The sequence below is a fragment of the Triticum urartu genome, chromosome 7A, assembly GCF_056163025.1.
Source record: "Triticum urartu cultivar PI428250 chromosome 7A, HENAU_Tu73, whole genome shotgun sequence".
NCBI classification, from domain to species: domain Eukaryota; kingdom Viridiplantae; phylum Streptophyta; class Magnoliopsida; order Poales; family Poaceae; genus Triticum; species Triticum urartu.
In genome coordinates this window covers 589863313-589935401 of record NC_141879.1, presented here as the reverse complement: position 1 = coordinate 589935401, position 72089 = coordinate 589863313, and positions in this window count along the sequence as shown.

Genomic DNA, 72089 nt, shown 5'->3' with positions numbered 1-72089 from the left:
GCATTTTTTATGAAGTGGGGGAGAGGAAAACGAGAGGAAAATGGCAAAAAAATGTAAATTGTGAGGAGATGAGATTTTTGATTAGGAACCTGGTAGATGTTGATGATGTCTCCCCGGCAATGGCGCCGGAAATTCATTTTGATGTCTGCTAGACAATGTCAGTATTTCCCCAAAGAGGAAGGGATGATGCAGCACATCGACGGTAGGTACTTCCCTCAGTGATGAGACCAAGGTTATCGAACCAGTAGAAGAACCAAGCAACACTATGTAAACAACACCTGCACACAAATAACAAATACACACAACCCGACGTGTAAAAGGGGTTGTCAATCCCTTTCGGGTAACAACGCCAAAAATCGGCAAACGAACGTGAGAGAGTTCTAATAAGTTGATAGATCGAATGCCAAACAAAATAAATTGCATCAAGGTATTTTTTATTTTTGGTTTAATAGATCTGAAAATAAAAGCAAAGGAAAATAGATCGCAAAGGAAAATATATTAAGGAAGAGACCTTGGGGCCGTAGGTTTCACTAGTGGCTTCTCTCAAGAAAAAATAGCAAATGGTGGGTAAACGAATTACTGTTCAGCAATTGATAGAAATTCAAATAATCATGACGATATACAAGCAATGATTATTATCTAGGCATCACGTCCAAGATTAGTAGACCGACTCCTGCCTGCATCTACTACTATTACTCCACACATCTACCGCTCTCCAGCATGCATCTAGTGTATTAAGTTCATGGAGAAACAGAGTAATACAATAAGAATGATGACATGATGTAGACAAGATCTATTTATGTAGAAGTAGACCCCATCTTGGTATCCTTAATGGCAACGATACATACGTGTCGGTTCCCCTTCTGTCACTGGGATCAAGCACTGTAAGATTGAGCCCATAACAAAGCACCTCTTCCCATTGCAAGATAAATAGATCAAGTTGGCCAAACAAACCCAAATATCGGAGAAGAAATACAAGGATATAAGCAATCATGCATATAAGAGATCAAAAGACTCAAATAACTTTCATGGATACAAACATAGATCTGATCATAAACTCAAAATTCATCGGATCCCAACAAATACACCGCAAAAAGAATTACATCATATGGATCTCCAAGAGACCATTGTATTGAGAATCAAACGAGAGAGAGGAAGCCATCTAGCTACTAACTATGGACCCGAATGTCTACAAAAGACTACTCACGCATCACCGGAGAGGCACCAATGGACATGATGAACCCCTCCGTGATGGTGTCTAGATCGGATTTGGTGTTTCTGGAACTTGCGGCTGATGGAATTGATTTTTGTTGACTCCCCTAGGGTTTTTGGAATATTGGGGTATTTATAGAGTAAAGAGGCGGTCCGGAGGCACCTGAGGTGGGCACAACCCACTAGGGCTTCCAGGCGCGCCCTGGTGGGTTGTGCTCCCCTCGGAGCACCCCCAAGCGCTTCTCCGGCCCATTGGATGTCTTCTGGTCAGAAAAAATTCACAAAAAGTTTTGGTGCGTTTGGACTCTGTTTAGTATTGATTTCCTGCGATGTAAAAACATGCAAAAACTAGCAGATGGCACTTGGCACTATGTTAATAGGTTAGTACCAAAAAATGATATAAAATGATTATAAAACATCCAAGAGTGATAATATAACATCATGTAACAATCAAAAATTATAGATACGTTGGAGACGTATCATGGCGGGAGGTCCCATGGCTCGATAGCCATTGGAGATGGACTTATACACTGTCCTAGCACTCTCCCGGAGATCAAGGCGCGCCAAACGAGCTCCGCCCCTGAGATAAGGCCTCGTCCACGGCCAATGGAGCTCGCCTTCAAGGTTAGTTATACAGACTCAGATTTCTTTCCTCTCCATTACATTATGTGTGCGGCCATTGATGTTTACAATTCTAACGAGGAGTGGTGTTGCAAGCTTCTCTTCATAAAGAGAGAGGCAACCAAGGAGCTTCTGGCGTAGAAGGAGCGGGAGTTGAAGGAGAGGATGGCTAAGTTGTTTTAGGTGGAGAGGGCACAAAATGACATGCAGAATCGGGCCATGTACGAGCTCCTCGTGGTAAGTTTCTTCTGCATAGTAGCCAATCATGCACGTAATGTTCGTTTCATTACTAACTAGTATGACTAACTCGTCAAAACCAAATGTGCAGTCTGTGTCCGAGAAGGCCGGTCAAACCCCTCCGCCGATGCCAGAGATTGCTCTAGGGACCACGGTGAGTTTAATTTTAATGATCATTAGTTACTAGTCTTAACATTTCAGAGTCATCATGCTAACGAGACATTGCAAATGATCTTTGGTGCAACGTAACTCCAGACAAGCATCGCACGGTCCTTCTCCAGGTGGTACCTGTTGGGAAACGTAGCATGCAATTTCAAAAAAAATCCTATGCTCACGCAAGATCTATCTAGGAGATGCATAGCAATGAGAGGGGGAGAGTGTGTCCATGTACCCTCGTAGACCGAAAGCGGAAGCGTTTGACAACGTGGTTCATGTAGTCGAACTTCTTCTCCTTTCGACCGATCAAGCATAGAACGTACGTCACCTCCGAGTTCTGCACACGTTCATCTCGATGACGTCCCTCGAACTCTTGATCTAGTAAAGTGTCGAGGGAGAGTTTTGTCAGCACGACGGCGTGGTGATGGTGATGGTGAAGTGATCCACGCAGGGCTTCGCCTAAGCACTACGTGAATATGACCGGAGGCGTAAACTGTGGAGGGGGGCGCCGCACACGGCTAGGAAGCAAGGTTGTGTGTTCTAGCGGTGCCCCCCCCCCCCCGCACATATATATAGGTGGGAGTGGGAGAGGGGCAGCAAGGGGGGCCCCAAGTAGTAGTAATCCTACTTGGGTGCCTCCCACAAGTCGCCCCCCTTCCATAAGTGTCGGAGGGGGAAGGAAAGAGAGGGGGGAGAAGGGAAGGGGGGCTGAATCCTCCCCTTTCCTTCCTCCCTTCCCTTCTTTCCTTCTCCTCTCCTATTCGGACTATATGGGGCGCACCAGCCCACTAGGGGCTGGTCTGTCCCGCCCTTGACCCAATAAGGCCCATATCTTTGCCGGGGAGTGCCCGAAACCCCTTGCGGTGACCTGATACATGCCCGGTACCCTCCGAAGACTTTCCGGTGTCCGAATACTATCGACCTATATATAAATCTTTACCTCTCGGCAATTTCGAGACTCCTCGTCATGTCTGTGATCTCATCCGAGACTCCGAACAATATTCGGTCACCAAATCACATAACTCATATAATACAAATTCGTCATCAAATGTTAAGCGTGTTGACCCTACGGGTTCGAGAACTATGTAGACATGACCGAGACACCTCTCCGGTCAATAACCAACAACGGAACCTGGATGCTCATATTGGTTCCCACATATTCTATGAAGATCTTTATTGGTCGTACCGCAATGACAACATACATTATTCCATTTGTCATCGGTATGTTACTTGCCCGAGATTCGATCGCCGGTATCTTCATACCTACTTCAATCTCGTTACCAGGAAGTCTCTTTAATCGTTTCGTAATACATCATCCCACAACTAACTTATTAGTCACATTGCTTGCAAGGCTTATTATGATGTGCATTACCGAGAGGGCCCAGAGATACCTCTCTGATACTCGGAGTGACAAATCCTAATCTCGATCTATGCCAACCCAACAAACACCTTCGAAAATACCTGTAGAGCATCTTTATAATCACCCAGTTACGTTGTGACGTTTGATAGCACATAAGGCATTCCTCCGGTTTCCGGGAGTTGCATAATCTCATAGTTAAAGGAATATGTATATGACATGAAGAAAGCTATAGCAATAAAACTGAACGATCATTATGCTAAGCTAACGGATAGGTCTTGTCCATCACATCATTCTCCTAATGATGTGATCCTGTTCATCAAATGATAACACATGTCTATGGTTAGGAAACTTAACCATCTTTGATTAACGAGCTAGTCTAGTAGAGGCATGCTAGGGACAAGGTGTCTTGTCTATGTATCCACACATGTATCAAGTTTCCAGTTAATACAATTCTAGCATGAATAATAAACATTTATCATGATATAAGGAAATATAAAATAACAACTTTATTATTGCCTCTAGGGCATATTTCCTTCAGTCTCCCACTTGCACTAGAGTCAATAATCTAGTTCACATCGCCATGTGATTTAACACCAATAGTTCACATACTGGTGCGCGTCGGTCCTAAACAAATGGTTTTTAACCCCTTTCCGTGACGAAATTTGGAACCATCACCAAGTGAGTGTGTGCGATAGGGTGTCCTTCCCACACGACCCAGAAATCGTTGGGGATAGGCCCTCTTGGGACCCAGGCTGGGGTCGTGTGCGATCGGGCGAGGCACCGAAACCCAATCATTTTCGTAGGTATGTACATCCCACACGGTGATTCCCAGAAATCATTTCCGTAGGTATGTACATCCCACACGGTGAATCCTAGAAATCATTTCCGTAGGTATGTACATCCCACACGGTGAATTCTAGAAATCATTTCTGTAGGTATGTACATCCCACACGGTGAATCCCAGAAATCATTTCTGTAGGTATGTACATCCCACACGGTGAATCCCAGAAATCATTTCCGTAGGTATGTACACCCCACACGGTGAATCGCAGAAATCATTTCCATAGGTATGTACATCCCACATAATCAATACAAGGAATACGTTTCCGTTCTTATGTACATCCCACACAGTCAATACAGGGAAAATGTTTCCGTTCGGACGTACATCCCACATAGTTTTATTTGTAGGCTCGTGTCTGAAAGGTGTAACTATCACACACAGTCTTCCTTGGTTAACTGTTTGCTTTTATCAACTATATCACACACGATTTGATGAAGAAAACTGTGTGGCATTGGGCTATCCATCGCAAGCGCTTTTACTGCTAGAACCGTTTGCAAAGATCCATGACATATTTAGCAGGTTTATTAGTTTACAATTAATAATTCCAGTATTACGCAAATTCACATTTCATATCGAACAGCTGTTTGCTAATTTCATATCAGGCACATAAATATATTATAACATCACAGTACGGTAGCTACATGAAAACAACACAGTACAACATATAGCTAGTTCAACTTCATAAGAACAATATATTCATTTCCCTAATCGAGATCATCCAGGCTCGTCTTATCCACCTCTGCTTTCAGTTCAGTAAGAACCCTTTTTGCACGGGCCAACTGGGAAAGTGCCTCCTCCTTCGCCAACACTATCTTACCAAAGTCTGATTTAAAAAACTGAGCTCATTCTCCACCTTCAACTTTTTATCCCGCATCTTGAAATATGCTTCAGCATTGACAAGACTTTCTCTAAGCCTACGTGTGTTCTCTTCCTCATACATGCTCCAGAGCTTCGTGAGGCACATCTTCAAAGACCGTGGCCACTCTTTATCAACCCACTCCAACTAAGAACACTTCCGTTCATCCTGTAATACTTAAAAGTAGATCAGTAACAATTGTAGGGGAAATGGGTTTATAGCAACATTGTAACGCCCTGAGACCGATGTGCCAGGTGTCTTCCAGTTATTCGCTGTTGTTTCCTTGTCATTGCTTGCGTGTCATGCATGTCATATCATGTCATCATGTGCATTTCATTTGCATACATGTTTGTCTCATGCATCCGAGCATTTTCCCCGTTGTCCATTTTGCAATCCGGCGCTCCTATGTCATCCGGTGTTCCTTTCTACCTCTTTTCGTGTGCGGGTGTTAAAAGTTTTCGGATTGGACCAAGACTTGTCATGCGGCCTTGGTTTACTACCGGTAGACCACCTGGTAAGTTTCGTACCATTTGGACTTCGTTTGATACTCCAACGGTTAACCGAGGGACCAAAAAGGCCTCGTGTGTGTTGCAGCCCAACACCCCTCCAAAGTGGCCCAAAACCCACCTAAACCTCCTCCATTCTCTCGGCCGTTCGATCACGATCGCGTGGCCGCAAACCGCACCTCATTTGGAGCTTCCTAGCTCCCTCTACCCCTATATAAAGGCCCCCTTTCCAAATTTTGGATCTCTTCCCCGAAACCCTAGCCTCCTTCCTCCGCGCGCCGGACAACGTCCGCCGGCGCCGGACGTGTCCGTTTCCACCCCGCCGTCACGTGGCACGCCTCCATTGGCCCTGCGCCTCAGCCCCACTTCGTCGCCGCTGCCAGCCCGTGAGGCCCGGGACGGGCCCTCCCGGCCCACGTGCGCCCCGCGCCTCCCTCCAGCCGCGCGCCGCCCAGCGTCGCTTCCCTGTCGCCGGCCACCACCCTCGACACCGACCGCCGCCGCGGCCTACCTCGCCGGCGCCCGTGCCAGGGAGAGGAGCTCCCTGCTCCGGCGACCGCGCCCGGCCGCGCCACCTCCGGCCGCTTCTCCGGCGACGCCCTCCGCCGCCTTCGCCTCCCCACGCCCCCGATCCGGCCTCTCCTCACTCTGGCGGCCCTGCTCCGGCGAAACTCCGGCCATCCTCGAAACGCATGCGATCTGGATCTCAGATCTGAAATCTCGGGGTTGACTTTTTCGTCCCTAACCCTAATATTTTTTGCAATCTTTGTCATGCCATAACTTTGCACTCGTTGCTCCGATTCGTGCGTGTAGCATATCAAAATGTTCATCTCGACAAGTACATCATTTCATCTCATTACATCATTTTCATTTGAGCTCATCTTGATGCCCGAAATGTCGTTGGAAGAGGGCTATGTGATGAATTTGTCAGATCTGTTTCAGCAAATGGCATTTTGTCATTTTTGCCATGATTAATGTGTGCATGCTATGATCCTGAGCTCTACATGTGTTTTGTAGAATGCCATGACATCTTTAAAGGGGTGTATGCCATTTATTTTTGTGATATTTGTGGTGACTAGAACAAGCATGCAAAGTAGCTTACTCGATGATGCTGATTTCAGGGACTTAGAATTTCACTAAGTCCTTGTCCTGATTTTGTTGTTATGCCATATGTTCATGTTGTTTCCTAGTGACCCGTGCCTCTTTTGAGGATGATCAGTAAGGATGTGTTGTTAACATTGTGGTGCTCTATCCATCCATGTCTTTGTTTGCATTTATGGAGCACCCTAGCTTGAGTCAATGGAGATCTACTTTTGCTAAAAAATGTTCCTGGCAGATTGTTAACATGTTTAGCGATTTTGCCGAGGTTGTTGCTATTGATCCGTGCATGATATGTTGTTGTTCTTGCCATGTCTGTCTTCTATGCCATGTATTCTTGATGGGTGTATGCTTAGTTTGTCATTCCATACTCTCTAGTGAGTGCATCGAGCTCGTAAACATGCCTACTCGTTAACTGTTTTGTCATGCTCCAGTTTTTCACTAAGTCTGAATCTGTTTGTGTTTTTGCTATGTTCACATGCTTGCAAGTGTATTATCTGATCCCTTTTGGCTCATGGTCACTAAGGGAGTTTTGTTAAGTGCTTTGAGTAGCTTCATGCCATGCCTTGCTTTTCCATGTTAAGTTCCTGTAGCATGTAGTTTTCATGCTCTAAAGATTGCTTCCTGTTGATAAATTCCAGACTTGTGTTAATTTTGCCAAGTCTGAAACCTGTTATCATTTGCTCTTTTGCCATGCTTGTTTGAACCTGCTATTGAGTGAATTAGCCATAGCTCAGTGTTCATCTTTTGTCAAGCGTCATGAGTGGATCCCTGCCATGTATTTTGTTGCTATGTTTGAGTGCTGTAGCATATTTGTCTTGATGCATTTAGATGGCTACTTGCTGGTTATCGCAGACCGGTGCCATATTTGTTTTGCTTGCCATTTCCAAACCATGCATCCGATTCTGGCGATCTTTATATCGATTTCGACTGAAATCAACTCACATTTCCAGTGGCACTCTTGGATTTCCATGTTGAGTTCAGGTTCAATTATTCCTTTCCAAATCATGCATATGCATCACATACCACATCCCGCATATCATGCCATGTTCATGTGTTGGTTGTTTACTATGTTGTGTGCTTCTTTCCGGTGTTGCTTCTTCGGGTTGGTTCCAATAACATCACGTTTGTAAGGAACCGTTCGACTACGTCCGTTTATCTTCTTCATGGACTCGTTCTTCTTCCTTGCGGGATTTCAGGCAAGATGACCATACCCTCGAAATCACTTCTATCTTTGCTTGCTAGTTGCTCGCTCTTTTGCTATGCCTATGCTGCGGTACCTACCACTTGCTTATCATGCCTCCCATATTGTTAAGCCAAGCATCTAACCCACCTTGTCCTAGCAAACCGTTGATTGGCTACGTTACCGCTTTGCTCAGCCCCTCTTATAGCGTTGTTAGTTGCAGGTGAAGATTGGAGCTTGTTCCATGTTTGGAACATGGATATTTTGTTGGGATATCACAATATCGCTTATTTAATTAATGCATCTATATACTTGGTAAAGGGTGGAAGGCTCGGCCTTATGCCTGGTGTTTTGTTCCACTCTTGCCGCCCTAGTTTCCGTCATATCGGTGTTATGTTCCCGGATTTTGCGTTTACGCGGTTGGGTTATAATGGGAACCCCTTGACAGTTCGCCTTGAATAAAACTCCTCCAGCAATGCCCAACATTGGTTTTACCATTCGCCACCTAGCCTTTTCTTTCCCTTGGGTTCTGCAGACTCAAGGGTCATCTTTATTTTAACCCCCCCGGGCCAGGGCTCCTCTAAGTGTTGGTCCAAACTAGAGCCCAGTGCAGCGCCCCCTCAGGGAAACTCGAGGTTTGGTTTTAGTTGTATGGAGCGCTCATCTGAGTGTCCCCTGAGAACGAGATATGTGCAGCTCCTATCGGGATTTGTCGGCACATTCGGGCGGTGTTGCTGGACTTGTTTTACCATTGTCGAGGATGTCTTGTAACCGGGATGCCGAGTCTGATCGGATTGTCTTGGGAGAAGGAATATCCTTCTTTGACCATGAGAGCTTGTGATGGGCTAAGTTGGGACACCCCTGCAGGGATTGAACTTTCGAAAGTCGTGCCCGCGGTTATGGGCAGATGGGAATTTGTTAATATTCGGCTGTAGAAAACCTGAAGTTGACCTTAATTAAAATACATCAACCGCGTGTGTAACCGTGATGGTCTCTTCTCGGCGGAGTCCGGGAAGTGAACACGGTGTTGGAGTAATGCTTGACGTAGGTTGTTCTAGGATCACTTCTTGATCATAGTTGTTCGACCGTGCTTTGCCTTCTCTTCTCGCTCTCATTTGCGTATGTTAGCCACCAAATATGCTAGTCGCTTGCTGCAGCTCCACCTCATACCTTTTACCCTACCTATAAGCTTAAATAGTCTTGATCACGGGGGTGTGAGATTGCTGAGTCCCCGTGACTCACCGATACTTCCAAAACCAGTTTGCAGGTGCCGATGTTACAGAGCAGGAGATGCAACCAAGCTCAAGGAGGAGTTCATTGAAGATCTTGTCCTTCTTGTTGTTTCGTTTCCAGTTGATCATTAGTGGAGCCCAGTTGGGGTCGATCGGGGATCTTTGTCGCATTTAGGGGTTGATCTTTATTTTGGTACCGTAGTCGGACCATGAGTGTATTGGATGATTGTAATGGTATTCATGTATTTGTGTGACGTGGCGAGTGTGAGCCAACTATGTATCTTTTCCCCTTTATTTACATTACATGGGCTGTTTGCGAAGATTACCTCACTTGCGACATTACTTTCAATGCGGTTATGCCTCTAAGTCGTGCTTCGACACGTAGGAGATATAGCCGCATTGAGGGTGTTACAAGTTGGTAATCAGAGCCTTCCCCGACCTTAGGTGCCCCCTTCTTGATCGAATCATTAGCGTTGTTGAGTCTAGAAAAATGTTTTGAGTCATTTAGGATTATATATATCGGAGAGTTAGGAATTCTTTTACTCCTCAGTCCCTTCTTCGCTCTGGTGAGGCATCCTGACGTAGAGTTTTGACTCTTCTCTTCTCAAATTTCACTAAAAAAATTTAGGATCACGCGGGTATCTTGGAATCGTTCCGATCGATTTGTGATGAGAACATTGTTCTTGGTGCCTGCTGACATTTAGGGGTTGTGGTAGTGTCCCGGGGAGTTGAGCTCCAAGGTGTTGTCGTCACAATTTTATCGTTGCAGTTCTGGAATACCTGAGTTTAGTTTCGCCGACATCGAAAATCTCTTTTATGCAGTTGTTGGTGAGATAACCTCGGCGCCACCCAGTACTGGGCGGGAGTTCGGGAGTATTGCCATAACTTGTATAACGGATGCTTTTCGAAAGTTGAGGTAAATGATTTCCGAAGGTTTCTTGGTTATGTGTTGAAGGATGGATACAGCTGGATGTAGGATTTGATAGTTTTGGGTGAGATATTATGCTTCCCCTGTATCCCCAACACCTGATTTCATAACCAGAAAGTTTCGGGAGTTTATAAGTGGGAATTCAAGTAGCTCTTAGGATATCTTTCCGACAGATATATGATATGAAATTGGGGTTCGACGTCTAGTGGTCCGCCTATTCACGGTTGGTTTTTACAGTGGTCTCGTTGCATCTTAAAGAGTCCTTCGCTATGCCGACAGGGACGCTTCGTATGTCATGTGCACTGCCTTGTACATGATGGTGCTGTACGATCGAGCCCGTGTAGGCCCCACCACGAAAACTTCGGACGAAATCTCTATCATATGTTTGTTCCGGCTCATTCTGCAAGCCAATCCTTTGTTTTGTTTTGGATTGTGGTATTCGAGTTGCTTTGAAGTCAAATGTTGATTCCATACCTTTCCTAAGCGGTGTTCTCTTGTGAATACTAATCCTTCTCGATAATCTAGTTTGTCATTTCAATTTCTTGTCAACCGGTGTGCTTCTTTTCACGTGGATCCGATCATTTCAACATCCGCTAGATCAAGTATCAGTTCTTCTCAACGGTGTTTGCTTAATCCGTTCCAAGTTGCCTTTTTTTTCCCGCCCTCCCACCCTTTTTTCTTCAAGGACTCGGATTTCTTTATCAAGTATCTATCTTATGAATATGAAGTCTCTTCATTCTTCTTTTTCGATGTTCGTATCTGGTGATTCTCAGGAAGATACTAACGGAACCTCTAGTTCATCTTTATTCGTTCTCTTTCTTCTCCGGTGGATCCAATTCTAGCTTTGTTGATCCTTTTCCTCGTTTCAAATACCTGCTCATGCTGGTGCTCATCATATTCATTCAATTGTTCCAGAGTGCTCAAGATATCTCGAAGATTCGTGTTTCCACTCTGTTTTCGTTCAAGAACTTTTGAGGATATCACCTCATTCAAGCCATTTAATTCAACCGGTGGAATCTCTCTTTTCAAGCAATCATTTCAAAGGTGTTTCTTTTGAGTGGGCCCTAACCCACAGGTCTTTTCCCAGGATCTTACCTGACTCTTCTTATTTTCCCGGAGCTATCCCCAAATTTCTTTTCGAAGTTTGACGTAAGAATGATTTATCATTAGTCAAATGTCTTTCTCCAAGATCTTCCAAATTCTTTTCATCATTGGTTCAACTTTTCTATTCTTCTTTATTCCGGAGTGTGTCAACAATTCACGGTGTTGTTTCTCGTCGTCTTTCTCATCATTTGAAGGCCGAAGAAGAGTTTTACCTCCATATCTTATCCGTTCTCTCAGAGATTCATGGTTCTAGTTCAAGGCCATCCTCTCATAATTGTTTTGATCGCGAAAATTCTTTTCCTTCCTCCGGAGCCCATCATTTCAGAAGACTTATTCATTCTCAGCCTTCATCTATCATTCTCCAAATCTTACCGGCGCATCATTCAATATTCTCTAATCAGTTCGTGATCCCTTCGTTCACTTGTATCTAAATTCTCTCAAGCATCTTCATTCATTTGCTAATTCTTCCCGGTGTTTCTTTATCTTCTCTTTGTTCATTTTTAATTCTTACGGTGGTTCATTCAAGAGTTCTCGTCATTCATTATCATATCAATTTATTCGTTGTTTTCAATCCTTCCGGTGGTTCATTGAAGATCTTCCTAAAGTTTGAGCTATATTTATATTTAATCCTTTCGACGAGAATAAGTGGTATGCCAAATCCGCTTCTTGTCATCAATTTAAAATGGTGAAGGATATGCATAACGTAATTCTTATTTTTGTTTCATCGAGTGAATTCAATTTCCTATTCCGTAGGCTCATCAAATTCTCGTTTTCATTTGTTTCATCTTTCTTTTCCGGAGTTCCAAGTTTTTCCGCATTATATCATCGCGAAGACCCATCTAAAGCATTACAAGGTTTCACCTTGTGTTTTCAACTTCCCTTTCTTCTCGTTATCCTTTTGTTACCAGAGTTCTCACGAAGGCTCAACATGGTGGTTCATCAAGGATTTAAATCGTTCTCGAAGTGTTCATCAACATTCTTTTCTAAGGAGCTCAAGTTTTTCTTCATCTTCCAATCCGGAGTGCAATTCTTTCGCGCATATCTTTTGAGGTGGTGCTATGTCATTCTTGATATTTCCCTTCGTGCTTCGTGATTCACAAGTTATCAAGAATGAGATATTTTAAATCCATCAACCTCTTCGTTGGAGTTATCTTGGGTTATATTACACCTAAAGCCTTCCCTAAGGATTGTTGCTAATTATGGTGCTTATAAGTGACCCAAGTTGTTCATCTATCCTCCCGGTGAAATAAGTTTCTCGTCTCCTTGTTCTTTCCAATCAAATATATTCCGTGAGTGGCAAGTTGTCACCTCATAATTTTGAGATATCTTCTATAAGTCCATATCAAGCTTATCCTGTCATTGTTGGTTTTTCAACAACTCCATTCGACCTTTCTCCTTAAGATGCCTTTGCAAGCTCATTGGAGGTAGAAGATGTTGTTTTTTTTCCTCGTTCCTTTCATTTCTCCCAGAGGCATTGTGTTGCTTCTCTCTTCAAACCTTCTTCTTGTTCTTGTCAGGATCTTGTTCTTGTCATGCTTATCCATTTTACCGGAGTGTTGTGCCCTCTGCTCAAGTTCTTTTCATCTTATCAAGTCTTGTATCACTTTTCAACTGGAGTGGTGCCCGAAGTTGTTCTTCCTTGTTCCTCTTTTCAAACGGAGTGTTTTCAACTTCGTTCATCTCCGTCGTATTGTTTTCTCGAAATGGCTTAACCTTTTCAAGGTTCTTTGGTTTCACTCGTTTGTCAAAGAAGCAACTTAGTTTTACCTCTTCTCTTTCTTTTCCATTTTTCCCTCCGGTGCCATTTCAGATCTCGGGACGAGATCCTCTCATAGTGGCGGAGTGTTGTAACGCCCCGAGACCGATGTGCCAGGTGTCTTCCAGTTATTCGCTGTTGTTGCCTTGTCATTGCTTGCATGTCATGCATGTCATATCATGTCATCACGTGCATTTCATTTGCATACATGTTCGTCTCATGCATCCGAGCATTTTCCCCGTTGTCCATTTTGCAATCCGCGCTCCTATGTCATCCGGTGTTCCTTTCTACCTCTTTTCTTGTGCGGGTGTTAAACATTTTCGGATTGGACCGAACCTTGTCATGCGGCCTTGGTTTACTACCGGTAGACCGCCTGTCATGTTTCGTACCATTTGGACTTCATTTGATACTCCAACGGTTAACAGAGGGACCGAAAAGGCCTCATCTGTGTTGCAGCCCAACACCCCTCCAAAGTGGCCCAAAACTCACCAAAACCTCCTCCATTCTCTCAGTCATTCGATCACGATCGCGTGGCCGCAAACCGCACCTCATTTGGAGCTTCCTAGCTCCCTCTACCCCTATATAAAGGCCCCCTATCCAAATTTCGGATCTCTTCCCCGAAACCCTAGCCTCCTTCTTCCTCCGCGCACCGGACAACGTCCGCCGGCGCCGGACGTGTCCGTTTCCACCCTGCCGCCACGTGGCACGCCTCCATTGGCCCCGCGCCTTAGCCCCACTTCGTCGCCGCCGCCAGCCCGTGAGGCCCGGGACGGGCCCTCCCGGCCCACGCGCGCCCCGCGCCTCTCTCCAGCCGTGCGCCGCCCAGCGCCGCTTCTCCGTCGCCGGCCGCCGCCCTCGACGCCGACCGCCGCCGCGGCCTACCTCGCTGGCGCCCGCGCCAGGGAGAGGAGCTCCCTGCTCCGACGACCGCGCCCGGCCGCGCCACCTCCGGCCGCTTCTCCGGCGACGCCCTCCGCCGCCTTCGCCTCCCCACGCCCCGGATCCGGCCTCTCCTCACTCCAGCGACCCTGTTCCGGCGAAACTCAGGCCATCCTCGATACGCGTGCGATCTGGATCTCAGATCCAAAATCTCGGGGTTGACTTTTTCGTCCCTAACCCTAATATTTTTTGCAATCTTTGTCATGCCATAACTTTGCACTCGTTGCTCCGATTCGTGCGTGTAGCATATCAAAATGTTCGTCTCGACGAGTACATCATTTCATCGCATCTCACCATTTTCATTTGAGCTCATCTTGATGCCCGAAATGTCGTTGAAATAGGACTATGTGATGAATTTGTCAGATCTGTTTCGGCAAATGGCATTTTGTCATTTTTGCCATGATTAATGTGTGCATGCTATGATCCTGAGCTCTACATGTGTTTTGTAGAATGCCATGCCATCTTTATAGGGGTGTATGCCATGTATTTTTATGATCTTTGTGGTGACTAGGACAAGCATGCAAACTAGCTTACTCGATGATGCTGATTTCAGGGACTTAGAATTTCACTAAGTCCTTGTCCTGATTTTGTTGTTATGCCATATGTTCATGTTGTTTCCTAGTGATCTGTGCCTCTTTTGAGGATGATCAGTAAGGATGTTTTGTTAACATTGTGGTGCTCTATCCATCCATGTCTTTGTTTGCATTTATGGAGCACCCTAACCTGAGTCAATCGAGCTCTACTTTTGCTATGAAATGTTCCTGGCAGATTGTTACATGTTTAGCGATTTTGCCGAGGTTGTTGCTATTGATCCGTGCATGCTATGTTGTCATTCTTGCCATGTCTAGCTTCCATACCATGTCTTCTTGATGGGTGTATGCTTAGTTTGTCATGCCATGCTCTGTAGTGAGTGCATCGAGCTCGTAAACATGCCTACTCGTTAACTGTTTTGTCATGCTCCAGTTTTTCACTAAGTCTGAATCTGTTTGTGTTTTTGCTATGTTCACATGCTTGCAATTGTATTATCTGATCCCTTTTGGCTCATGGTCACTAAGGGAGTTTTGTTAAGTGCTTTGAGTAGCTTCATGCCATGCCTTGCTTTGCCATGTTAAGTTCATGTAGCATGTAGTTTTCATGCTCTAAAGATTGCTTCCTGTTGATAAATTCCAGACTTGTGTTAATTTCACAAAGTCTGAAACATGTTATCATTTGCTCTTTTGCCATGCTTGTTTGAACCTGCTATTGAGTGAATTAGCCGTAGCTCAGTGTTCATCTTTTGTCAAGCGTCATGAGTGGATCCCTGCCATGTATTTTGTTGCTATGTTTGAGTGTTGTAGCATATTTATCTTGATGCATTTAGATGGCTACTTGCTGGTTATCGCAGACCGGTGCCATATTTGTTTTGCCTGCCATTTCCAAACCGTGCATCCGATTCCGGCGATCTTTATATCGATTTCGACCAAAATAAACTCACCTTTCCAGTGGCACTCTTGGATTTCCAAGTTGAGGACAGGTTCAATCATTCCTTTCCAAATCATGCATATGCATCACATACCGCATCCCGCATATCATGCCATGTTCATGTGTTGGTTGTTTACTATGTTGTGTGCTTCTTTCCGGTGTTGCTTCTTCGGGTTGGTTCCAATAACGTAACGTTTGTAAGGAACCGTTCGACTACGTCCGTTTGTCTTCTTCATGGACTCGTTCTTCTTCCTTGCGGGATTTCAGGCAAGATGACCATACCCTCGAAATCACTTCTATCTTTGCTTGCTAGTTGCTCGCTCTTTTGCTATGCCTATGCTGCGGTACCTACCACTTGCTTATCATGCCTCCCATATTGTTAAGCCAAGCATCTAACCCACCTTGTCCTAGCAAACCGTTGATTGGCTACGTTACCACTTTGCTCAGCCCCTCTTATAGCGTTGTTAGTTGCAAGTGAAGATTGGAGCTTGTTCCATGTTTGGAACATGGATATTTTGTTGGGATATCACAATATCGCTTATTTAATTAATGCATCTATATACTTGGTAAAGGGTGGAAGGCTCGGCCTTATGCCTGGTGTTTTGTTCCACTCTTGCCGCCCTAGTTTCTGTCATATCGGTGTTATGTTCCCGGATTTTGCGTTTCTTACGCGGTTGGGTTATAATGGGAACCCCTTGACAGTTCGCCTTGAATAAAACTCCTCCAGCAATGCCCAACATTGGTTTTACCATTCCCCACCTAGCCTTTTCTTTCCCTTGGGTTCTGCAAACTCAAGGGTAATCTTTATTTTAACCCCCCCGGGCCAGTGCTCCTCTGAGTGTTGGTCCAAACTAGAGCCCAGTGCAGCGCCCCCTCGGGGAAACTCGAGGTTTGGTTTTAGTTGTATGGAGTGCTCATCTGAGTGTCCCCTGAGAACGAGATATGTGCAGCTCCTATCGGGATTTGTCGGCACATTCGGGCGGTGTTGCTAGACTTGTTTTACCATTGTCGAGGATGTCTTGTAACCGGGATGCCGAGTTTGATCGGATTGTCTTGGGAGAAGGAATATCCTTCTTTGACCGTGAGAGCTTGTGATGGGCTAAGTTGGGACACCCCTACAGGGATTGAACTTTCGAAAGCCGTGCCCGCGGTTATGGGCAGATGGGAATTTGTTAATATCCGGTTGTAGAAAACCTGAAGTTGACCTTAATTAAAATACATCAACCGTGTGTGTAACTGTGATGGTCTCTTCTCGGCGGAGTCTAGGAAGTGAACACGGTGTTGGAGTAGTGCTTGACGTAGGTTGTTCTAGGATCACTTCTTGAATATAGTTGTTCGACCGTGCTTTGCCTTCTCTTCTCGCTCTCATTTGCGTATGTTAGCCACCAAATATGCTAGTCGCTTGCTACAGATCCACCTCATACCTTTTACCCTACCTATAAGCTTAAATAGTATTGATCGCGAGGGTGTGAGATTGCTGAGTCCCCGTGACTCACAGGTACTTCCAAAACTAGTTTACAGGTGCCGATGTTACCGATCAGGAGACGTAACCAAGCTCTAGGAGGAGTTCGTTGAAGATCTTGTCCTTCTTGTTGTTCCATTTCTAGTTCATCAGTAGTGGAGCCCAGTTGGGGTCGATCGGGGATCTTTGTCGCATTTGGGGGTTGATCTTTATTTTGGTACCGTAGTCGGACCATGAGTGTATTGGATGATTGTAATGTTATTCATATATTTGTGTGACGTGGCGAGTGTAAGCCAACTATGTATCTTTTCCCCTTTATTTACATTACATGCGTTGTTTGCGAAGATTACCTCACTTGCGACATTGCTTTCAATGCGGTTATGCCTCTAAGTCGTGCTTCGACACGTAGGAGATATAGCCGCATCGAGGGCGTTACAAACATAGAAAATCACCAATGCTTATTTTGAAAAACTGAAGAAACATATTAATTATGACATATCTTCTCAAAAAGATCAATGTGCAAATGAAATAATTGGTACTGAGACAACAACCAAATTCTGGAACATCAGAAGCTGTAATTAACTACAACGACGCTACAAGTTCTTACTCATGTACAATCAATAACAAATTGAACATTTTATGAGGAAGGTAAATATAACTGCAACAGCATAGCGACAATGTTTGGATGATAGCAAATTGATACTAACAGGTGTGTACATGCACAAATTTAGTAACATAGAACTAATATCACTTAGGCCGTCCACTATGCATGCCAAAATTGGGGTAATGACAATTGTTCCTACATCTCGCACCGTTGCCCTGCACTGGCGAGCCGATGCAGCGGAAAAAAAATCAGGGACCCGGACTCTGGAGCACGTAGTTGCTCCGATGCCCAGTTCCTTCGTGCCATAAATATTTGGTATTTTACTGCTTGGCTGCTCAGATGTGTGGACCAAAGTTGGCTGCACAAACTGCTGAAGCGGTGGCAAATAATTTTCTAATGGCACCGCTGATGAGATGGCAACAATTTAAGATACTAGGTACAAACTGTGACACTGTCTTAGGATGCGTTTGGATGAAGGTGTGGTATGAATGGGTTGGGACCATGATAGTGTCTAAATCACATCTAACAAATGATTTGTAACAATGAAAGAGGGTCTAACCTTCTCTGCACATGCTAGATCTTCAGCCACCTCGCTCCATTCATTGCCACTGATGGTCTTAGGGAGCTACAAGAGGAAAAAACGACTCAAATCGACCTCCAGCTAAAAATCCTTCACTCCAAGTCATAGCCCGAGAGAGAGGAGAGAGGCATACCCAGGTGGTGAAGGAGTAGTCTCCGGAGGAGGAACCGCTGGAGATGTCTTTGAAGAAGACCATGGCGACCCCGGCGGTAGGATGCATGATGATGAGAGCGAGGAAGCGGCTATAGCTTAGCAAGGAAGGAAGGAAGGAAGGAAGGAAGGAGGAAACAGGGGAAATGTGACTTGTGGTCGGGGAGAAAAGGGGTGGGGAAGGGGGGAAGGGGTGCTGGGGTAGATATTTTGGTGGTAGGCCAAAATTTTGGAAATGTGGAGGGAAACTTTGCACGCGGTGCCGCCGAACCATTCACTTCGAACGATTGTGTGCATCGCAAACGATTCTTCTGCTTTACGCGCATGGGATGAGTTTGATAATTCAAATTTTGGTCTCAAGGCATGGGCACATTCACTTTGAACGTATGTGGTGCCGCCGGACCATTCAATTTGAACGATTGTGTGCATCGCAAACGATTCTTCTACTTTACACGCATGGGATGAGTTTGATATTTCAAATTTTGGTGGAAATTTCTCCGGGTACGTCATTGCATAATTTAACATCGCTTGCTAATTTGGGCACACAAAAGAGCGTCCAGCAGACAGACCACACTTACTGAATCGAGCAATTTTAGTAATTACACAGAGCCAGTTGACCTAAACATTGCTCTAACAAAACACCAGCATTAAAAACAAAGCCTAAGTACGCATAAATAAAAATCCACCGCCGTGCCGGCCTATGCATCGCCGATGTGAGATGAGACGTTGATACGTCCATTTTGCATCATGCTTTTATATTGATATTTATTGCATTATGGGCTGTTATTACACATTATGTCACAATACATATGCCTATTCTCTCTTATTTTACAAGGTTTACATAAAGAGGGGGAATGTCAGCAGCTAGAATTCCGGGCTGGAAAAGGTGCAAATATTAGAGACCTATTCTGCACATCTCCAAAAGCCCTCAAACTCCACGGGAATTATTTTCATAATATATAAAAAATATTGGGCGAAAGAAGTACCAGAGGGGGGCCACCCACCGTCCATGAGGGTGGGGGGCGCGCCCTACCCCCTAGGCACGCCCCCCTGCCTCGTGGGCCCCCCTGGTGGCCCTCTGATGCCCATCTTTGTCTATATGGAGTCTTTCGCCAAGGAAAAAAAATCATAAGCAAGCTTTCGGGAAGAAACTCCACCGCCACGAGGCGGAACCTTAGCGGAACCAATCTAGGGCTCCGGCGGAGCTGTTCTGTCGGGGAAACTTCCCTCCGGGAGGGGGAAATCATCACCATCGTCATCACCAACGATCCTCTCATCGGGAGGGGGTCAGTCTCCATCAACATCTTCACTAGCACCATCTCATCTCAAACCCTAGTTCATCTCTTGTATCCAATCTTTGTATCCAAACCTCAGATTGGTACCTATGGGTTGCTAGTAGTGTTGATTACTCCTTATAGTTGATGCTAGTTGGTTTACTTGGTGGAAGATCATATGTTCAGATCCATTATGCATATTAATACCCCTCTGATTATGAACATGAATATGATTTGTGAGTAGTTACGTTTGTTCCTGAGGACATGGGAGAAGTCTTGCTACAAGTAGTCATGTGAATTTGGTATTCGTTCGATATTTTGATGAGATGTATGTTGTCATCCCTCTAGTGGTGTCATGTGAACGTCGACTACATGACACTTCACCATTGTTTGGGCCTAGAGGGAGACATTGGGAAGTAATAAGTAGATGATGGGTTGCTAGAGTGACAGTAGCTTAAACCCTAGTTTATGTGTTGCTTCGTAAGGGGCTGATTTGGATCCATATGTTTCATGCTATGGTTAGGTTTACCTTAATACTTATGTTGTAGTTGCGGATGCTTGCATTAGGGGTTAATCATAAGTGGGATGCTTATCCAACTAAGGATAGTACCCAAGCACCAGTCCACCCACATATCAAATTATCAAAGTACCGAACGCGAATCATATGAACGTGATGAAAACTAGCTTGACGATAATTCCCATGTGTCATCAGGAGCGCTTTACTTCATATCAGAGTTTGTCCAGGCTTGTCCTTTGCTACAAAAAGGATTGGGCCATATTGCTTCACCTTGTTTACTTTTATTACTTGCTACCCGTTACAAATTACCTTATCACAAAACAATCTGTTACCGATAATTTCAGTGCTTGCAGAGAATACCTTGCTGAAAGCCGCTTATCATTTCCTTCTGCTCCTCGTTGGGTTCGACACTCTTACTTATTGAGAAGGCTACGATAGATCCTCTACACTTGTGGGTCATCAAGACTCTTTTCTGGTGCCATTGCCGGGGAGTGAAGCGCCTTTGGTAGGTGGAATTTGGTAAGGAAAAATTTATATAGTGTGCTGAAATTTACTGTCACTTGTTACTATGGAACATAATCCTTTGAGGGGCTTGTTCGGGGTATCTTCACCCTGATCAGTAGAGCAAAGAGTTGCTCCTCAACCTACTGAACCTACTGAAAGTGTTTACTTTGAAATTCCTTCGGTTATGATAGAGAAACTGCTAGCTAATCCTTTTACAGGTGATGGAACATTACATCCCGATTTGCACCTAATCTATGTGGACGAAGTTTGTGGATTATTTAAGCTTGCAGGTATTCCCGAGGATGTTATCAAGAAGAAGGTCTTCCCTTTATATTTAAAGGGAGATGCATTGACATGGTTTAGGTTATGTGATGATATTGGATCATGGAACTTCCAACGATTGAAATTGGAATTTCATCAGAAGTTTTATCCTATGCACCTGGTTCATCGTGATCGTAACTATATATATAATTTTTGGCCTCGCGAAGGATAAAGTATCACTCAAGCTTGGAGGAGGCTTAAGTAAATTTTATATTCATGCCCCAATCATGAGCTCTCAAAAGAGATGATGATTCAAAAAAAATTTGCTCGGCTTTCTCTCAGTAATCGCTCCATGCTCGATACTTCTTGTACTGGATATTTTATGATGAAGACTATTGAATTCAAATGGGATTTATTGGAACGAATTAAACGCAACTCTGAATATTGGGACATCGACGAAGGTAAAGAGTTAGGTATAAATATGGACATTGATGCAACTCTTTTATGGATATTGATGCTTTCCGTGAATTTAGCACTAAATATGGACTTGACTATGATATAGTAGCTTCTTTCTGTGAATCCTTTGCTACTCATGTTGACCTCCCTAAGGAGAAGTGGTTTAAATATAATCCTCCCATTGAATTAAAAGTAGTTGAACCTATTAAAGTTGAAGAAAAGACTATCACTTATAATGATCCTATTGTTCCTACTACTTATATTGAGCAACCACCTTTCCCTGTTAGAATAAAGGATCATGCTAAAGCTTCAACTGTGGTTAACAAAAGTAATAAAAGAAACCTAAACTCCCTGAGAAAATTAAAGTTTAACCTAGTGTTGCTATGGTTAAAGATCTCTTGGCCGATAATATTGATGGGCATGTTATTTACTTCTGCAATGAATCTGCTAGAATTGCTAGACCTGATACTAAAAATAAACATAGACCTGTTGTAGGCATGCCTGTTATTTCTATTAAAATAGGAGATCATTGCTATCATGGCTTATGTGATATGGGTGCTAGTGCAAGTGCAATACCACATTCTTTATACAAAGAAATTATGCATCATATTTCACATGCTGAGATAGAGGAGATTGATGTTACTATTAAACTTGCCAATAGAGATACTATTTCACCAGTTGGGATTGTTAGAGATGTTGAAGTCTTGTGTGGGAAAGTTAAATAACCTGCTGATTTTCTTGTTCTTGGTTCCCCACAAGATGACTTTTGTCCCATTATATTTGGTAGACCCTTCTTGAATAATGTTAATGCTAATATAGACTGCAATAAGGATATTGTTTCTGTTGGTTTAGGGGATATGTCTCATGAGTTTAATTTTGCTAAATTTCATAGACAACCCCATGATAAAGAATTGCCTAGTAAATATAAAATTATTGGTCTTGCTTCTATTGTCGTGCCTCCTACTGATCCTTTAGAACAATATTTGCTAGACCATGAAAATGATATGTTTATGAATGAAAGAAGGGAAATAGATGAAGAATTCTTTAAACAGGGACCTATTTTGAAACATAACTTGCCTTTTGAAATTCTAGGGGATCCTCCTCCACCCAAGGGTGATCCCGTGTTTGAGATTAAGCCTTTACCTGATACTCTTAAATATGCTTATCTAGATGAGAAAGAGATATATCCTGTTATTATTAGTGCTAACCTTTCAGGTCATGATGAAAAGAAATTATTGAAAACTCTGAAGAAGCACTGTGTTGCTACTGGATATACTCTTGATGACCTTATGGGCATTAGTCCCACTCTATGCCAACACAAAATAAAATTGGAGAAAGACGCTAAACCAGTTGTTGATCACCAACGATGGTTAAATCCTAAGATGAAAGAAGTGGTGAGGGAGTCCTGGATTAGGGGGTCTCCGGACAGCCGGACTATCTCCCTTGGCTGGACTATTAGACTATGGAGATACAAGATTGAAGACTTTGTCTCGTGTCCGGATGTGACTCTACTTGGCGTGGAAGGCAAGCTAGGCAATACGTATATGGATATCTCCTCCTTTGTAACCGACCTTGTGTAACCCTAACCCTCTCCGGTGTCTATATAAACCAGAGGGATTTAGTCTGTAGGACAACAATCACAACATACAATCATACCGTAGGCTAGCTTCTAGGGTTTAGCCTCTCTGATCTCGTGGTAGATCTACTCTTGTAACACTCATATCTTCAATATTAATCAAGCAGGATGTAGGGTTTTACCTCCATCAAGAGGGCCCGAACCTGGGTAAAACTTCGTGTCCCTTGCCTCCTATTACCATCCAGCCTAGACGCACAGTTCGGGACCCCCTACCCGAGATCCGCCGGTTTTGACACCGACATTGGTGCTTTCATCGAGAGTTCCTCTGTTTCGTCGCCGTTAGGCTTGATGGCTCCTACTATCATCGATAGCAATGCGGTCCAGGGTGAGACTTTTCTCCCCGGACAGATCTTCGTATTTGGCGGCTTTGCACTGCGGGCTAATTCGCTTGGCCATCTGGAGCAGATTGAAAGCTACGCCCCTGGCCATCAGGTCAGATTTGGAAGTTTGAACTACACGGCCGACATCCGCGGAGACTTGATCTTCGACGGATTCGAGCCACAACTGAGCGCGCTGCACTGTCTCGATGGGCACGACCTAGCTCTGCCACCAGACGGTACTCCAGAGGCCGTGCCCACACCAGCTCCGACCCTTAGCTCGGAGCCAGCTGCACCAATCGAGGACGGGTGGCTAGACACCGCCTCAGGGGCTGCAGTCTCAACGGCGATCGAGCCTAACACCAGCATAATCCTCTGCGCAGCCCCTGACTCCAAGGTGCCGGACTCTCCTCTGGACCCCGAACCATCGGCGCCCCTGCCAATCGAATCCGACTGGGCGCCGATCATGGAATTCACCGCTGCGGATATCTTTCAGCACTCGCCCTTCGGCGACATTCTGAATTCACTAAGGTCTCTCTCATTGTCAGGAGAGCCCTGGCCGGATCATGGCCAACAGGACTGGGATGCGGACGACGAAGAAATTCGACGCCCACCCACCACCCACTTTGTAGCCACTGTCGATGATTTAACCGACATGCTCGACTTCGACTCCGAAGACATTGACGGTATGGACGACGATGTAGGAGACGAACATGAACCAACACCTATAGGGCACTGGAAAGCCACCTCGTCGTATGACATATACATGGTGGATACACCTAATGAAGGAAACGGCGACGAGATAGCGGAGGATGACCGCTCCAAGGAGCAATCCAAGCGCCGACGTCAGCGGCGCCACTCTAAGTCCCGCCAAAGCAAAAGTGGTGATACCGGCACAGGAGATAATAACACTCCGGATAGCGCCAAAGACAACGAAAACCACCTCCAGCAAGAGTTAGATCAGGAGGATGAAGGAGCCAGCTGTCCTGACAGAGCGGTTGGAAAGGAGGAGGATGATAATTACATGCCCCCCTCCGAAGACGAGGAAAGCCTCGGCGATGATGAATTCGCCATACCAGAGGATCTCATTGAAAAAGAGTGCTTCAAGCGCAGGCTTATTGCCACGGCAAATAGCCTGAAGAAAAAGCAGCAGCAGCTTCAAGCTGATCAAGATCTACTAACTGACAAATGGACTGAAGTCCTCGCAGCCGAGGAATATAAACTTGAGCGTCCCTCCAAGAGTTACCCAAGGCGCAGGTTACTACCCGGACTGGAGGAAGAACCGTATGATACGGCTGATCGGCCACCTCGTGGCCGCGATGGAGAGGCATTCATGCCGAAAGCTCAGCCTCCACCCAACGCCATCCAAATAAAAAGGCATGGGGAGATATGCCAGACCTGCGAGACATATTGGAGGACAAAGCAAAGCACTCAAGATCGATCTACGGATCATGAGGGCGCACCACTCTACAAGACGGTAAACGTCACGCCGGATACAGTAAAAGCAAATCCGGCCGGGCCGAACACACGGGGAGGACCCATACGAGCTGCGTCGCGATATAGCCCAATACAGAGGCACCGCACACCCCTTATGCTTCACAGACAAAGTAATGGAACATCAATTCCCAGAAGGTTTCCAACTTGTAAACATTGAATCATATGACGACACAACAGATCCCGCGGTATGGATTGAGGACTTCCTCCTCCACATCCACATGGCCCGCGGTGATGACTTACATGCCATCGAGTACCTCCCACTAAAGCTCAAAGGACCAGCACGGCATTGGCTTAATAGCTTGCCAGCAGACTCCATTAGCTATTGGGAAGATCTGGAAGCCGCATTCCTCGACAACTTTCAGAGCACTTATGTGCGACCACCAGACGCCGATGACTTGAGCCACATAATTCAGCAGCCAGAAGAATCGGCCAGGCAATTCTGGGCTCGGTTCCTTACAAAGAAAAACCAAATCGTCGACTGTCCGGATGCGGAGGCCTTAGCGGCTTTCAAGCACAACATCCGAGACAAGTGGCTAGCCTGGCACCTTGGTCAGGAAAAGCCGAAATCTATGGCAGCCCTCACGACGCTCATGACCCGCTTTTGTGCGGGAGAAGACAGCTGGTTGGCTCGCAGTAAGAACATATCAAAGAACCATAGTACCTCGGATACCAAGGACGGCAACAGCAGGTCACGTCGCAACAAGCATAAGCGCCGCATTAATGGCGAAAGTACTGAGGATACAACAGTCAATGCCGGATTCAAAGGCTCTAAACCTGGTCAGCAGAAAAAGCCATTCAAACAAAGTACGCCGGGTCCGTCCAGCTCGGACCGTATACTCGATCGCTCATGTCAAATACACGGCACCCCAGACAAGCCAGCCAATCACACCAACTGTCGGAGTAATGGGCCACGGGTAGGCCAACCCGAGCCCCAGAACCTTTCAAGACATCGGGGCAGGCTGCGCCCCTCAAGACCCCAGGACGAAGAGCGGCCTTCAAGAAGTCAACATGGCCGACTGACCACTCATGGCCGAGTCCCAGGGACGGCTTCAGGATAAAGCCGACTCCCGACTGGCGACTTCCAGAGAAGCCGGCATTGGGGAGTCGGCCTGCGACTCCAACAAACCCCATGACCTCATCAAAGGGTACGGGGCAGGGGCGTGGCTACAGTGAAGCCCACCCCCGCCCCTTACCAAGGGCAGGCATGGCCACAGCACGCCGTACCCCGGAAGATCTCTGTGCGGCGTGGCACTGTTTCCATGCCGGCCCTGACATCAGCACCGCAGAGCTGAATCATGCACCCATGATGGCTTGTCTGTACGGCCTAGAGGCAGCAGGCCCCACCAGTCAGTGAGACCTCAGGAGACGGCAGGAGAACCACCAGTCGGACTCGTCGGGAGTCGGCCCGGGAGAGTCGGCCAAGCCCTCCCCTGGGACCCACGCGCCATTAATCAAGATGTGATGGGGAGTGGGGACAGTGATCGCCCGCCGGGCGGCGGGGCTGTTGCCAGGACCTCATGATCAAGCCCACGTCATCAGAAGCACGGCTACAGTAATCAGCAGTCGGCAAGACCCGCCCGCGGCGGACGCGGCCTGTCGGCTCCGTACCAGGCCAGTTGGCGGGGCCCTCCAGTCGGCGGGCCCCAGGGGTCGATAGAGAAGATGGAGGCCGGAGGGACTGACCGCTGGGCCCATGTCCAGCCGGATTACCGTTGTACCCCTGGGGGTAGGCCTATATAAACCCCCCAGGGCACCCATGCAATGGGTTGGAACCCATTAGCTCTAGGCCAGATCATATAGAAGGGAGAGAGCTAGCCTTTCCCTCTCCTACCTCCAAGAAACAGCTCAAGGACCAACCGTGTAAACACTTGGCCATAGTGATCATGCGGAGACCCCGCAGAGCAGCAGTAGGAGTATTATCTCCTCGGAGAGCCCTGAAGGTGGGTAAGATTCGCCGGCGTGCATGTCTTCGCCTCATCCCGTTTCTAGGCACCGGCGACGTTCTACTCGCCCCCACCATGATAAGCCATCCTTTGGCATATGTCGCACCAAACCCCCGACATTTGGCGCCCACCGTGGGGCCTGGTGCACCGTCGTCCGGAGTTCTGTTCTGGACGGGAACCTATTTCCTCCCTGGCGAGCGCAGCCAGCCAGGCACGCTAGACAGAGTTTGCACCGACACGCTAAGCGGCTTTGAGATCGCTTGCGCGGCCAGCTCCTTGGCCGAACTTGTCGGCGAGGTCCGCCTCTCCGATGAACCTGCGTCGAACGCAGGCACGGGCAGCCCCGAGAACCTCCTCGCGGGCCTCCTCAATCAACTCTACTTTTCGGCGAGCCTGCCGTAGACTTGGAGTCCGTAGGCTCCACCGACCCGATGCTGGTCGACTCCGACACCGCGTCGCTCGATGCGTTCCCCAACAATGTGGTGGTCTACGACGAACCCTTCCTCGCACGGAGAGCAACGGAAGCACCGTCACCGAGGTGCTAGTCATCAGTCATGACGAGCTCCCCGGTGGAGGAGCGCACGACTCACTCGGCGCAGCACTGCAAGACCTAACTGCGCCCATTCCGGAAGATGCTGACGCAGAGACGTTGGAGGCGTGCCGCCTTCAGCTCGTTGAAGGCGCGAAGAAGCTGGCCAGCATTAGACGCTTGTCAGAAGCCTACCAGCGGGAAATGGATCGCACCGTCGGTGGCTCGCCGGCCCCGGCAGGGCCGTGCCGCCGTGGCGCAGTCCGGCAGCGCGGCGTGGCCATCGCCAACCTGTTTGGGGCAAGCCGCCCAGTGTACGCTACACCAGCGGAGAACATCCGAGCCGCCCAGGCAGCGGCGGATGAGCTGGACCATTTCGAGGGCGAAGAGCGCCGCCTCATGATGGAGCGAGTCCAGCGGCTCCTCGACGCGGCCGTCGCGCAGAACGAGGCCTGCTGCCGCACGGAGGCGCCGCAGCGGCCAAACGACGACCTTCACCAAGATCAAGGCGCGACGTCTCGGACGCCGACTGGCGGCGCCCGAGGAAGAAGGGACAAGGAGCCGGCTGTCAGCCACAGTCGGACTCGCATTACCATAGAGCGCGACCGAGACGGCCGCCCGAGAGCAGTGGAATGACGGGACGACTGTCCGCCTCCCCCTCCCCGCAAGGAGAGGTGAGTCTCCCCGCCGCCTGTTGACCATCCGACTCTCGGCGACTGCCTTGGCCGCCGAGAGGGAGTTGGAGAGAATGACGCCCGCCACCGGATCGACCGACTTCGCCGATCCTTAGCGCTGGAAGAAGAAGACGAGCTGGGTCCGCCTTGTTTCGGGCCCCGCATTCGGGACGAGCCGTTTCCCAGAGGGTTCACGCTCCCAAGAGACACACCCAAGTATACCTGCTCCGTGAAGCCGCAAGACTGGCTAGTCGACTACTCCACGGCTATTAGCATAGCGAACGGCAACAAGCGTGTTGCCGTAAAGTACGTTCCGCTCATGCTCCAGGGCACGGCCCGGACATGGCTGAACAGCCTAAAGCCCCGCAGCATCAACAGCTGGGTCGACTTCACCGAAGCGTTCATCCGCAACTTGACCAGCACATACAAGCGTCCTCCCAAGCCTCGTCAGCTCTCCTTGTGCGTGCAAGGCCCCGACGAGTTGACTCGCGATTACCTCACGCGTTGGGCCGAGCTTTGGAACTCCTGTGAGGGTGTGCATGAGGTCCAGGCCATCGAGTACTTCACAGCCGGGTGCAGAGAAGGCACCCTCCTCAAGCACAAGCTCCTCTGCGACGAGCCAGAAACCCTCGACAAGCTGCTGATCATAGCGGACAAGTACGCCACGGCCGACTCCTCCATGAAGGCGGATATTCAAATCAGCACAACTGGCAAAGTGGCTCCTCAAGCTCCAAGAACTCCGGCGGCAGACGCCAGCCGGCGACAACAGCAGGGTGACCACAAGCGCAAGGGCCCGTAGCCGGCTTCCAGCAGCCGGCAGGTCGCGACCGTTGAAGCCCAGTAGCCAGATGAGCAGCCTCTGCCCAAGCGACAGAAAGGCGGCAAGCCAAACTGGTTGCCGGCCTTCTCCTACGAGCAGACCCTGGATGGACCTTGCAAGTTCCATAGCAGCGCGAAGCCGTCGAATCACACCACCCGGAAGTGCCACTGGCTCACCAGGATCGCCAAGGGAGACGGCCTCCTGCCTCCCCCGCCTGCTGGGCAGCCGCCTCCGCCGCCGCCCCAGCAGCCGGCTGTCAGGCCAATCGGCGCGGTACAAGACAAATACCCTGAAGAGCATAGAGCCTACGTGGTGTTCACCAGTGTGGCTGATGATCGACGCAGCAGGCAGCTGCAGCGACAATAGGTGAATGCAGTAGCGTCGGAGACGCCAGAGTTCATGCACTGGTCTGAGAAGCCCATCAGCTGGAGCAGGGCTGACCACCTAGAAGTGATGCCGAGTCCGGGCTCCTATGCCTTGGTCCTGGACGCCACCTTTGCTATAGACAGACGAGCCGCGCGATTCTCGCGAGTTCTGATAGACGGAGGCAGCAGCATCAATATCCTATACAAGGACACCATGGAGAAGTTAGGAATCAAGCAAAGACAGCTTTAGAACAGCCGAACTGTATTCCACGACATTGTTCCTGGGCTTTCCTGCTCGGCAATCAGCAAGATCCTGATGGACGTCCTCTTTGGAGACAAAGATCACTTCCGCAGAGAGTCTATTTGGATTGAGGTGGTGGACCTTGAGAGCCCGTACCATGCGCTACTTGGCCGACCCGCCTTGGCCAAGCTCATGGCGGTCCCCCACTACGCCTACCTCAAAATGAAGATGCCCAGTTCCAGGGGAATTCTGACTATGGCAGGCGACTACCGGAAGTCATCTGCTTGCGCGGCTGAGAGCAGTCGGCTGGCCGAGTCCCTGGTAATCACGGCCGAGAAGCGGCTCCTTGAGCGAGTTGTGCCGATGGCCGACAAGCAGCCTGAGGTATCGCCCAACCCAAAAGAGTTGGAGGCCGAGGGTTTGGTCAAGCCGACCAAAGAGACAAAGAAGATACCCTTGGATCCGGAGCACCCAGAGAGGTACGCCGTCGTAGGTGCAAACCTCGACAGCAAATAGGAAGGCGAGCTCGTCGATTTCCTCCGTGAGAATCAGGACATCTTCGCATGGTCCCCCAAAGACATGCCAGGTGTACCGACGGAATTCGCCAAGCACAAGTTACATGTCCAATCTGATGCAAAGCCGGTCAGGAAGCCCCTGCGCCGCCTGTCAGAAGAGAAGAGAAGAGTTGTCAGAGAAGAGATAGCCCGACTCCTAGCAGCCGGCTTCATTATGGAAGTGTTCTTTCCAGAATGGCTAGCAAATCCGGTCCTGGTACTGAAGAAGAACAAGCAGTGGCGAATGTGTATTGACTACACGAGCCTCAACAAGGCCTGCCCCAAGGACCCATTTGCCCTACCAAGAATCGATCAGGTGATAGACTCCACAGCCGGATGCGAGCTATTGAGTTTTTTGGATGCATACTCAGGATATCACTAGATCAAGCTGAACCCGGCTGACAGACTGAAAACCGCCTTCATTACGCCGTTTGGAGCTTTCTGCTACCTCACCATGACGTTCGGCTTGAGGAATGCCGGCGCCACCTTTCAGCGTTGCATGCAAAAACGCCCATGTTTACGTGGACGACGTGGTGGTGAAGACGGAAAAGTGTGGAACGCTGCTGGAAGACCTCAAGGAGACTTCTGAGAACCTACGCCGATTCCAGATCAAGCTCAATCCCGAGAAGTGTGTCTTCGGGGTGCCAGCCGGCCAGCTCCTTGGCTTCCTGGTCTCTGAACGCGGCATAGAATGCAACCCGGTAAAGATCAAGGCCATTGAGAGAATGGAGGTACCCAACCGACTGCTGGCTGTGCAAAAGTTCACCGGCTACTTGGCGTCCATCAGCCGATTCATCAGTCGGCTGGGCGAGAAAGCTCTCCCCTTATACCAACTCATGAAGAAGACCACTTTCTCGAGTGGAACCATAAGGCGAACGAAGCTTTTCACTAGTTGAAGAAGATGCTGACTACTCCACCTGTCCTGGCAGCTCCGACTCCCAAGGAACCTATGCTCCTGTACATCGCCGCCACCAGCCGGGTAGTCAGCACGGCCATTGTAGTGGAATGTAAGGAGGAAGGCAAGGCGCTACCTGTCCAGAGACCAGTATATTACCTGAGCGAGGTACTGTCGACCTCCAAGCAGAACTACCCCCACTACCAGAAGATGTGCTATGGCGTACACTTTGCTGCCAAGAAATTGAAGCCTTACTTTCAAGAGCATCCAATCACGATGGTCTGCACGGCCCCACTTGCCGAGATCATTGGTAGCAGAGATGCTTCAGGACGAGTGGCCAAGTGGGCCATAGAGCTGGCTCCTTACACCATCCACTACCAGCCCCGCACCGCTATCAAGTCACAAGCACTGGCCGACTTCCTCGTCGACTGGGCCGAGACCCAGTACCTACCTCCAGCGCCTGATTCCACCCATTGGCGGATGCATTTCGACGGCTCCAAGATGCGCATTGGCTTGGAAGCCGGCGTCGTCCTCACCTCTCCCAAAGGCGACAAGCTCAAATACGCGCTACAAATCCACTTTGCCGCCTCCAACAACGTCGTCGAGTACGAGGCCCTCATTCACGGGCTCCGGCTTGCCAAAGAACTTGGCATCCGCCGGATCTTGTGTTATGGCGACTCGGACTTAGTGATCCAGCAATCATCCGGCGACTGGGACGCGAAAGATGCAAACATGGCGAGTTACCGTTTCCTCGTGCAGCAACTCAGCGGGTATTTCGAAGGATGCGAGTTTCTCCATGTGCCAAGAAATGACAACGACCAAGCAGATGCCTTGGCACGAATCGGCTCTACCCGCCAAGCAATACCATCTGGCATCGCCCTTCAACGCCTCCTCAAGCCGTCTGTCAAGCCTTCACCAGAATCAGACTCCATTTTTGTGCCGGCTCCTCCCGAAGACGTCGGATCCGACTCCAGAGCTCCGGCAGTCGATACGAGGATTTTTGCGGAAGACTCCAAAGCTGCCACAGTCGAACCCGGCCCGGGGACTACGGTGGCGGACTCGAAGACTCCAGAACTCGGCCCAAGGACCGCGCCAGTCGGCCTGGGGACTTCGTTAACCCAGCAAGCGGTTGTTGACGCCAACCCGCCGCCTCCCAGCCCAACCGCCCTCGTCCAAGTCACAGTTCTGGCAATCAAAGAAATAGCAGCACCCTCATGGGCCCAGCCCATCCTCAAATTCCTGGTGAACAAAGAGCTACCGACTAATGAGACCTCAGCTCGGCAAATACAATGCCGGGCGGCAGCCTACACCATAGTCAACAGAGAGCTGGTCAGGTGCAGCGTCACTGCTGTCTACCAGCACTACGTAGAGCCAGAGCAGGGCCAAGCGATTCTCAAAGACATCCATCAAGGCGAGTGCGGCCACCATGCAGCTTCAAGAGCACTCGTCGCCAAAGCCTTTCGACACGGTTTCTTCTGGCCAACTGCCTTGGAAGAGGCCATGGAGTTGGTCCAAAAATGCAAAGGGTGCCAGAAGTTCAGCTCCAAGCCGCACCAGCCAGCTTCTGCACTCAAGACCATCCCCATTGCCTGGCCTTTCGCAGTTTGGGGTCTAGACATGGTGGGACCATTCAAGACAGCACGAGGTGGTTTAACTCACTTACTTGTCGTAGTGGACAAGTTCACCAAGTGGATAGAAGCAAAGCCAATCAAGAAGCTGAACGGTCCGACTGCCGTAACTTTCATCTCCGATATCACAATTCGGTACGGCATACCACACAGCATCATCACCGACAACGGCACAAATTTTGCCAAAGGCGCCTTGGCCCGTTTCTGCGCAACACAGGGTATCCGACTGGACCTAGCGTCCGTCGCCCATCCACAGTCAAACGGCCAAGTGGAGCGAGCAAACGACCTCATCCTATCCGGCATCAAGCCTCGGCTGATCGAGCCTCTGGGGCGCTTGGCTGGCTGCTGGCTTGACGAACTGCCAGCCGTCCTCTGGAGTCTGCGCACGACTCCAAACAAGTCAACCGGCTTCACGCCCTTCTTCCTCGTCTATGGTGCCGAAGCCGTCATCCCAACGGACATAGAGTTCGACTCCCCATGAGTCACCATGTACACCAAGGAGGAAGCAGAAGAAGCACGACAAGACGGCGTCGATCTGCTGGAAGAGGGCCGGCTGTTGGCACTCGGCCGGTCCAGCATCTACCAGCAAAGCTTGCGCCGATACCACAACAGGAAGGTCAGGCCAAGATCTTTCCAAGAAGGCGACCTTGTGCTCCGGCTGATCCAGCGAACAGCCAGCCAGCACAAGCTGTCGGCACCTTGGGAAGGCCCTTTCATCATCAGCAAAGTACTGGGAAACGATTCCTACTACCTGATTGACTCTCAGAAGCCCCGAGCACACAAGAGGGATGACTCCGGCAAGGAGACAGAGCGGCCATGGAATGCAAATCTCCTCCGAAGATTTTACAGTTGATGCAGTATGTACCATGCTACCTTTTGTATTAAAGTACCAAGACTTCAGGCCCCCCGAGACGAGCTCGGGGACTGCCCTCTTTTGTCTGTTTTATAAAAATTATGACTGCAAGTATGTTACTCCTTTTTATGCCGTTTGGCACCGGGCTCGACAAGTCGGCCCGGGGACTTGCCGCCTTGCACTATGAAATGCTTCCTGCAGTCGGACAAGTAGTGTGTAAACGCCTAAACCGTCTCCTGTCAGAAGCCGCATCTCGCAGAGCGACTATACGGTGGGCAGCAGTAAGGTAGAATGGGCATTCGCATGAAAAATGGCTAAGGACTCAAAGCATAAAACATAGCTCAAGACAGCTTCTAGCCTTTTTCGCAAAACTGACTCTTGAATAGTCAGATTGCCGTCTTCTATCCAACTTGCTCAAAAACTCTTGAAAACGGCTAAGTACTTGCTTTCCCAAAGTAGCCAAGCACTTGATCCAGCGATAGTCCGCGGAGCGGTTGTCCGATTGGCAAGGTAGGCAACTAAGAGAAAGCGGCAAAGGAAAAAAGCCAAAAGAGCAACGAGCAAGAAAAGATAGAACTCGGATAAATATATGTACATAACATAGGCCCTTGGCCGAATTTTCGAGCAGAGGTTCAAAATACACCCCGCGGGTGGAATTGTGCGAATTAACAAGTTCTTCAAAGACTACTGAAGCAGATAAAATAAAGATAAAGCGGCAGCTTAGGAAGCAGCAGACGGATTCGGAGGGTCGGAGGAGGCGGCAGCGTCAAGCGTCGGGGCGGCCGGCTAGCTAGTCTCGGCTTGATCACCTCCGGCGGCAGTCGGGTCGGTCACACGCGGCTCGTTGCTGGAGGCGCGGTCGAGCTGAGGCTGGCCGTCTACTCCGTCTTCTGGTGCCTCCGTCTCGCCTCCGTCCTCCGCCTCACCTTCCTCCTCGACGCTGGAGCCAATCACCTCCGCCGAGTCCTCGCCGTAGTCTGGGTTCATCCCAAACCACTCTGGCGGTACCTCCTCGCCGTCTTCAGACCGCTCGGGGACGAAAATGCTGGTGTCGGTGTACTTGGCGATCGCCGCAGCACGCTTGACGAGCGCGTCTTCTGCGGCTGCCAGCTCCGGCTGGGCCTCCGACCAAAGCGTGGCCAGTCGGTCTAGATCCAGCCCCGGATACCATGCCTTGACGAACTCCAAGGCCCGGTGCGCTCCAGCTCAGGCCGAAGAGCCCTTCCAGGCCTCAAGACGACCAGCCGCGACCTCCAGCCAGTCGGCCGTCAGGCTGGGGGTGCGCGGAGCCTACATATCCGGCCACAGGGCGGCAATCACCTAGGCACCGACACGCTGAAGCCGGCGCAGCATCCGGTGAGCCGACCGAAGGCGAGCCTCGATGCTCAGGATGTGCTCGTCAAGATTTCGGGGGGCGTCGGCGGCAATCTCTGCACCCTCCGCCCTCCGACCTTCACGGTCAGCCTCGATGGCTTGGATGGCGGCCTGCGACTACCTAGGAAAGAAGTCTGCAAAGACAGGGAGAAACGAAGAAGCAAGTCAAAAACCAGGAGTCGGCACGATTTAAATCGGCAGCTCGAAGAAAGAAAATAAAGAAACTCACCATCAACGATGTCTTCAATCTCGTGGAAGCCAGAGGCCAGCAGAGCCTCCTTGTCAGACCAGGAGGAGCGCTCACTTCCGAACTCGGCCAGGAGGGTGGTTTCCGTCTCCTCCGCCTCCCTCTACGTCTTCACAAGCAGCTCCTTCTGCTCTGCCAATTGAGTGGCCAGCAGATCGTGCTCCATGGCGAGCTTGCTGCACTCCTCCTCTTTGGCGCGCAAAGCAGAGTTGGCATCGCTCAGCTGCTGTTGAAGAGCAGCGTTGGCCCGTGAGAAGAATAAAGAAAGAAGGCGTTAAGTCATCAGGAAAAGAAGGTCGCCAGGGAGATCCGGCCCGACTGCTCAACAGTCGGCCCGAATCTCGGGGACTACAGCCCGCGGGTGCGCCAGCGCGCCCCCGCAAAGAAGGAAAAAGACTTACTCCGGCTCTCCGACAAATCGGCGGTCGCTTGCCCAGCTCTTCAACATTACGGTTGAAGGCAGTGACGCGGAGGTTGTGGTAATCCTGTGACAAGCATTTCAGACAAAAAGTCAATACTGAGAGTTCATCAATTGGAGTTCCGGGCCGCCTGCTCAGCAGCCAGCCCGAAACTCGGGGACTACACCCAATGGGTGTGCTGGCGCGCCCCCACAAAGAGGAACAAGAAAACAAAGGCCAAAGGAAAAAAACATACCCGGACGGCTGCCCGTGACGCCAGGTACGCCTTGGTGCAATTCTGGAGAGCGTCGCCCTCGGCACGAAGCTTTGCCTGGACGTCCAAAAGCGCCTGGTTCAGCGGCCCTGTGCCGCCTCCTCGCACCCACCCAATGGGCGCGGCGCTCGTCGCTTCAGCGTCTGGGATCGCCAAGCTGGCGGTGCCGGCTTCCAGGGGGCGGGGTGCCAAAGTCGCCTTCTCCACACGGCGGCGCGTTGGCGAGCCGACTTGGAGGAGTAGCCTCGCCACGGCCTCGTCTTCGGTCGGCGGCACCGGAGGGTCCACTGGCTTCTTTCCTTGCGCACCTTCAGACGGCGGCGGAGGCAGCAGCGGAACGTTCACGTCCGATGTAGAGGGGTCGCCGCCTTCCCTCTCCACAACGGGGTTCTCCCCGCCGGCTTCCCCAGAGTGCCCCGTGAACTCCAGAGGCGGCGGCGCAAAGTTCAACGGGGTGACGAGCACCGCCGACTGGCGGCGTGCGGCTTCCTCAGCCTGCCGCTTCATCGCGGCGGCGGCTTCGGCCTCCGCCAGTTTTTTCTTGGCGGAGGCCTCCACCCTGTCGGCCTCCGCCTTCTCCAGGCGGAGGGCCTCTTCTTCGTTGCGCTTCTCCTGCGCATTCCGCCCCGTCACCTCCCGGAGGTCAGCAGCGGGGTCAATCCGCCGAGTGGTGGCAGACGTCTCCGCTGACCCCATGACGGAGGCGGCGGTGACCCTCTCAAGAGTGAGGGGAGCCCTGAAGCAAGAGGAGGAAGCGAAGACTCAGACAAAGTCACAAAGAAATAATAAAGCTTTGAAGACAGCATACTCACGCAGAGACCAATGGCGGCTTCTTCACTTCCTTACGGAAGAGGATGGCCTTCGCAGCCGCCTCTTCCCGCCAGGTCGCCGCAGCCGAGCCCTTGGGCTTCTTCGACCGACTGCCGAACAAGGTCGGCACGGCCCTGCGCTTCTTCCCGCCGCCTGGAGCACCCGGCGCGGCAGAAGAGCTCACGCTAGGCTGGCTGGCTCTTGGCCGATGGCGAGGGGTGACTTCTCCCTCGGCGTCATCGTCAGCCCAGTCGACGAAAGTGGCGAAGGCCTGAAGTCGCCTGCTGTTCCTCCTCCTCCCTCGGCGTCGTCTTCCAGAGCCGCCGCCCCCAGATCAGGATCGTCGATGTCGCTCTCCACCCAGTCGGCGAGGAACTCGCGGGCCGGCCCCGAGGTGCCGGCTGGCGGGTGGAGAAGGGGATTCTGACCAAAGCTGACTGGTCAAAACAACCTCGGCAAGAAAGAAGACAGTCCAAAGAAAGAAAGGAAAGGCAACTCACCACAGGCGGGGGGTTGGCACGGGAGTACGGCTCCTTGCCGAACCGCCAATCCTCCAGGAGCTTGCTGTCCGAGAGGTAGTTCACCATGACGGCCACCTCTTCGTGAGGCATGTCCTTGGTGCACATCCGACTCGGGTCACGGTGCCTGCTCATCTGGCATATCATGTGGGGCCGGCCTTGGAGTGGGAGAACTCGGTGCGCCACGAAGGCGGCCAGCAGGTCTGGACCAGTCAAACCCTCCGACTGCGTCAGCACTCGGAGTCGCGTGATGGCACCGGCTCCCGCAGGCGTCAGCGACTTGGCCCGATACGACCAGTTGGGCAGTCGCCCAGCCGGCGGGCCGGCTTCGAAAGCTGGCAGGTTGACCCAGTCCCCCCTCGCGGAGGCGTTCCTGACGTAGAAGTAGGATCTCTGCCACATCTTCACCGACTTTATCAGCGATATGTACGGGAAGGGATTGTCGGCCCCCGACCTTCGCACGATGATGAAAGCGTCGCACTGAGCCGGCAAGCCCGCAGCCTGGGTGCCGAGCTTGGAGAAGAACTCCCCCCAGAGCTCGAGGGTGGGGAGGACTCCGAGGAAGCCTTCGCACAAGGCCACGAAGGCGCACAGCAGCACCACTGCATTGGGGGTGAGGTGGTGCGGTTGAAGGCCGTAGAACGCCAGCAAGGATCGGAAGAAACTACTCGCCGGCAGCCCCAACCCGCGCAGGCAGTGCGAGAGGAAGATAACCCGCTCACCCTCCTGCGGCGCGGGGGAAATCTCCCCCTTCAGCGCAAGACGCACCTGCACGCGATCCTCGCCGGGGAGCCGACAAGTCCGGCGGAGGAACTCGATGTGGTCTTCATGAACTTCGGAGCCGTCCCTGGTGCCGGAGAACACCGGGGGAGGCGCGGCGGCGGAGGAAGAACTCATCGCGAGCTGATCGCCGCGGCGTTCGCCAGAGCTTGGGCGCGCGGCGGAGCGAAGAAGAAGAAGGAGGAGGAGAGCGAGGAGCAGTGAGAAGGAAGAGAGCAAGGAGTAGTGGGAAGGAGGGGCGCGCGTGCCCCCTCTTCCCCCTACTTATAGCCTCGTGGGCTACGAAGCCGAGGGGCGGACATGGGGATTTACTGCACCCACGGCCCCACGTCCCCCACATTCCACGATAAAGTTACTGCACGCAGTAACTCCACGGGAATCCTAACCGTCCGCCGGGGCCGCAGCCGATCCGCTCGGGCGCCAAGGCGCGGTAGTGGCAGGCCCCGCCTATGGGCCTGTCCCGTCGCGCGCGTAGGCTGGCAGGACGGCCCAGCCACGTGTCGTCGCATGACAGGCCTAGAACTGGCGGCGGCCTGGAAGCTTAGCCAGCACGCTACTGGGATCCCGCCACGACGTTCGAAATACTGTGCGAGTCGGAATTGAGTGAGTCCGAATCGAGCGAGTCCGACTCCTTCTAGTCGGCCCGGCAGAAGTCCATCAAAGACCATGTGTTGGGCACCCGGAAAGAGAAACTGTTGAGGCTTCTCGGCCGATCATTTGCGGTGCCTCACGAGCTTCGGGGACTACTGTCGGAGTAATGGGCCACGGGTAGGACAACCCCAGCCCCAGAACCTTTCAAGACATCGGGGCAGGCTGCGCCCCTCAAGACCCCAGGATGAAGAGCCGCCTTCAAGAAGTCAACGGTAGGATGGCCGACTGACCACTCACGGCCGAGTCCTAGGGACGGCTTCAGGATAAAGCCGACTCCCGACTGGCGACTTCCAGAGAAGCCGGCTTTGGGGAGTCGGCCTGCGACTCCAACAAACCCCATGACCTCATCAAAGGGGACGGGGCAGGGGCGTGGCTATAGCGAAGCCCACCCCGCCCCTTACCAAGGGCGGGCATGGCCACAGCACGTCGTACCCTAGAAGATCTCCATGCGGCGTGGCACTGTTGCCATGCCGGCCCTGACATCAGCACCGCAGGGCCGAATCCTGCACCCACGACGGCTTGTCTGTACGGCCTAGAGGCAGCAGGCCCCACCAGTCAGTGAGACCTCAGGAGATGGCAGCAGAACCACCAGTCGGACTCGTCAAGAGTCGGCCCGGGGGAGTCGGCCAAGCCCTCCCCCGGGGCCCACGCGCCATTAATCAAGATGTGATGGGGAGTGGCGACAGTGATCACCCGCCGGGCGGCGGGGCTGTTGCCATGACCTGATGATCAAGCCCGCGTCATCAGAAGCACGGCTACGGTAATCAGCAGCCGGCAAGACCCGCCCGCGGCGGACGCGGCCTGTCGGCTCCGTACCAGGCCAGTCGGCGGGGCCCGCCAGTCAGTGGGCCCCAGCGGTCGGCAGAGAAGACGGAGGCCAGAGGCACTGACAGCTGGGCCCGCGTCTAGCCAGATTACCATTGTACCCCTGGCAGGTAGGCCTATATAAACCTCCCAGGGCACCCATGCAAAGGGTTGGAACCCATTAGCTCTAGGCCAGATCATATAGAAGGGAGAGAGCTAGCCTTGCCCTCTCCTACCTCCAAGAAATAGCTCAAGGAGCAACCGTGTAAACACTTGGCCATAGTGATCATGCGGAGACCCCGCAGAGCAGCAGTAGGGGTATTATCTCCTCAGAGAGCCCTGAAGCTGGGTAAGATTCGCCGGCGTGCATGTCTCCGCCTCATCCCGTTTCCAGGCACCGGCGACGTTCTACTCGCCCCCACCATGATAAGCCATCCTTTGGCATATGTCGCACCAAACCCCCGACACCAACAGGGATTGTCGGGTGTTCAAGCAGGCCGGCAAGTTAATTGCCGAAAACAAGGACAAGGGGCCGCATAGCGATGACGAGGAAGAACCCCGGCAGCCGCACACTAGAGGACAGAAGAGGTTTCCCCCGCAAGTGAGGACGGTGAACATGATATAGGCAACCCACATCCCCAAGAGGGAGCGGAAGCATGCGCTCAGGGACGTATATGCGCTGGAGCCAGTCGCCCCGAAGTTCAACCCTTGGTCCTCCTGTCCGATCACCTTTGATCGCAGGGACCACCCCACTAGTATCCGTCACGGCGGATTCACCGCACTGGTCCTAGACCCAATCATCGACGGATTTCACCTCACTTGAGTCCTCATGGACGGTGGCAGTAGACTGAACCTGCTTTATCAGGACACAGTGCGCAAAATGGGTATAGACCCCTCAAGGATCAAACCCACAAAGACGACCTTTAAAGGCGTCATTCCAGGCATAGAGGCCCACTGCACAGGCTCAATTACACTGGAAGTGGTCTTCGGATCCCCGGATAACTTCTGAAGTGAAGAGTTAATCTTTGATATAGTCCCGTTCCACAGTGGTTATCACGCACTGCTCGGACGAACCGCATTCGCTAGATTCAATGCGGTACCACATTATGCATACCTCAAGCTCAAGATGCCAGGACCTCGCGGAGTTATTACAGTCAATGGAAACACAGAGCGCTCTCTCCGAACAGAGGAGCACACCGCGGCCCTCGTAGCAGAAGCGCAAAGCAGCATCTCAAGGCAATCTACCAGTTCGGCGTTTCAAAGCTCGGACACCTTCAAGCGCGCTCGGGGCAATCGGCAAATAGACCGCCTGGCGCGATCTGAGCTCGCCTAGCAATACGACGGCCACCCCAATCCTAGCCCAACGACTTTGTTCGTGCCGCGCACAGATGGGCACAGATGGGGAGGGAGAGGCACAACTATGGCACGTCCCAAAACGCGGCCTAAACTGCACCAAGGGCTTCCCATTTGGTCATTTTTCTTTTTCTTTCAGGACTTCAATCTCTGGAAACACTGTCCGGCAGCTCTATTGCCGAACACATGATACAACAACCAAGGAGGCCGACGACTACGGAATTCCTAGGTGGATTACAGATTTCACATAATTCCTCAGCTCGCCCTTGGAAGGGACATAGTCCTACTCTTTTGCCCATTACACTATCTGTATCACTCTGCTTTAATGCAATTTTTTAATATACAATGCATGACATTACGATTATTATCGCATTTTTGTTATATGTATACATATCTATGTGTTCATTAATGACGCCTAGCAACCGTACACTCTAGTATGCCCAATGCACCAGGGGCTTACGTACCCACAAAATGGTGTGAAAAGTCCGAACACTTTCGTAAGTGCGGCACCCCGAACGTATAGCATTATATGCATCAGCTCCAAATCATGTCTTTGGTCAAATGTTGGGTTTGCCCGGCTCCTATGTTTTGGTACCTTACGTTCTGCTCTATCGGCTAAGGTAGCGCTAGGAGAACTGCGATTGTGCCCCGGTTCTGCCGGGCCAAGCACCTCAGTAGAGAAAGCTAAAACTGACTGTCATGATAAGGTGAGAGACTGGTCGCTGTTCGGCGAGGTTTTTTGAGTCCTTAAAGACTTATGCCGCTTAGGGCGAAGGGCCGGCTCCGTTCGGCCTACAGGCGTGTATCGCGCCCCGAATTCGGCCTTCCGAATACCAGGGGTTTCGCCGAAATTTAAAATTATAGAATTCTATGGCTAAGTGAGAGCGATAAAGCATTATTAGTCCAGTTGCCTTGTTCGTTATGCTGAGCACCTCCCTCGAAGGACCCAAACATGGGAACAAGAGTGCTCAGGTTTATCCTGAACACCCCGGCACTCGTGGCATGAGGGCAGAAGTCAAGGACTAGCTATCTCTTAGATAGGATAAACAGCCAAACAGAAGGTAATATTTTAAATTTACACAAGCGTTGCATAGCGCATATGAAACAAGTTTTCATTACACAGGATAAAAAACGAGCAAGTCTCATTCAAATATTACATTTTGCGAGCACTCATCCGTGATAAGACGGGCGCCCGGCAGAACACCCTCGTAGTACATCTCGGGGTGGCGGTGCTCCTTGCCCTCCAGCGGCACCTCCTTAATAAGCTTCACGGCGTCTAGCTTGACCGACTGCGTTTTCACGTGGGCGAAGGCCCGGCGTGCACCTTCAATGCAGACGGATCGCTTGACGACCTCCAGTCATGGGCAGGCATCCACAAGCCGCCTCACCAGGCCGAAGAAGCTGTTCGGAAGGGCGTCGCCAGGACACAACCGGACTATGAAGCCCTTCATGGCCTAATCGGCCGCCTTATGTAGCTCGGCCATCTGCTTCAGCTGGTCGCTCCTTATCACCGGATGTTCGGCCTCAGCATACTAAGACCAGAACAGCTTCTCCGTCGAGCTTCCGTCCTCGGCCTGGTAGAATAGTGCGGCATCGGACACAATGCGGGGCAAATCTGCGAATGCTCCTAAAGAGCTCCGGATTCGGGTAAGTAATCGGTAATTCACCGTTGCATGCTTTCTTTGCATATAGAAAGCCTTACCCGCCGCTATCTTCTTCATCGCGAAGATCTCCTGAAGGGCCTTCTGGGCCTCGACCTTGGCACTCTTCGCGCTTTCACAGGCCGCGGCAAGCTCATACTCTCTCGTCTTCAAGTCAAGCTCCAACGCCTCGTGCTTCGTCACGAGAGCTTGGAGCTCTTGCTACACCTCGCCCACCCGAGCCTCGTGCCTCTCTCTCTCGGTGCGCTCCTGGGCCGCCTTTTCTTCGGCCTGGGACATCGCTTGCTTCAGGGTCACCACCTCGGTTGTGGCCCCTGGCAAACATACAATAATCCTATCATTTAGCAATCGCGTCCTTTTTCTCATCCATAGACAGGGTATTACTTACCCTTGTTCTCCTCGAGCTGCCTCTTAGCAAGGCCGAGCTCTTTTTGGGACCCCTCGAGGGCCTCCTTTAGTACGGCGACCTCCGCAGTCAGTGCGGCAGACGCCAGCAGCAAAGCCTGCATATGCATATTGACATACTTATATTAGACTCCTGCGATGTTATTTGATCCTCTGTTCGGCTTTTCTTTGTGAACGAACAAAGCATCAGGGTCTACTGTCTATGCGGTAATATTTCTACTACATTTTAAACACTTACCTCGAAGCCTGTTAGAAGGCTAGTACAGGCTTCAGTCAATCCGCTCTTGGCGGACTGAACCTTCTGGATTGCCGCACTCATGATAGTGCGGTGCTCCTCCTCGATGGAAGCGCTGCGAAGCTCTTCCAACGTAGTGTCCGGCGCCTCTGGATGGACAGAGGTCACCGGCATAGGCATCTCACCCTCCTTAGAAGGGGACCGCCTACCCGAGCTCGGAGCCGTTGGAGGGTCCGGCACGGTGTTCGGCTGAGGGCTGAACTCGGAGCTCTTGGGGACCCCGTCCCCTCGTCTCCCGGAGTTTGGAAGGTCGCCGACTGTCCCCCCTTGATCCGGTGCCTCTTGAGACAGCACCTCTGTGTCGTTGGCTGGATGAGGGGAGGTGGCCGTCGGGACTGGATCGCTATCCATGTCCGACGCACCTAGGGAGCCGTCCGAGGATACCTCGATATTGGCTTGGGGCGGCCTGCACAATTGAGTTCGGCGTTAGGGAAAGCAATGCGACAAAGGAATCCTATGGGTTACTTTGGTATCCAAACACTTACGATCTCCCCTGGGGCTTGCCCCTGGGCAACCACTGGTCTTCACTTTCGCCGGTGGTGGTGGAGCTGTCTGGAAGGAGCGTCCTCCCCTTCTTGGTCCCTTCGGCCTCCCTAGTTGGGGCGGCCTTTCTTTTCTTGTCTCCCCTAGTCGGTGGGGGAGCCTCTTCTTCCTCCTCCTCGTCTTCGGGGGAAGAGTGCGCCGCAGAGTCATCGGACGGTGAGTCCGACGACGCCTGGCGTCGGGAACTCTTTCGAGCTCCCTTGGCCTTCTTGGTCTTCTCCGGCACCTTAGAAGGGGCCGGAGTTAGCATCTTCGTCAGAAGAGCGTCTGCGGGGCCTTCGGGCAAGGGAGCCGGGCAGTCGATCTATCCAGCCATCTTCTGCCAGTCCTGTGAAAATTACGGGAGTTTAGATCCCGCATAAAGCCAATCTATATATATACATATAGAACAAATATCCGGTAAGAGGTAAAACAACTTACCGCACTGGCGTGGCGCTTCGCGCTGAATCCGCGATCCTCAGTAATGGGGGGAGGGACCGCGGCGCCCTTGAACAGCACCCTCCAGGCATCTTCATGAGTCGTGTCGAAGAGCCTGTTCAGAGTTCGGTGCTGTGCCGGATTGAACTCCCACAAGGTAAACTCCCGTTGTTGGCACGGGAGTATCCGGCCAACGAGCATAACCTGGACTATGTTGACAAGCTTGAGCTTCTTATCCACCATGTTCTGAATACATGACTGGAGTCCGGTCAGCTCTTTTGAATTACCCTAGGACAGGCCCTTCTCTTTCCAGGAGGTGAGCCGCATGGGGATGCCAGATTGGAATTCGGGGGCCGCTACCCATGCGGGGTCGCGCGACTCGGTGATACAGAACCACCCCGATTGCCACCCCTTTATGGTGTCCATGAAGGTGCCCTCGAGCCATGTGATGTTGGGCATCTTGCCTACCATGGTGCCTCCGCACTCCGCCTGGCGGCTGCTCACTACCTTCGGCTTGACATTGAAGGTCTTCAGCCATAAGCCGAAGTGGGGCTTGATGCGGAGGAAGGCCTCGCACATGACGATAAACGCCGAGATGTTGAGGATGAAGTTTGGGGCTAGATCATGGAAATCCAGGCCGTAATAAAACATGAGCCCCCGGACGAAGGGATGGAGAGGGAATCCCAGTCCGCGGAGGAAATGGGTGAGGAATACCACCCTCTCATGGGGCTCTGGGGTGGGGATGAGCTATCCCTCATCTAGGAGCCGGTGCGCGATATTGTTGTGCAGGTATCCGGCTCTCCTCGATTTCTTGATGTCTCCCTCCGTGACGGAGGAGACCATCCACTTGCCTCCCGCTCCGGACATGGTTGGAGAAGGTTGAGATGGAAGTGAGGGCTTGGGCGTTAGAGCTCGAGTATGCAGAAGCGGATCAGCAGAGGAGGAAGAAGGCGTGGATACAAAGGTGAATCATTATCCCTTTATATGGGCGGACAAAATTAAACGTCCCCACTTGCCTAGTAAAACTCGCTTATCCCCCAAGCGCCGCAATTGATGGCGCGGTTGGGTTACCACGCCCGTATTGATGAGAATCCCGTAATAACGGGACACGATCTCTGCTTTGACAAGACGTGTGAAAAAACTACCCCGCGTTATTTGCGGGGCTGGTTAAAAGAAACGGTTCGAATAATCACCGGGCCATGACATAATGTCATGCTGTCAAAACAAGCCAGCAAATTAGATCTGTGAAAAAACAGTATTCTCTCTACGGTGAAATGTGGGACTTATTTTACAGGGTCGGACACTATCCTCGTATTCAACTTCTTCTGTAATGTATTCGGAGAAGGAACCCGCCTTGCAATGCCGAAGACAACTGCGCGTCAGACTCATCGTCATTGAAGCCTGGTTCAGGGGCTACTGAGGGAGTCCTGGATTAGGGGGTCTCCGGACAGCCGGACTATCTCCCTTGGTCGGACTGTTAGACTATGAAGATACAAGATTGAAGACTTTGTCTCGTGTCTGGATGTGACTCTACTTGGCGTGGAAGGCAAGCTAGGCAATACGTATATGGATATCTCCTCCTTTGTAACCGACCTTGTGTAACCCTAACCCTCTCCGGTGTCTATATAAACCGGAGGGCTTTAGTTCATAGGACAACAATCACAACATACAATCGTACCGTAGGCTAGCTTCTAGGGTTTAGCCTCTCTGATCTCGTGGTAGATCTACTCTTGTAACACTCATATCTTCAATATTAATCAAGCAGGACGTAGGGTTTTACCTCCATCAAGAGGGCCCGAACCTGGGTAAAACTTCGTGTCCCTTGCCTCCTGTTACCATCCAGCATAGACGCACAGTTCCGGACCCCCTACCCGAGATCCGCCGGTTTTGACACCGACAAGTGGTAAGAAAAGAAATACTAAAGCTTCTGGAGGCAGGTATAATTTATCCCATTGCTGATAGTCGGTGGGTAAGTCCTGTCCATTGTGTCCCTAAGAAGAGAGGTATTACTGTTGTTCCTAATGATAAAGATGAATTGATCCAACAAAGAATTGTTACAGGTTATAGAATGGTAATTGATTTCCGCAAATTAAATAAAGCTACTAAAAAGGATCATTACCCGTTACCTTTTATTGATCAAATGCTAGAAAGATTATCCAAACATACACATTTTTTGCTTTCTAGATGGTTATTCTGGTTTCTTTCAAATACGTGTGTCAAAAGAGGATCAAGAAAAGACAACTTTTACTTGCCCATTCGGTACCTTTGCTTATAGACGTATGCCTTTTGGTTTATGTAATGCACCTGCTACCTTTCAAAGATGTATGACTGCTATATTCTCTGACTTTTGTGAAAAGATCGTTGAGGTATTCATGGATGATTTCTCTATTTGTGGGACTTCTTTTGATGATTGCTTAAGTGTCGGTGGGAACGACACCTATGGGATCACAAGAATCCCTACTGTGGTTAGCGGGGCGCGGGGTCGTGAGAAGAGCGGATCTAACAGGTAGCACACGGTTCGTTTATCCAGGTTCGGGCCGCGAGGATGCGTAAAACCCTACTCCTGCTTTGGTGGATTGTATATCTGTGTTCTTGAGCTAGCTATGGGGCGTGAGGAGCTCCAAAAAGCCGAATCCTTCCTCTGGTCACCTCGGGCCTCCTTTTATAGAAAAAAGGGGTTGCCACAGTGGCACACAGGAGGTGGAAAGGGTACAGTGCTGCGAGGTTATCCCTCGCATCACATGACAAGGCGCATTTAATGCGTCTTGCTTAGGTTTCCTTGCTTTATCGGGGACGGGGGAGAAACTTGTCTCGTCCATCGCCGCTCCTTCTTGTGTCGACACGCACCCTGGCCAGCGACGCCTGTGATGCCACGTTAGTAGGCAGGAAGCTGAGGTGGCGCAGTGATGGGTCTTCACGAAGATCTGCATGCCGCCACGCGGGTGCCTGCCCGGCTGGTTGGGTCGGCAGCTGCATGCATGCGGTGGTGGAGGTTTAGTCGGCGTGGGCCTGATGGTGGCCCTGCGGGTGTCCTCGGCAAGGGCCTTGCCGGGGCCCCGGCAAGGGTCTTGCCGAGGCGCCTGCTGTCATCCCCGGCAAGGCGCTTGCCGGGGGCCTTGTGGTCTTCCTCGGCTGGGATCCCACCAAGGGTTGTCGTCTCCTTAGTGCGTATATGATCTTGAATGTCTTCACAAAGATCTGCATGCCGCCACGGGGATGTCTCCCGAATCCTTGCCCTTTGGGGCAGTGGACTCAAGGGTGATTTTCTCCGTAGGCGCGGGACGAGTCGCCGCAGCAAGGGTCTTGCCGGGGCTGCTAGAACTCTCTCCCGGCAAGGATCTTGCTGGGGGAGTCTGCTTCGTCCCCTTTGCTCTTCGTGGTCTTGGCCTTGGCGTCGTTCTAGTTCTCTTGAGCTTCGGTCTTACCCTGGCTCACCTCCCTTGCCTTGCTTGGTGTGGTGGTATCCGCGGCTCAGACTGCCCGTGCACAGTTATAGGGGTACAAAAAGTGTACCCCTCCTTTTGTACACCGACAGGATCCCCCGGGCCTGGGCCACACATAAGCGCAACGCGTTGTTGGGCTAGGCCCAAAAACGGTGCGCGCGCAGGCGGGGCGGTTTTTACCGCGGTAAGATTCTTCGCGCGCTGCGCTTCCCACGATTCCCGTGCATGGCGTAGCATGGGGAGGCGTGTGTGACGTGGGCGGCATGCGTGGGGTTGGTTCCCGTGGGCATGCGTCACATCACAGTTAATGTTAAAGGAGGCGGCCCTGTTATCCCCCATAAGAAGGAATAACCGTGGGCGCGCTGCTCACTTTCTCCTCTTTCCTCGTGCCTTCTCCAATCTCAGAGCCGTCGTTTCCTCTCTTCCTTCCCTCCTAAGCTTCCGCCGTCGTTGCTTCGCCATCCCCCTCCCTTAGTCCTCTAACTTTCGGTGCCGCCATGGCGCCCAAATTCGCCAAGGGCAAGGGGGTGGCTAAGGGCGCTGGGACTGTGGAGCCGCCGGAGAGTGCGCTATTGGGGGACCGTACGAAATCCCCCTTCTTCTTCCCCTTGACGGTTGATGTTCGTGAGCTCTGGGCCTCCTTCAGGCCTCTATGGGGAGTGAAGACGGGGAGAGAGAATTCGGGATATCCGGCGACGCGCGTCATTCCTACCGCTTGCGCTGATCCTACCCCGAATCGGTATCCCTTTTTCGTCGATTATCTTTCTTGCGGGTTATGTCCCCCTTTTTCCAATTTTTTCTACGACATCATGCACACCTTCGACTTTCGCCTCTTGGATTTTACTCCGAACGCGGTGGCGTGCATGGCTTTCTTCGCACATCTTTGCGAAGGCTTTGCTGGGGTGCAGCCCAACACGGCACTCTTCCGCCATTATTTCTCCCCATGGATCCAACCGGGAGGTGCCGTCTCTGGTTGCGTCACCTGGATCCCAAGATCCAAGGGTGCGTACCCAGACGGTGTCGTGAAGGAGAGGTGGGAGGAATGGCGTGGCCGGTGGTGCTGGATTGAAGATGAAGACCCGCTGGAATTCTGCAAGGTCCGCCGAGTGCCGCCGGTCCGCGGCAGCGATTGGAGTGATGTCGACATCGCCGACGGGAGGCTCACTATCGCCACCACCAGGATTCTTTGGCTCACCCGGGCTGGACTCACCCTTGAGATGATTGGGGCGGACTTCATTCGTCGCCGGATCACCCCGTTGCACAACAAGAGGAGGCCAGCCTGGCTTTTTACGAATCCGGCTGACATTATGCGACTCCGCCCCGGCCTCGACCACAATTTCACGGTGATGGCACATGCCCACTTCTGCCAGCGGCTTTTTCAGCTTGATGTGGGTCGCGACGGCGAGATCGAACGGACCGGCAAGGCAGCGAGGCCTGCCGAAAGGTCGGCAAGGCCATCAAGGGGTCGTTTTTCAAGTTGCCGGCGGGGGTGGTCCCGTTGTGCAATAATTCACGTCGGTCCGAGATCATCGCTATGATGCCAGACCTTAACACGCATGGCCCTTTCCCTAGCTGGAAGGAGCCGAAGGATGCTGATGTGCAGCAATTCTTTGACACCCTGATCGAGGTGTATGTCAATGCTGACGCCGAGCGGTGGCTTGTCATGGACACCACCCAGGCAGAGCTGAACTACATCACCACTAGGGCGAGGGAGGCACAGCTTGCCATGGAGGGCGGCAGCGCCGGGGGTGTGGAGGACAAGGCCGCAACGGCTGCGGAGGACGAGGAGCTCACCCGGTGGGCGGCGGCCTCCGGGGAGGTTAGCAGCACCGACACGGGAGCTCCGCTTGTCGAAGATGCGGCCGACGAGTCGTCGGGGGAGGGGGATGTGGTGGCGGGCTCGACGCCAGCCAGGGAAAGAGGGCGAGTCCTGCGGCGGGCTGGCTCTGGTGAGCCGGTCCGGCCCGGCAGGGCTGCGCGGCCTCAATTGACCCTGGAGGGGTCCGGGCGTCATACGAGGACCACGGCAGCGAAGAGGCTGACGAAGGCCGCTGAGAGGAAGAGGACAACTGCCCCTTCCCCATCTGGGCGCGCACAGACCCCGCCTTCTTCGCCTCCTCCAGCAGATGTCGACTCGGATGTTGACGCGAAGCTCCCTTTTGATCTTGGGCCTCTCAGCCCGAAGAGGAAAAGGGAAGTGGTGGAAGAGGAGGAGATGGATGACGAGTAAGTACTCCGTTCCTTACTGCCATTTCCATTCCTCTAAATTAAGTCACTCATCTTGATCCGTTTTTGCTTTTGCAGGGATGCAGAGACGTTGGCCCAGAGGGTGAAGAGGGCGAAGGCCTCGGCGAGCAGTCAGCCCCCGGATGGGGCTTCAACGATGCCACTGGTGGTGTTGAGCAGCCCGGACAGCAGCCCCCAGCACAGCCCCTAGCGTAAGTTCGTCACCCTCCTCTTATTCGACATGTGGTAGGCGTTTGATGCTATGGTGTTGACCTTGTCGGGTTTGCAGGAGGGGAGCGGCAGCAGGAGGAGCCGCAGAGGGCTACCCCCAACACACCACCCCCATCGACTACGCTGCCGCGAGGGGCGTCCCCGGCAAGGGCATCAAGCACGGAGCCCACACCCATGGAGGAAGAGGGGAACTTGGGCGCTGGTGACTTTGCCACGGCGCCAAATGCTGGCGGGGAGGGGACTTCTGCTTCACAGCCTGGCAGTGGTGAGTCGCCTGTCCTCCGTCTCTATTTTTGCCTTATTCTTTTTCTTGGCTTCAATGCTCCCATTACTACCCAGGCCCTCCTTCAATAGGTATGGAGGACGTGGATGCTGTTGTTGGGAATATTGCTGAGGAGGCCGCGGCGGAGGCCGACAGGATTGCCGCCGAGGAGGCCACCAGGGATGCTGACGAGGTCGCCATTGATGAGGCCGCCAAGGATGTTGCCGAGGACACCGCTGCGGGGGCCACCAAGGCGACCGGCGAGGCTTCTGCCGAGGGCGCCAACGGTGGGCCTACCGGGGAAGCCGGCAAGGCCACTGCCGAAGAAGAGGTGGTTGATGATCAGCCTCCCTCCTCCTCAACCTGGGGCCCCGGCAGATATCTGAAGGTGGGCGACGATCTTTTCGTCCATCTCCCAGGGGCGTCAAGTTCCCGAGCGCCCGCCGAAGGGGAAGTCTTTGACGGCGAGGTGCTTGCCTCCACCGGGCTCGAGGTTGTCGGTGAGCCAGGCGTTTGCGGTGATGGTTCTCCAGAAGAGCAGCTTTTCCGCACTATGGGGGCCAACTTCCGAAAACTCCAGGCGCTCTACCATGTTCGTCTAGACAAGGTTAAGTCCAGGACGGCAACGGTAGACCAGGCGGAGGTGGATTTCAAGGCGCGCGTTGCTGAGACGCAGACCTGGTTCCACCAGACGCGCGAGGAGCAGGGGGCCTTTCAGGAGGAATTGGCCAAGCGCAATGTCGAGCTCACCATGAAGATGGCTGACATCGAGAAGGCCCAGGAAAAGGCGGCGAACTTGGCTGCCGCGGCCGAGGCCGTCCGGAACCAGCATCAAGCCGCATTGGATTCCCAGGAAGAGGACCTCACCGTGCATGAGGCGAAGCTTGCCGCAGCGCTCCGTGGCAAGGATGAGGAGCTCGAGGCCCTTGTCGCGCGGCGGACTCGCGAGCTGGAGCAAAGGCACAAGGAGGCACTCGATGCCCAGGCTCTGGCCCATGCTGGCAAAGTAAGGGAGTTGGAGGTGGAGCGGGATGAGCTGAAGGAGCAGGCCCTCAAGCTGTCCAACCAGAAGAGCACGCTCAACAGCGCCTTGGCGGAGGCGCAAGGAGCGGTCATCAGCAGGACTGGGGAGCTCTCCGAAGCGCAAAACTCCGTCAGAGATCTCAAGCTGAAGCTAGAGGATCTCGAGAAGATGTTGTCGGAGAGCAGGGCTCGGGAGGAGACCTTGACCAGGAGTCTGGAGGAGGAGAAGCAGCTGCGGGCGAACGAGGCCGCCTCCCACCAGGAATATGTGGCGGGCGAGAACAGATGGATCAGCCGTCTAGAGGATGTCGCCGGCAGGGTCACCTCGCAGTTGGACACCATGGGGATGCCAAACGTGAGGTACGCCCCTGAGCGCAGCGGGACCATCAACATCAAGCTGACCGAGTTCTTCGAGGGCGTCCTTGGAGCCTTGGCTTATCTTCACTCCAACCGAGCGGCCACGTTGGCCGGGGAAGCCCAGCGACTTTGCCGGGGGGTCATGACCAAGGTCCTCACCAAGATGGCGTACTGGAATCCCGGCCTCGACTTCGATGCCGCGATGGATAGCTTGCCGGATGGTACTGACCTCACGATGCTCAAGGAGCGCATCAAGCCCGTCGTCAGCAGCATCGACAAAATCAAGAGGGTGGAAGGCCAGTGCCGGGATTAGGCATCCCGTTCTTCACCGCCGCTGCAGGTTCACGACCAAGACAAATTTCATCTTTAGTTAGAACCGCAGCAATGATGTGATGTAATATAACTTTGCAGTGCTCTTAATTTCATGCACGTCATTTCCTCATTCAATTCCTCTTTGTATGCGCGCCCTACGTCGATTGGGTAGGCTCGCCGGCGCGGAAGCCCCTAGCGGCGTTTTGGGGACGGATCCCCATGGGCCTGCTGGGTATGCGTGCTGCTGGACGAGCCACCTTCCTGTTCTGAACGCGGCCGCTCGAACTGTCGAGCTTGACTCGAGTCAGAATCGAGAGCGTTGTTGATCGTGGAAGGCTACTCTGCCATTCTCGACGCAGCCGCTTGAGCTGTTGAGCGGACTCGAAACAGGGCAAGGGCGTTGCCGATCATGGGAGAGCCCCCTGGCGTGCAGGTTTCTCATACAAAGGCATGACATCTCCGGGGGGGAATAACCTCATATAAAAAGGATAGAACAAATAAGGGTTCAGTGCAACTTAGCTTCTGTTTGTAGTCGCTCGAGCGCTGATCTTTCGGCCTCCTTCCCTCTCCAAGAGCCACGAAGACGAAGGAGTGCTGGGCTGATTGCTAGAGCCGATTCTCACAACTGCACCCCCCACCTGGCGCGCCAAAGATGTCGGTGGGAACGACACCTATGGGATCACAAGAATCCCTACTGTGGTTAGCGGGGCGCGGGGTCGTGAGAAGAGGGGATCTAACAGGTAGCACACGGTTCGTTTATCCAGGTTCGGGCCGCGAGGATGCGTAAAACCCTACTCCTGCTTTGGTGGATTGTATATCTATGTTCTTGAGCTAGCTATGGGGCGTGAGGAGCTCCAAAAAGCCGAATCCTTCCTCTGGTCGCCTCGGGCCTCCTTTTATAGAAAAAAGGGGTTGCCACAGTGGCACACAGGAGGTGGAAAGGGTACAGTGCTGCGAGGTTATCCCTCGCATCACATGACAAGGCACATTTAATGCGTCTTGCTTAGGTGCCCTTTCTTTATCGGGGACGGGGGAGAAACCTGTCTCGTCCGTCGCCGCTCCTTCTTGTGTCGACACGCGCCCTGGCCAGCGACGCATGTGATGCCATGTTGGTAGGCAGGCAGCTGAGGTGGCACAGTGATGGGTCTTCACGAAGATTTGCATGCCGCCACGCGGGTGCCTGCCCAGCTGGTTGGGTCGGCAGCTGCATGCATGTGGTGGTGGAGGCTTAGTCGGTGTGGTCCTGATGGTGGCCCTGCAGGTGTCCTTGGCAAGGGCCTTGCCGGGGCCCCGGCAAGGGTCTTGCCGAGGCGCCTGCTGTCATCCCCGGCAAGGCGCTTGCCGGGGGCCTTGTGGTCTTCCTCGGCTGGGATCCCGCCAAGGGTTGTCGTCTCCTTAGTGCGTATCTGATCTTGAATGTCTTCACAAAGATCTGCATGCCGCCACGGGGATGTCTCCCGAATCCTTGCCCTTTGGAGGCAGTGGACTCAAGGGTGATTTGCTCCGTAGGTGCGGGACGAGTCGCCGCAGCAAGGGTCTTGCCGGGGCTGCTAGAACTGTCTCCCGGCAAGTATCCTGCCGGGGGAGTCCACTTCGTCCCCTTTTCTCTTCATGGTCTTGGCCTTGGCGTCGTTCTAGTTCTCTTGAGCTTCGGTCTTACCCTGGCTCACCTCCCTTGCCTTGCTTGGTGTGGTGGTATCCGCGGCTCAGACTGCCCGTGCACAGTTATAGGGGTACAAAAAGTGTACCCCTCCTTTTGTACACTGACATTAAGCAACCTTGATCGAGTTTTGCAGAGATGTGAAGAAACTAATCTTGTCTTGAATTGGGAGAGGTGCCACTTTATGGTTAATGAAGGTATTGTCTTGGGGCACAAAATTTCTGAAAGAGGTATTGAAGTTGATAAAGCTAAAGTTGATGCTATTGAAAAGATGTCGTGTCCCAAGGACATTAAAGGTATAAGAAGTTTCCTTGGTCATGCTGGTTTTTATAGGAGGTTCATTAAGGACTTCTCTAAAATTTCTCGGCCTCTGACTAATCTCTTACAAAAAGATGTCCCTTGTTGTCCTTGATGATGATTGTGTAGAAGCATTTGAAATACTTAAGAAAGCTTTGATTTCTGCACCTATTGTTCAGCCTTCTGATTGGAATTTACCATTTGATATTATGTGTGATGCTAGTGACTATGTTGTAGGAGCTGTTCTGGGACAAAGAGTTGATAAGAAATTAAATGTTATTCAATATGCTAGTAAAACTCTAGACTGTGCTCAAAGAAATTATCCTACTACTGGAAAATAATTTTTAGCAGTTGTATTTGCTTGTGATAAGTTCAAACCTTACATTGTTGATTATAAAGTAACTGTTAAAACTGATCATGCTGCTATTAAATATCTTATGGAAAAGAAAGATGCTAAACCTAGACTTATTAGATGGGTTCTCTTGCTACAAGAATTTGATTTGCATATTATTGATAGAGAGGGAGCTGAGAACCCCGTTGCAGACAACTTGTCAAGGTTATAAAATGTTCTTGATGACCTACTACCTATTGATGATAGCTTTCCTGATGAACAATCAGGTGTCATAAATGCTTCTCGTACTGCTCCATGGTATGCTGATTATGGTAATTACATTGTTGCTAAATTTATACCACCTAGTTTCACATACCAGCAAAAGAAAAAGTTCTTCTATGATTTAAGACATTACTTCTGGGATGACCCACATCTTTATAAAGAAGGAGTAGATGGTCTTATTAGACGTTGTGTACCTGAGCATGAATAGGAACATATCCTACGCAAGTGCCACTCCGAGGCTTATGGAGGACACCATGCTGGAGACAGAACTGCACATAAGGTATTGCAATCCGGTTTTTATTCGCCTACTCTCTTCAAGGATGCCTGTAAGTTTGTTTTGTCTTGTGACGAATGTCAAAGAATTGGTAATATTAGTAGACGTCAAGAAATGCCTATGAATTATTCCCTTGTTATTGAACCATTTTATGTTTGGGGCTTTGATTATATGGGACCATTTCCTTCCTCTAATGGGTATACACATATTTTAGTTGTTGTTGATTACGTTACTAAGTGGGTAGAAGCTATTCCAACTAGTAGTGCTAATCATAACACCTCTATTAAGATGCTTAAAGAAGTTATTTTTCTGAGGTTTGGAGTCCCTAGATACTTAATGACTGATGGTGGTCACATTTTATTCATGGTGCTTTTCATAAAATGCTTGCTAAGTATGATGTTAATCATAGAATTGCATCTCCATATCATCCATAGTCTAGTGGTCAGGTAGAACTTAGCAATAGAGAGCTTAAATTAATTTTGCAAAAGACTGTCAATAGATCTACAAAGAATTGGTCCAAGAAACTTGATGATGCATTATGGGCTTATAGAACTGAATATAAAAATCCTATGGGTATGTCTCCATATAAAATGGTTTATGGTAAAGCATGTCACTTACCTCTTGAATTAGAACATAAGGCATATTGGGCTATTAAAGAGATCAACTATGACTTCAAACTTACCGGTGAGAAGAGGCTTTTTGACATTAGCTCACTTGATGAATGGAGAACCCAGGCTTATGAGAATGCCAAACTGTTTAAAGAAATAGTTAAAAGATGGCATGATAAATGGATACAAAAATGTGAGTTTAATGTAGGAGATTATGTATTGTTATACAACTCCCGTTTAAGGTTTTTTGCAGGCAAACTCCTCTCTAAATGGGAAGGTCCTTATGTCATCGAGGAGGTCTATCATTCCAGTGCCATAAAAAATAACAACTTCGAAGCCACAAATCCGAAGGTGGTGAACGGCCAAGGAATAAAACATTATATCGCAGGTAATCCCATAAACGTTGAAACCAATGTTATTGAAACCGTAACCCCGGAGGAATACATAAAGGACACTTTCTAGAACGTTTCAGACACTGAAAAGGAATAGGTACATGGTACGGTAAGTAAACCGACTCCAAAACAATTCTAATGGCAATTTTTCTCTGTTTTGGAATATTTAAGAAAATAGGAAAATAAGAAGTAGTCCGTGAAGGACACGAGGCTTCCACGAGGGTGGAGGGCGCGCCCTACCCCCCTGGGCGCGGGCCCCTGCCTCATCGACACCCCGTGTGCTCCCCGGACTCCGTTTTCTTGCACGATACTTCTTTTGGTCGGTAAAAATTCATTATATAATCTCGCGAAGGTTTTGATCCTCGTATCACGCAAATATCTCCTGTTTTTGTTTCGAGCTGTTTTCTGTCAGGGTTGTCAAGGCCAAGCATCATGTCGTCTCCCTCCTCCTCCAACAATGAGAGCAACGATGCATGGCTAATGAAGATAGAGTTGAAGAGATAAGAGCCCGGAGAGATCAACAAGGATGATGGGATAAAGAAGGCCATGGGGGACCAAGTTCCGGCAGTAGCAGAAGAAGACATCATTCAACCTCACCACAATCTCTTTACCCCAACGGAGATTGAGGCTTTCAAGATGGTTGAGTTGGCTCGTATTCAAAACAAATATATCACAAGTGAAAGTATTTTGTTGAAGGAGCATATCGTCGCACTCAAGGGCATTATCCGCAAATTGGAGGATCTCCTACGCTCGATGTGCGACTATCCATCATCACCGACACCTTCTTCACCAACAAAGAAGAACTGAGTATCACGTATGGGCACTCCCCTTGGCGACTTCCAAGCTTGGGGGAGTGCCCCGGTATCATATCACCATCACTTTTATCTTCACAATTTTTCTTAGTTCGATCCTTTTGATAATGTCTTGATCTAGTAGAATAAAGTTTTAGTATGATCTAGTTGTGAGTTTTGCTTTATGATCCTTCTATGTAATCGGGTCCACGAGCTATATATAATAAAGATTAGTGTTGAGTCAAGGGCTTGATTATTTTGCTATGATCTTGAGGGAATAGAATAAAATAAAAGAGAAATAATAAAAAGAAATAAAGAGATCATATGGATCTTATGGAGAGTAAAGACTTCACATATAAAGAGTATGATGAATAAAAATTGTTGAGAGTTGACAAACATAGTGTTGGTCATCCTTGAAATTAATAGGAAGTAATAAAGAAAGAGAGGTTTTCACATATAAATATACTTTCTTGGACATCTTTTATGATTGTGAGCACTCATTAAAGTATGACATGCTAAAGAGTTGACGTTGGATAAGGAAGACAATGTAATGGGCTATGTTTTCTTACATCTAAGATAAATTATATTGTCATGGATCATCCAACATGTTGAGCTTGCCTTTCCCTCTCATGCTAGCCAATTTCTTTGTACCAAGTAGAGATACTACTTGTGCTTCCAAATATCCTTAAACCCAATCTTGCCATGAGAATCCACCATATCTACCTATGGATTGAATAAGATCCTTCAAGTAAGTTGTCATCGTTGCAAGAAATAAAAATTGCTCTCTAAAGATGTATGATTTATTAGTGAGGAGAAAATAAGCTTTATACGATCTTGTGATGAGGAAGAAATAAAAGCGACGGACTGCATAATAAAGGTCCATATCACAAGTGGCAATATAAAGTGACATTCTTTTGCATTAAGATTTTGTGCATCCAACCATAAAAGCACATGACAACCTCTGCTTCCCTCTGCGAAGGGCCTATCTTTTATTCTTGTCTGTTACTGCATATAAGAGTCACGGTGATATTCACCTTTCCTTTTTACATTTTATCCTTTGGCAAGCACAATGTGTTGGAAAGATCCTGATATATATGGCTAATTGGATGCGGGTTTTCATGAACTATTATTGTTGACATTACCCTTGAGGTAAAAAGTTGGGAGGCAAAACTATAAGCCCCTATCTTTCTCTGTGTCCGATTAAAACTTCATAACCATAAATATCACATGAGTGTTAGCAATTGTGAAAGACTAAATGATGGTTGAGTATGTGGAGTTGCCGAGAAGCTCTTATATTGACTCTTTCCTATGTTATGATAAATTGCAACTGCTTCAATGACTGATATTATAGTTTGTTGATTTTCAATCAAGTCTCTGATTCATACTTGAGTATGTGAATGAATTGTTACTTTAGCATAGGAGATCATATGACAATATATATATATATGTTGTTGTTCTAAGAATGATCATGATGCCCTCATGTCAGTATTTTATTTTATCGACACCTCTACCTCTAAACATGTGGACATATTTTTTGATTTCGGCTTTCGCTTGAGGACAAGCGAGGTCTAAGCTTGGGGGAGTTGATACATCCATTTTGCATCATGATTTTATATTGATATTTATTGCATTATGGGCTGTTATTACACATTATGTCACAATACGTATGCCTATTCTCTCTTATTTTACAAGGTTTACATAAAGAGGGGGAATGCCGGTAGCTGGAATTATGGGCTGTTATTACACATTATGTCACAATACGTATGCCTATTCTCTCTTATTTTACAAGGTTTACATAAAGAGGGGGAATGCCGGCAGCTGGAATTCTGGGCTGGAAAAGGAGCAAATATTAGAGACCTATTCTGCACATCTCCAAAAGCCCTAAAACTCCACGGGGATTATTTTTAGAATATATAAAAAATATTGGGCGAAAGAAGTACCAGAGGGGGCCACCCACCGTCCACAAGGGTGGGAGCGCGCCCTACCCCCTGCCTCGTGGGCCCCTGGTGGCCCTCCGATGCCCATCTTTGGCTATATGGAGTCTTTCGGCGAGGAAAAAATCATAAGCAAGCTTTCGGGAAGAAACTCCGCCGCCACGAGGCGGAACCTTGGCAGAACCAATCTAGGGCTCCAGCGGAGCTGTTCTGCCAGGGAAACTTCCCTCCAAGAGGGGGGGAATCATCACCATCGTCATCACCAACGATCCTCTCATCGGGAGGAGGTCAATCTTCATCAACATCTTCACCAGCACCATCTCATCTCAAACCCTAGTTCATCTCTTGTATCCAATCTTTGTATCCAAACCTCAGATTGGTACCTGTGGGTTGCTAGTAGTGTTGATTACTCCTTGTAGTTGATGCTAGTTGGTTTACTTGATGGAAGATCATATGTTCAGATCCATTATGCATATTAATACCCCTCTGATTATGAACATGAATATGATTTGTGAGTAGTTACGTTTGTTCCTGGGGACATGGGAGAAGTCTTGCTATAAGTAGTCATGTGAATTTGGTATTCGTTCGATATTTTGATGAGATGTATGTTGTCATCCCTCTAGTGGTGTCATGTGAACGTAGACTACATGACACTTCACCATTGTTTGGGCCTAGAGGGAGGCATTGGGAAATAATAAGTAGATGATGGGTTGCTAGAGTGACAGAATCTTAAACCCTACTTTATGTGTTGCTTCGTAAGGGGCTGATTTGGATCCATATGTTTCATGCTATGGTTAGGTTTACCTTAATACTTATGTTGTAGTTGCGGATGCTTGCAATAGGGGTTAATCATAAGTGGGATGCTTGTCCAAGTAAGGATAGTACCCAAGCACCGGTCCACCCACATATCAAATTATCAAAGTACCGAACGCGAATCATATGAACGTGATGAAGACTAGCTTGACGATAATTCCCATGTGTCCTCGGGAGCGCTTTACTTCATATAAGAGTTTGTCCAGGCTTGTCCTTTGCTACAAAAAGGATTGGGCCATATTTCTGCACCTTATTTACTTTTATTACTTGCTACCCGTTACAAATTACCTTATCACAAAACTATCTGTTACCGATAATTTCAGTGCTTGCAGAGAATACCTTGCTGAAAGCCGCTTATCATTTCCTTCTGCTCCTCATTGGGTTCGACACTCTTACTTATCGAAAAGGCTACAATAGATCCCCTACACTTGTGGGTCATTAGACGTCGATGATTTGTCCTGGCGACATGCCGCCGTTGGTGGACTCCGCGCCCCCCTGCTGGAGACGACCGCGTCCTCATCCTCGTCCTCTTCCTTGTCCTCGGTGCCGCCCTCAACGTTGTAGTACTCATAGTAGTGGCTGCGCCAGAGCTCGCGTTGGTACTCTACCATCGACTCCTCGACGGACAGACTCTTCTCTACCTCGACCTCGGCCACGCGCAACTCCTCCTCCTGGTGCTCCTCAATCCCCGCCGTCTCCTGCATCTCCAGCTCCTGCTCGGCGACGTCATGAGGAAGCTGGTGCTCCTTGGCCACCGCCGCCTTTTCAGACGTGAGTTTCATGCTAGTGCTGCCCTCGATTCAATCGTACACTAATCATACACGCAAATGTGTATGATCAAGATCGAGGACTCACGGGAAGATATCACAACACAACTCTAGACACAAATTAAAATAATACAAGCTTTATATTACAAGCCAGGGGCCTCGGCTCGAATACATAAGCTCGAATACGGAAGAGTCAACGGAAGCAACAATATCTGAGTACAGACATAAGTTAAACAAGTTTGCCTTAAGAAGGCTAGCACAAAATCAACAACGATCAAAAAGGCAAGGCCTCCTGCCTGGGAGCCTCCTAACTACTCCAAGTCATCAGCGGCCGTCACGTAGTAGTAGGCACCCTCGGGGTAGCAGTAGTCATCACTGGTGTCGTCTGGCTCCTGGGATCCGTCATCTGGGCGCAACAATCGGGTATGGGGGAAAAGAGGTAGCAAAGCAGCCGTGAGTACTCATCCAAAGTACTCGCAAGACTTACATCAGATCTAAACTAAGTACGCATCTGTATCAAAGGAAAAGGGTTGTATTTCTGGACTAAACTGCAGAATGCCATAAAAGAAGGGGAAAGCCTAGCCTATCGAAGACTCGCATCTTCAAGGATCTTGCAGCATATAGATGGGTACAGATCAACATAATGTAAAGTAGTAGTGTTATCAACCTCGGCCAGAGATCCTTTCTCGACTCCCTGCGAGAAAGCAATCCCAGAGCCATACTATCCAGTTATCATCACAATCCAATTCTCATCTCCATGTCTCATCTCAAGTATCCAGTTCTAGTTGTATCGATCGAGATACAACTCCAAGTGTCCGTTGCCGTAGGACAGGCTATCGATAGATGTTTTCTTCCCTGCAGGGGTGCACTAACTTACCCATCACGCTCGATTAACACCGGTCAGACACACTTTCTTGGGTCATGCCCAGCCTCGGCCAAACAATACGCCGCAACCCGACCTAGGCTTAATAGAGAGGTCAGCACGCCGGACTAAACCTATGCCCCCAGGGGTCATGGACCATCTCCTCGGGAACTCCTGCACGTTGCGTACGTGGCCGGTGAGCAGACCTAGCTACCTCCTTCAACAAGGCAGGAGCTTATGCAGTCCAACCCGGCGCGCGCCGCTCAGTCGCTGGCGTCTATTAAGCTTCGGCTGATGCATACGACGCAGAACGCCCATACTATGCCCACGTGATGGTTAGTGCTATCAGGCCAGAGGCCCCTCGGATCAAATATCCAAACCGTAGTGGATTAGGAGCACGCGGTAACAAGCAGAGACTCACGATAGATGTGACCCCGTCGCCCCGTCTCGGGTACTTGCGGCAAGGGCTAAGAATGCCCGGCCACGCCTCGTAAGTACCTCGCGGGAACCTTCAGGTCAACCCGACTCCACATCACTCGCTATTAAGCTCGCGCGGGTACCCCTTAGGGCCGACCCGTCTTTAGTAACATGGCTCAGTGCAAAGTCATAGTAACCATAGTAACTTTGTGTCTAACACCAAGGGGAAAACCCGAGGAATCACCCTCGGTGAATTCCACTCGATGTAATCATCAAGGTGAATGTAAGAGGATCCACCCTCGAGGTTCACACTTGAGGGGTTGCATGACAGAGCCGCAATGGAAGTGTTTAAGGAGGAAATCACCCTCGATGACCTCGACCATATAGCTACACTACAGAGATCTCATCAGGAGTGATGTAAGAGGTTCCACCCTGGGCACTAGATGGTAACTCTGCAGAGTCGAGCATCAAAAGGGGAAAGTGATGTTCGGTGTCAGGGCCTGGACGTCGATCACGTTGATCGAGTCATCGAACATAAAGCGGGGCAACTGGGACAAGGTGGGGGTCACTGATGGATCTCTAACCAACCTATACTAAACAGTTTAGGATAAGCACGCAAGGGAACAATAAGCAGGTAACAAAAATAGGCTATGCATTAGAGTAGGATCATACAGAAAGCAGTAGAAGTTCTAATGCAAGCATGAGAGGGAAAGAAATGGGCGATATCAGAATGCTCAAGGAGGGTTTGCTTGCCTGGTTGCTCAGACAAGAAGGAAGGGTCGTTGGTGGCGTAGTCGATCACAGTGGCATCATCAGCGTTCTCGGGGTCTACTGAAGGAGAATAGGGGGAAGAAACAGTAAATACAAGGCACACAAAAGCTTGACGTGGCGATAAGCGGTGCTAGGGGTGTTCTAATGTAGTGCAACACGATACCGGCGAAGGGGGAAGTCAACCAGGAATGTTTTCCCGGCTCCGGACCTGTGTCAGACAGATGACCGGAGGGGGAATGTTCCATGTTCAGCATGCTAGGGGCATGTGGCAGACTAACAGACCGCATATTCGGATTCGTCTCATCGTCCTGAGCAACTTTCATGTATAAAATTTTTTCGTTCGAGTTACGGTCTATTAGTTATGAATTTTCAAAGATTTGAACAATAAACTAGAATTAGTAATAATTAAATTATTCCTAAAAAGGCTAAGTGTACCCAGCTGTGTACCCAGTCAATGGCTGGCTGGTGGGTCTAGGTCAATGCACAGTCAGCAGTTGACTGTGGACCGGTCCATGGTGAATAGTGTTGCGGGCCCCATGTGTAAGTGACTCAGGGCTAAATTATTTAACTAAAATGTTTTTTTGCTAAAACTAAATTATGGGGAGATTAGCTCCACTAATCTAGGGGAGGCCCATAGGGCAGTGACCCTGGGCCAGCCACAGCGTGGCTGTGTACGCGCACGCGCGACAGCATGACGCCGCGGCTAGACCAGAGGACAGCGGCGGGCGCTGCCGGCGAAGGTGGCTAGGTAGGTGCGGCGAGAGGGGGCAGCTACGCGCGCGGCCGAAGGCAGGCTGGTGCGGGCGGGGGCTGCCGGCGAGTGGACTGCGCGGGCGCGAGGCTGCTGCGGGGCGGCACCGGCGAGGAGTGGCAGCGGGAGGCGGGCATAAAGCAGTTGCAGCGGGCAGCGCAGGGAGCAACAACAGTAGCAGTAGGGAGAAGCGGCAGCAACGGGGTGTATTGGCGGTGGCGGAAGTACCCGGCAGCGGCGGCACGCAAGTAGCAGCGCAATGAAGCAGAGCATCAACTACACGCATGTACGCGTACTCCCAAGTTCGGGCACGACGGTGACGGCGCCCTACGATGTTCAAATCGAAGGGGGAAAAGGAGGATCCGAGGGAGGAGCTCACCGCGAGCTCGGAGGTGCGGTTGGAGAAGGCTGGGGTGGACCGGAGCTGTGGCAAACGTCGTCGGACGCCGGCGATGTATCGATGAAGATGTGCCCGATGCCGAGCGTACTGTGCGTCCTAGCTCGAGCCCTTCGTCGAGGGCGAAGGAGACGGTGATGGTGGAGCTCCTCGACATCTTCTCAGGTGCTGGGGTGGACGGTGGCCGCGGTGACGACGACGACCATGACGACCACGACCCGGGCAAGCTCTAAATCTGAACAGAGAGGCGCGAGGGGGGTGAACCAGATGGCTAGGGTTTGTCCACTCGGTCGGGAAAGTCCTTATGCATCTCCAAGGGGCTCTGGATGGTCGACACGGTGACATTCGTGGCGTGGACAGCCATGTGCACGGCCACGCCAGGGCGCTGCCTCCTCCTGTACAGCAGGAAGAAGGAGAAGGCCGTGATGGGCTCGGGCCGAATGCACTGTAGCTACATAGAGCCCACCCACGCAGTAGCTTATTAGGCCTTTTCCCTTTTATATTTACTGTTTTATATTTTGCTCACTGCTTTGTATTTCGCTTTTGATCCAAATAAAATTTTGTTACATAGGAAACTTGTCTCATAAATACTTTGCAATATCGTGGAACTATCCTCGGAGTCTTAGATACTTTTTGAAAGGATTTATTTTTAGTTTGAATTTAAATGAGCCACTAAGTGTTGTTTGCTCAATTCAAAAATATATAAGGGCAATTTTGAAGTTTCAAATGATGCTGGTCCCAACAAGAATATTGATCACGGGAATTTATACTAATATTCGAACATTTTAGTTTTTTATATTTGAAAATTTTTATTGTTTGACTTTGTTTTAGATTTGAAATTTCAACTGGTTTTGAACCAGCGCGAGTTTAAGAATAGTAATCGTGGTGACATGGAACCTTTAGAAGGGGATTACTGTAGCTTAATTATCCGGGCATCACAATTCTCCTCCAATACAAGAAATGTCGTCCCAAGATTTAAGGGGTGGAGTAAGGGGGAAAGACTCGCCAAGGACGGAGCTCAACACAAGATAGGTACCTGGGGGCTATCTCGATAAACATGGCATAGAGTCATCTCTTGAGTTGAAGTTCGAGAAAGTCATCGAGAGCAAGGCTAGAAGGTGCAATAAGAAGCTTCAAGCGGATGGACTATCGTTCGATGTATGAAACAGAGTGTGAAAGGGGTTCAGAGCATCGAGAATAAGTATTGCATCTGATAGCAGAACAGATCACAATAAGGTAGCTCGTGAATTACATACGAAGCCAAGCATGAGGATCAATTTTGGAAGACAGGGATGTACAGGAGAGTCAGGTTTTGATCTTGTGGAACTGTGGGTTATGGGCCCACCATGTGAGTTAAAAGTAGAAAGGGCGCTCACATCTTGCACTGTCATGATAGTAAGGCAGGTCAGAGGGTAGCCTGTCAGTTATGTTGGCAACAACGCTGGTACCAAGGGCGAGGGACGAAGAGAACCATTTTCCTGCTCATTGAATGAGGCGGACCAATAGGCAAAGTTCTCGTCCATCGGTGGCTACCGGAATGTCATCAACAATAGTAACAAGGTCTTACTGATAGAGTTTGTACATCGAGGTGTTTACGTAAGCAGGGAATTATCACTGTTCAAATATGTTATGTTACAAGAAAGGTTAAACAAACCAATGGGAAGGAAAAATATGATTACCGAATCAAACAACCCAAAGGAAAGGAAGATGTGTTCACACATAAGAGTTGGGAGTATATCCTTCCCAAGGAAAAGTGGAGCAGGGTATACATGATAGGACATCAAGTTCAAAAGCATTTAGATAATGGGGGGAGGGAAGAATCAGGATATTACCCATACAATGGTGTGAGGGTAATTGAACGAGAAACATTTTTGTATTATGCTTCCGATGTTCTTGTTGATATTCGGAATACCTCAGTCATGCTTCGAGGTAGCATTAACATGGTGTTCCAAGTAGGGGTTGGAGTTGAAGATCACAAGAAATACTCAAAGAACAATTGCAGGAATAGCAAGGAGTCCAAGGTAAAACCAAGACATGATCAAACATGTGTTGGAAACAAGACAGGGGGGTTGTCAATGATAACTCAAATCATTGAAGGTCAAGGATGGTATTTCTCACCATGAATTCAATTGTCATCTCAACGGAAGTCAAAATGTTGATGTTGATCACGACGCTTTGTCGAGAGGCTCTATGAAGATGCCATCAAGGAGCGATGCCATCAAGCAACATGAAGGATGAAACGAAAGGCTATTTGAACCACGGATACGACACAAGCTCAAAGTCAAGCTTGCTATTCAAGGCGAAATGATAAGAAGAGGGTCGACGTAAGCTTAGCTCATCGTCGGAAGTTGCCCCAGGCATAAGGACCAGGTAACCCAGTTAAAAGTTGACACGATAAAAATATAGCCGATGAGGCTAGGAATGATGTGATGGGATATAAAGCTTCCCAGTATCTAGTACTAGGTGTAATGTCAGAAGGTAAATTGGAGTAGAGGTTGGACGGACAAAAAAATGATTTGCAGAGGATAAGTAATTCTAACTTACCCCGTAAATGGGATCAAGGAGGAAATATGGTCGGGACCATAACTACAAGGGATCCAATTCAAGATATCGGAAGAATTATTCAAATGATTAAATATCCTTGCAAGAAGCTTTCATGATAAGTTCCACACCGTGTCCGTGGGCATGAACACAAAGGTTCAGGGTTGACTCCCACTTCTACAATGCATAGCCTTTCATTTTACTTCTCGCTCTTGATGAAGCTGTAGTATTGAAATTTTATCTGACGAAAAGCCAGTAGAGTATAAGCCGCATAACTTTCGAGTTCACACAGATTAGGGAAGGCATAGGTTCAACCCATCGGGGCATCTTAGGAACATATATCATAAATTTCAAGAATAAGTAACACAAGCTCGGTAGTAGAGCATGCTTGAGAAAGCGGAGGATACAATTTACCAAAAGCATTATGTATCCGAGGAAAGGCTCACAAGCTTAATTAATATGAAGAACGTTGTCGGATAAAATCCGAAAAAGGGGTCTGGTGGTCCACAATGTGGATCTGATATGAGCATCAATATTCAACCAGAGGAAGAAAGAATGCAAGGAGATCAGATTATAGAAACAACTGACTAACTCAGAGCTCAATTGCAAAGGAATTATGAATTCCAAGACATGGGATCAGAAGCAATGCTCTGATTAGGGGTGGACAGGTAGAATAGCCTTAGGGGTACAATCGATGGTGATTTGATTGGTCGAGATCTAGCTCATGTTAAAATGACGTCTGAGCCGGAAGGATGAGTTCTAGAATCTGATTGAGGATCGCGAGCATTCGCAACATATTGTATCAACGGACTCAAAATGATAATGACAAAGGATGACTATAAGATTACTAGACTTATGGAATTAACCATAATGCAAGAAAGCAAGAAATTCAAGAACAAAAGGCTGTTGAGGATTTCACAAGAACGAATGGTATTATGAAGGCTTTTGTGAAGTACATAAATCAACTGAGGATGAGAGGGTACTTGATTGGTGCACAAAGTTATCCGTAGGGGTATTCAGGTGACAAGGAACTGCAAGGCAGTAAGCTCAGGGGATTCTGGGAACAACGGAGGGCAGTTCAGGGCATCTTGTAATAACAAGATCAATGGGTTAGAATGTAAGATTGGCAAGTGTGTGTAGCTATCCATAAGGATATTTCGGTGGTAGGCAATTGCAAAGGCAACAGGCACAAAGTCTCGAGAGAATATCGTGGAGTATCTTTGGAATCTTCTGATGCAGCAGGCGATCATCTGAAATAAGGGGCTCTCCGGGCATATGTGAACACGAGATCCTAATATTCGAGTTAGTAAAACCATTTAACCTAAATAGGAGAGAGATCAGAGTCCCAGAGTAAGGATCGAGGAGTAAAAGATCCTAATACCACCCAATGGCGACGTGGGCCCGTAAGACACACTGCCACGTTAGTAAAAGTTTTTCAGTGACTAGACTCAACTTCAGCCAAGGAGTTGGAAAGGGGGATCCTACAGGCAGTCGGCTCTGATACCAACTTGTGACGCCCTCGATTCAATCGTACACTAATCATACACGCAAATGTGTACGATCAAGATCAAGGACTCACGGGAAGATATCACAACACAACTCTAGACACAAATTAAAATAATACAAGCTTTATATTACAAGCCAGGGGCCTCGAGGGCTCGAATACATAAGCTCGAATACACAAGAGTCAGTGGAAGCAACAATATCTGAGTACAGACATAAGTTAAACAAGTTTGCCTTAAGAAGGCTAGCACAAAATCAACAATGATCGAAAAGGCAAGGCCTCCTGCCTGGGAGCCTCCCAACTACTCCAAGTCGTCAGCGGCCGTCACGTAGTAGTAGGCACCCTCGGGGTAGCAGTAGTCATCAGTGGTGTCGTCTGGCTCCTGGGATCCGTCATCTGGGTGCAGCAATCGGGTATGGGGGAAAGAGGTAGCAAAGCAGCCGTGAGTACTCATCCAAAGTACTCGCAAGACTTACATCAGATCTAAACTAAGTATGCATCTGTATCAAAGGAAAAGGGTTGCATCTGTGGACTAAACTGCAGAATGCCAGAAAAGAAGGGGAAAGCCTAGCCTATCGAAGACTAGCATCTTCAAGCATCTTGCAGCATATAGAAGGGTACAGATCAACATAATGTAAAGTAGTAGTGTTATCAACCTCGGCCAGAGATCCTTTCTCGACTCCTTGCGAAAAAGCAATCCCAGAGCCATACTATCCAGTTATCATCACAATCCAATTCTCATCTCCATGTCTCATCTCAAGTATCCAGTTCTAGTTGTATCGATCGGGATACAACTCCAAGTGTCCGTTACCGTAGGACAGGCTATCGATAGATGTTTTCTTCCCTGCAGGGGTGCACCAACTTACCCATCACACTCGATTAACTCCGGCCGGACACACTTTCCTAGGTCATGCCCGGCCTCGGCCAAACAATACGCCGCAACCCGACCTAGGCTTAATAGAGAGGTCAGCACGCCAGACTAAACCTATGCCCCCAGGGGTCATGGGCCATCTCCTCAGGAACTCCTGCACGTTGTGTACGCGGCCGGTGAGCAGACCTAGCTACCTCCTTCAACAAGGCAGGAGCTTAGCAGTCCAACCCGGCGCGCGCCGCTCAGTCGTTGACGTCTATTAAGCTTCGGCTGATGCATACGACGCAGAACACCCATACTATGCCCACGTGATGGTTAGTTCTATCAGGCCAGAGGCCCCTCGGATCAAATATCCAAACCATAGTGGATTAGGAGCACGCGGTAACGAGCAGAGACTCACGATCGATGTGACCCCGTCGCCCCGTCTTGAGTACTTGCGGCAAAGGCTAAGAATGCCCGGGCACGCCTCATAAGTATCTCGTGGGCACCTTCCAGGTCAACCCGACTCCACATCACTCGCTATTAAGCTCGCGCGGGTACCCCTCAGGGCCAACCCCTCTTTAGTAACATGGCTCAGTGCAAAGTCATAGTAACCATAGTAATTGTGTGTCTAACACCAAGGGGAAAACCCGAGGAATCACCCCCGGTGAATTCCACTCGATGTAATCAGCAAGGTGAACGTAAGAGGATCCACCCTCGAGGTTCACACTTGAGGGGTTGCATGACAGAGCCGTAACGGAAGTGGTTAACGAGGAAATCACCCTCGATGACCTCGACCGTATAGCTACACTATAGAGATCTCATCAGGAGTGATGTAAGAGGTTCCACCCTCGGCACTCGATGGTAACTCTGCAGAGTCGAGCAACAAAAGGGGAAAGTGATGTGCGGTGTCGGGACCTGGACGTCGATCACGTTGACCGAGTCATCAAACATAAAGCGGGGCAATTGGAACAAGGTGGGGGTCACTGATGGATCTCTAACCAACCTATACTAAACAGTTTAGGATAAGCAGGTAAGGTAACAATAAGCAGGTAACAAAAACAGGCTATGCATTAGAGTAGGATCATACAGAAAGCAGTAGCAGTTCTAATGCAAGCATGAGAGAGAAAGAAATGGGCGATATCGGAATGCTCAAGGAGGGTTTGCTTGCCTGGTTGCTCAGACAAGAAGGAAGGGTCGTTGGTGGCGTAGTCGATCACAACAGCATCATCAGCGGTGTCGGGGTCTACCGAAGGAGAAGAGGGGGAAGAAACAGTAAATACAAGGCACACAAAATCTTGACGTGGCGATAAGCGGTGCTAGGGGTGTTCTAATATAGTGCAACACGATACCGGCGAAGGGGGACGTCAACCGGGAATGTTTTCCCGGTTCCGGACCCGTGTCAGACAGATGACCGAAGGGGGAATGTTCCATTTTCAGCATGCTAGGGGCATGTGGCGGACTAACAGACCGCGAAATTGGATTCGTCTCGTCGTTCTGAGCAACTTTCATGTATAAAACTTTTTCATCCGAGTTACGGTTTATTAGTTATGAATTTTCAAAGATTTAAACAATAAACTAGAATTAGTAATAATTCAATTATTCCTAAAAAGGCTAAGTGTACCTAGCTGTGTACCCAGTCAATGGCTGACTGGTGGGTCCAGGTCAATGCACAGTCAGCAGTTGACTGTGGGCCGATCCATGGTGAATAGTGCTGCGGGCCCCATGTGTAAGTGACTCAGGGCTAAATTATTTAACTAAAACATTTTTTTGCTAAAACTAAATTATGGGGATATTAGCTCCACTAATCTAGGGAAGGCCCACAGGGCAATGACCCTAGGCCAGCCACAGCTTGGCTGTGTACGCGCACGCGTGACAGCACGGCGCCGCGGCCAGACCAGAGGACAGCGGCGGGCGCTGCCGGTGAAAGTGGCTGGGCAGGTGCGGCGAGAGGGGGCGGCTACGCGCGCGGCCGAAGGCAGGCTGGGGCGGCGGCGGCGCTAGGCAGCGGCGGCTGGCCGGGGCGCGTGCGGGGGGGCTGCCAGCGAGCGGACTGCGAGGGCGCGAGGCTGCTGAGGGGTGGCGCCGGCGAGGAGTGGCAGCGGGAGGCGGGCATAGAGCAGTTGCAGCGGGCAGCGCAGGGAGCAACAACATTAGCAGTAGGGAGAAGCGGCAGCAGCGGGGCGTATTGGCGGTGGCGACAGTACCCGGCAGCGGCGGCACTAAAGTAGCAGCGCAACGAAGCAGAGCATCAACTACACGCATGTACGCGTACTCCCGAGTACGGGCACGACAGTGACGGCGCCCTACGATGTTCAAATCGAGGGGGGAAAAGGAGGATCCGAGGGAGGAGCTCACCGCGAGCTCAGAGGTGCGGTCGGCGAAGGCCGGGGTGGACCGGAGCCGTGGCAAACGTCGTCGGACGCCGGTGATGTATCGATGAAGATGTGCCCGATGCCGAGCGTATTCGGCGTCCTAGCTCGAGCCCTTCGGCGAGGGCGAAGGAGACGGCGATGGCGGAGCTCCTCGACATCTTCTCAGGCGCTTGGGTGGACGATGGCCGCGGTGACGACGACGACCATGACGACCACGACCCGTGCAAGCTCTAAATCTGAACAGAGAGGCGCGAGGGGGGTGAACTGGACTTCTAGGGTTTGTCCACTCGGCCGGGGAGGCCTTATGCATCTCCAAGGGGCTCCGGATGGTCGACACGGCGACATCCGTGGCATGGACGGCCGTGTGCACGGCCATGTCAGGGCGCTGCCTCCTTGTGTACAGCAGGAAGAAGGAGAAGGCCGTGGTGGGCTTGGGCCGAATGCACTGTAGCTACTTAGAGCCCACCCACGCAGTAGCTTATTAGGCCTTTTCCCTTTTATATTTATTGTTTTATATTTTTCTCACTGTTTTGTATTTCACTTTTGATCCAAATAAAATTTTGTTACATAGGAAACTTGTCTCATAAATACTTTGCAATATCGTGGAACTATCCACGGAGTCTTAGATACTTTTGAAAGGCTTTATTTTCAGTTTGAATTTAAATGAGCCACTAAGTGTTGTTTGCTCAATTCAAAAATAGATAAGGGCAATTTTGAAGTTTCAAATGATGCTGGTCCCAACAAGAATATTGATCAGGGGGAATTTATACTAATATTCAAACATTTTAGTTTTTTATATTTGAAAACTTTTATTGTTTGACTTTGTTTTAGATTTGAAATTTCAACCGGTTTCGAACCAGCGCGAGTTTAAGAACAGTAATCATGGTGACATGGCACCATTAGAAGGGGATTACTGTAGCTTAATTATCCGGGCGTCACAATGCTGGAGTCCAAGGTGGCCTGGAATATCTTGGCTTGTGCATCCTCGATCTTGCTGTGGATGGCCTCACCCCAGGCCAGGGCGACATCAGCGGCACAGACGGCATCTCGAGCGCTCTTGGCATTTGTAGCCACCGTCGCAGCAGCAGCTGCAGCCGTCTCGGCTGCGGCAGCTGCCCTGTCGGCTACCGCAGACGCCCTCTCGGCAGAAGCAGCCGCCCTCAATGCGGATGTCGCGGCACTCTCGGTGTAGGCGGTCGCGCTCTCGGCGCAGGCGGCTGCGCTCCGGGGGGACGCGGCCATCGTACGGGCCTTCACGAAGCGTTTCCATGGCGTCATCTTTGCAAGAAGGGGGTGCGAGAATGAGGATCGGGATTCGTGGATTCGGGGGTTGCCAGCACTAGAGCAGACGAGCCGACGAAGCTTAAGGAGGGAGACTTAAATAGACCCAGATATTTTCATCGCAAACGGTTCCTAGAAAACAACTGTGTGGTGTTGTAGATATTTTTTATTAGCTGTGGAAGATGAATTTGGAATAAAGTGCCAACGGATGGTGTTTTAAATGAAAAAGAAATTTTGTAGTACTAATACAACTGTCATGTCAAATTTTGGAAAATTTCAGGGATCATTTGACCTTCTAAGACATTTAAGTGATTTTCTAGCCTTTAATGATCATAATTGAAATTTGAACTACATGTACATGCAACAGCTAACCATAATGGTTTGAAAACTCATATTTTGTGTACTTGTGTGCGATTTAATTCCATGTGCAGTAAATTGGAAGGAATTTTCAAACATATTGGTCTAATGGCTATGACACAATTAAGCATGGAGTGACATGGCATTTTAATTCCAAAAAATAAAAAATATCCGAAACACATGAAACCTTGGTTGATGTA